This window comes from Berghia stephanieae, chromosome 8, assembly GCF_034508935.2.
Source record: "Berghia stephanieae isolate SIO BIC M18660-M18661 chromosome 8, UCSD_Bste_1.3, whole genome shotgun sequence".
In the NCBI taxonomy this organism is placed as follows: Eukaryota; Metazoa; Mollusca; class Gastropoda; order Nudibranchia; family Aeolidiidae; genus Berghia; species Berghia stephanieae.
Window position 1 is genome coordinate 46,575,937 of NC_088367.1, and position 60,000 is coordinate 46,635,936.

The 60,000-nt window shown below is 35.2% G+C and overlaps 1 protein-coding gene across 4 annotated transcripts; it reads right to left on the bottom strand.

Moving 5' to 3' along the window:
• Nucleotides 1-28,232: 28,232 nt before the first annotated feature.
• Nucleotides 28,233-47,848, bottom strand: LOC144978775 (di-N-acetylchitobiase-like). 4 transcript variants are annotated; one of them, XM_078925251.1, is made up of 11 exons: nucleotides 47,686-47,848; nucleotides 44,564-44,758; nucleotides 43,243-43,399; nucleotides 40,330-40,556; nucleotides 38,468-38,645; nucleotides 37,012-37,106; nucleotides 36,329-36,508; nucleotides 33,235-33,322; nucleotides 32,290-32,439; nucleotides 31,103-31,283; nucleotides 28,233-30,750 (listed from the first exon to the last, which is right to left on the bottom strand). In XM_078925251.1, exons 2-10 carry the CDS (start codon nucleotides 44,708-44,710, stop codon nucleotides 31,120-31,122), a joined length of 1,386 nt encoding a protein of 461 aa, XP_078781377.1. In that variant the 5' UTR covers nucleotides 44,711-44,758; nucleotides 47,686-47,848; the 3' UTR covers nucleotides 28,233-30,750; nucleotides 31,103-31,119. The 4 variants fall into 4 exon arrangements, with proteins under 4 accessions (XP_078781377.1, XP_078781376.1, XP_078781375.1 ...); XM_078925250.1 differs by having other exon boundaries at nucleotides 47,679-47,839; XM_078925249.1 differs by having other exon boundaries at nucleotides 28,233-30,746; nucleotides 47,679-47,832.
• Between the last annotated feature and the right edge of the window lie 12,152 nt (nucleotides 47,849-60,000).

Below are 60,000 nucleotides of genomic sequence, written 5' to 3' on the forward strand. Positions count from 1 at the left end.
TTTGACAGGGGATATTTTTTTTCTGTAAATCTTCTGCCTGTTTGTTCTTGGTTATTTATAATTTAGCTTATGATATCTTTAGGTTATGATTTTGATTTACATTTGTACTATTTTTGTTAGATTGCTTGTTTTTTTTGTTTCAGCGGTCTCTCATATAACCTCAATTGTGTTGGAAGAGACCTAAAGCAACAACAACAAAACTAATAACTACTACTACTACTACTACTTACTATACTACTACTACTACCTAATACTTACTACTACTACTACTACTACTACTACTACTACTACTACTACTACTACTACTACTACTACTACTACTACTACTACTACTACTACTACTACTACTACTACTACTACTACTACTACTACTAACTACTACTACTACTACTACTACTACTACTACTACTACTACTACTACTACTACTTACTACTACTATACTACTACTACTACTACTACTACTACTACTACTACTACTACTACTACTACTACTACTACTACTACTACTACTACTACTACTACTACTACTACTACTACTACTAACTACTACTACTACTACTACTACTACTACTACTACTACTACTACTACTACTACTACTACTACTACTACTACTACTACTACTACTACTACTACTACTACTACTACTACTACTACTACTACTACTACTACTACTACTAACTACTACTACTACTACTACTACTACTACTACTACTACTACTACTACTACTACTAATAATCGTAATCGTAATCGTAATCGTAATGGTAATATTATTATTATTATTATTATTATTATTATTATTATTATTATTATTATTATTATTATTATTATTATTATTTTTATTATTATTGATAATAATAATAATAATAATAATAATAATAATAATAATAATAATAATAATAATAATAATAATAATAATAATAATGATAATGATAATAATAATAATAATAATAATAATAATAATAATAATAATAATAATAATAATAATAATAATAAAGATGATGATGATGATGATGATGATGATGATGAAAATGATGTTGATAAAGATAAATGAATAGATCTGCACATTTATATATTCATCAAATTTCCACGGTTTCACCATGCTCTCTACCATTTGTAATGCTTGGCTTATTCCCCCCTAGCAGGCCATTTCATTATAACTTGATAAATGATGATGATAATAATCTGACGATTCTGATTCTTTCACTGATAGACAGGGTACACAGAAAAAGCTGTAATGATGCAATCTTAAAAGCTAATGACATAGGGTCTCGTTAAATTAAGAGGTTCAAGTTTTAAATTAAGAGAAAGATATATGAGATTTGTTCTTGTACTGCTTATGAATTGGAAATGCTGAAAGTTCTGATTCTGGGTGGGGATCCTGACCTCCCATAGCGGGCAGGGAGGTACATACTGTGTCTTCTATCCCCATATATCAATATTCCAACATGCTTTCTGTCTTTGTCTTGGAATGAGATTGCTTGTTTTTTTTTCCTGGCCCTGGTCGGAGTCCTGGCTGGGAGGGAAACAGTCAAATGCATAGTTATTGTTTTGGGAGGTGATATTTTTTTCCTTGTAAATCATCTCTCGGTTATGCATTGTATTATGTTTAGTTTACATATTATATGATATGATTTGTAAGCATTTGAGTGTGTTCCTCTTAGTTCGGGCCTGTGCTTGTGTCTGGATGAGACTTTTGGGTGATCTCAAACTAAGTACTTTGACGGTGTGCTCTTGGAATCTACACCTGTTCCCTATTCGAACCAATTCCCCTTTGTCTCACCTTTTCTTTTGTGCTTTAATTGTAATTCAAGAACTTTTTACTATCCCATTTTCTTCCTTTTTACTGGCGCTTATATGACCTTAATGTGTTGCAAGTGCCGTAAAACCCTTAAAAACAAACAAACAAACAAAGTTCTGATTCTGGGTGGGGATCCTGACCTCCCATTGCGGGCAGGGAGGTACATACTGTGTCTTCTATCTCCTTATATCTGTTTTCCAACATGCTTTCTGTCTTTGTCTTGGAATGAGGTTACTTGGTTTTGTCCTGGCCCTTTCCGCGAGTCCTGGCTGAGAGGGAAACAGTCAAATGCATAGTTATTGTTTTGGGAGATGATATTTTTTTCCTTGTAAATCATCTCTCTGTTATGCATTGTATTATGTTTAGTTTGCATATTATATTATATGATTGGTAAACATTTGAGTGTATTCCTCTTAGTTGGGACCTGTGCTTGTGTCTGGATGAGACTTTTAGGTGATCTCAAATTAAGTACATTGGTGGTATGCTCTTGGAATCTACATCTGATCCCTATTTGTTCCCAGTTCCCCTTTGTCTTACTTTCTCTTGGGTGCTTTAATTGTAATTCTAGAACTTTTTACTATCCCATTTTCTTCTTTTTTACTGGCGCTGATATAACCTTAACGTGTTGCAAGCGCCGTAAAATCCTTAAAAACAAAAACAACAAAGTTCTTATTAAAAAAGGATAAAATTGCCCCCAGATTCGTAAGTGGGTTATGGGTTTATGTTGCTATGTGGTCTATGATATTACTCACTTTCAGATCGGAAGGTCCCTGTGTGCAAGCCTCACTCAGCGCATAGTTGAGTCCTTGGAGAAGGCGCTTCACTCACATTCTCTCACTTTACTCAGGTGTAAAATAAATACCTGGCCATTAACAGTGTTGTCTCTGGATGAAGAAATTGTAATATCACCTAATAGGCGTCATGTCCAATCCTAAATATTGAATATTGCTGTTGGCCATGGACCCCTTGTAAAGAGCTTTGAGCATGTTTAGTGGATATTGCATTATATAAAAGCTCAATTTTTTAAAAGTCACGGCCCATGAAGTAAAGGTTTGTTTTTGTTTGTTACACACCACAACACACACAGGGTTTGTTACACACCACAACACACACAGGGTTTGTTACACACCACAACACACACAGAAGAAACTTTCTTTTATTCAGATAGGATGCAGGCTCACCAGATTTTTTAACTGGGTGGGGATCCTGACCTCCCATAGCGGGCAGGGAGGTACATACTGTGTCTTCTATCCCCTTATATCTGTTATCCAACATGCTTTCTGTCTTTGTCTCGGAATGAGATTACTTGGTTTTGTCCTGGCACTGGCCGGAATCCTAGCTGGGAGGGAAACAGTCAAATGCAGTTATTGTTTTGGGAGATGATATTTTTTTCCTTGTAAATCATCTCTCTGTTATGTATTATTATTTTTATTTTGAATGTATAATGTAAGCATTTGAGTGTATTACTCTTTGTTGGATTTTGTGCTTGTGTCTGGATGAGACTTGTAGGTGATTTCAAACTAAGTACATTGGTGGTGTGCTCTTGGAATCTACATCTGATCCCTATTTGTTCTCAATTCCCCTTTGTCTTACTTTTTCTTGGGTGCTTTAATTGTAATTCTAGAACTTTTTACTTTCCCATTTTCTTCCTTTTTACTGGCGCTGATATAACCTAAATGTGGTGCAAGCGCCGTAAAACCCTTAAAGACAAAAACAAAAACAGATTTTTTAAATAGCTCAGCGATCTTATTAGAACTTCTTAGAGTCATAAAGGCGTCTATGTGGTCTCTTGGTATATAACACTCGTCTTCAGGTCAGAAGGTCCTGGGTTCGGGTCTGCTCTGAGCAGTGCATAGTTGAGTCCTTGGAAAAAGCTCTATACTCACATTTTCTCACCGTTATCAGGGATAAAATGAATACCTAGTCGTTAATACCGTTGTCTCTGTCGGAAAAAAAATTGTAATATCGCCTAACAGGTGTCATGTCTCATCCTGGATGTTAAGTGATGCCGTTAAAATAAGGACCCCTTGTAAAGTGCATTGAGCACATTTTGTGACTATTGCAGTATATAAAAGCTCGTTTTAAGTTTAGTTTAGAAAAAAATTGCCGGGATTCTATACCAGAATTCAAAACATGTCATTTATTGTTCTAGGCAAACAGACTTAGTTTGGTTTGTTTTTTGATGGTTTTTTTTTTTAATGTTGGATACACCCCCCCCCCCCCCCCCCCCCCCCCCCTTCCTATTCCTTCAGTCTCTCTATATCAATAAGCAGATGCTACTGTGTACGGTGCTAATGTAGATAAAAGTCAATTCGGTTTTATCCTATATATAACTTTTTTTATATAAATCTCTATTATTATCTTGTAATATAATTGCCCTATTTGTTATGTATTTTGCTGGTAGTATTTTCATATAGATGCGTCTGCTTTTTTTTTTCTCTTTTTCTTTCTTTCTTTTTTTCCCTTCCTTTTTTGGAAATGTTGCCAGATCATTTTGCTTTTTAAATTATTTAAAAAAAAAAAAAAAAGAATATGTTGTATAATATTTTTTATTTCATTTTTAGCAATTCACCTTATGCAAGTAGTTGTTATAATTATGACTATATTATAATTGTATATATTGTAATGTAATTAAAAAGACGGACTGGGTGGGGTTCCTACCTCCCATAGTGGGCAGGGAGGTACTTATTGTGTCTTCTATCCCCCTATATCTGTTTTACAACTTGCATTCTGTCTTTGTCTTGGAATGAGATTGCTTGGTTTTGTCCTGGCCCTGGTCGGGGTCCTGGCTGGGAGAGAAACAGTCAAATGCATAGTTATTGTTTTGGGAGATATTTTTTTTCCTTGTAAATCATCTCTCTGTTATGTATTATTATATTTGTTCTAATTTTTATTGTAAGCATTTGAGTGTATTCCTCTTAGTGGGGGCCTTGCTTGTGTCCGGATGAGACTTATTGGTGATCTCAAACTAAGAACATTGATGGTATGCTCTTGAAATCTACATCTGATCCCTATTTGTTCCCAGTTCCCCTTTGTCTTACTTTTTCTTGGATGCTTTAATTGTAATTCTATAACTTTTTACTGTCCCATTTTCTTCCTTTTTACTGGCGCTGATATAACCTAAATGTGTTGCAAGCGCCGTAAAACCCTTAAAAACAAACAAACAAACAAAAAGACGGATGTCAAAGTGTAGATATATTATTATGCATTCAATTTCTATTATTATGATATGTCATACGGCTTTGAAGGAGGGAAAAAAGGCCTGGTCGCATATGCAATGATGCACTCTAAGAATATAATAATAAAACATGTTGTTTAACACTATAACTTCATACTGACTATTACTATTATTATTGTTGTTGTTGTAGTTGTTGTTATTATTATTATAAACTTTTATATTCTCTCTGTTACTGTTAGTTTTCACCCTAGCATCATGTTCACGATGAGATTATTATCATTATTATTATTGTTACTATTATTATTGTTATTATTATTATTATTATTATTATTATTATTATTATTATTATTATTATTATTATTATTATTATTATTATTATTATTATTATTATTATTATTATTATTATCATTAGATATTATTAATTAAAATTATTGCGCTTTATTTTTCTCTTTCATTATTATTGTTTTATCATAATTGATATTCTACGAGATATTATTTTAGTGAAATTTAACGTTTTTTCAAGCTTTTTTAACTCCCTCGAGTTCACCCTCATTGAAAATCGAATAAATTTGTTTGATTTTCCATGCATATGAACTCGAGAGAGTTAATTTACATCAGTAGTAAATCATGATTGTAACACGTCGGCACCCTTTCATTTTTGTTCATATTGATGATTCAAGTTCATATTTATTCATAATCATTGATAACTTACTGCTCTGCTCATGAAAGAATTTGATTTGCTTCAAAATTACATTTTGTAAATGAGTTTTGTATGGTTTTTTTTCGGGCTTTCGTATGTGTATGTTTGTGTGTGTGTGTGTGTGTGTGTGTGTGTGTGTGTGTGTGTGTGTGTGTACGAAATTACATTTTGTATGAGTTTTATATGTTGTTTTTTTTCGGGCATTTGTATGTGTGTATGTATGTGTCTGTGTGTGTATGAGAGAGAGAGAGAGAGAGAGAGAGAGAGAGAGAGAGAGAGAGAGAGAGAGAGAGAGAGAGAGAGAGAGAGAGCCCATGAGGGATAGTCTTCTAGAGCTTGAATGTCATTGTCCTTGCCAGTCACTTGTTTTCCTGTTTCAAATCATTTCTAGACAATTTGTGAGATACCCTGAGTCAAGGCGCCACATCATGAATTTTTTTATGTTTTTGGTTTTCAAAAATAATATAATTTATGGGGGAAACAGTTCTATCAGAGTAAAATGAAGTTCAGTTATTATTTTTTTTTTTGGATATAGCAAGTAACGCCATAGTTCCAAGCATTTGTGTACATCATTATATTCCAAAAATAAAAGACTGAGAAAATCACATTTTTAAGGCATATTTTTAGAAGTTCTGTTGCGATTAATTATATTAATTAGTTTATTGTAAATATTTCTAACTAGTTTTATAAGGAATGCACTCTTGAGATTGTCCTTCCACTGAGAGCTAATCTGAAAATTGAGGAAATGACCATTTTTAGACTTATTTTGTCGTTTTCTTGAAAATTAATTCAGAAAAATGAGTGGAGCAGGCACTTATGTTGATAATAACAAAAAATGAAGTGAGTAGGAAAGTGCCAGAAGACAACAGAGAATAAAAACTTAGCGATGGTGATGAGGGCTTGTTTGTTTTCGTTTTCTTGAAAGCAATCGGATCGACATCTGACACTTTTCCCCGACTATCACATGACGTAACCCTCAGGTCTCATCTTTCCACATCCTTGCTGTCCTCCTTCATCAATTTGTCCTTTCCTGTGTGGCTTCATATTCTCGTTCTAAATTTCTCGTTCATAATTTGGTTTGACCCCGGGCCCTGCTTGAAATTTTGTCAGTAATGAGGCAGCTAGTTTACTTTATCTTTTTTTCCCCATTGTAAATTAAATCATCGCTCTTTAGTATTAAAAAAAAAAATAATTTAAAAAACAAAAACAAAACAAAACTTGTGCTTTTATATAGCGTAATATCCACTAAACATGCTCAAAGCGCTTTACAAAGTATATATATATATATATTTTAAAAATCTATTTATGTATACCTGGGTGGGGTTCCTGACCCCCCATAGTGGGCAGGGAGGTATATATTGTGTCTTCTATCCCCTTATATCTGTTTTCCAACATGCTTTCTGTCTTTGTCTTGGAATGAGATTACTTGGTTTTGTCCTGGCCCTGGCCGGAGTCCTGGCTGGGAGGGAAACAGTCAAATGCATAGTTATTGTTTTGGGAGATGATATTTTTTTCCTTGTAAATCATCTGTTATGTATTATTATATTTGTTATTTTCAATGTATAATGTAATCATTTGAGTGTATTCCTCTTTGTTGGATTTTGTGCTTGTGTCCGGATGAAACTTATAGGTGATCTCAAACTAATTACATAGGTGGTATGCTCTTGGAATCTTCATCTGATCCCTATTTGTTCCTAGTTCCCCTATGTCTTACTTTTTATTGGGTTCTTTAATTGTAATTCTAGACCTTTTTACTATCCCATTTCCTTCTTTTTTTTACTGGCGCTGATATAACCTAAATGTGTTGGAAGCACCATAAAACCCTTAAAAACATAAAAACATACAAACATATTTATATATACACTTTGTAACCATCGTGAGTACATCTTGCAGTGGGATCCTGTCTTATTGTCTTGATAGTACTTTTAAAGTTGAACTGAAAAAAAAAAAGGGCGGGGAGGCACTTACTGTGTCTTTAACCTCCTATATCTGTTTTTCCAATATACTTTCTGTCTTTGTCTTGGAATGAGATTATTTGGGTTTATCCTGGCTGTGGCCAGGAGCCCTGGCTGAGAGGGAAACAGTCAAATGTATAGTTTTGGGAGATTAGATTTTTTGTCATGCATTGTATTATTTTTTATTTTACATATATATGATTTGTAAACATTTGAGTGTGTTCCCCATAGTGGGGACCTGTGCTTGTGTCAGGATGAGACGTTTAGGTGATCTCAAACTAAGTACACTGATAGTGTGCTCTTGGAATCTACAGTTTTCCCATATTTGGGTCCTTCCCCTTTGTCTTACTTTTTCTTGGGTGGTTTAATTGTATTCTAGAACTTTTTACTATCCCATTTTCTTCCTTTTTACTGCCGCTGGAATGACTTAAATTTGTTTCAAGCACCGTAAAAATCCTTTAAAACAAACAAAAAAGATACAGGGATGGGTTGGTCTTTGATCTCTGTTCTCTGTTCTCTGTTTGATCTCACCCCCCTTTGTCTTCCTTTCTAGTGAATGCTTGTTTGTGACAATGTGTTATATTTTAAGATTTTATTCCTCTTCCTCTTGGCTACATTTTCCTCTTGGTTTCATCTTCCTCAAAGTCTAAGTGAATCAGATGCTGAAAACTGAATTTATTTATAGTTGAAAGTCTGAAATTTAATGTAAACAATGTTCTATTAATGACAAAAAATGAATAAAGTGTTTTTTAAAAAAGAGAAAAAAAAGTGCTTTAATATCCTCCAAAATGTGCTTGGAACGCTTTTCAAGACAACAGCAAAAATAATAAATGGTGCTGTCTGTTATGATTTATTTTTGTACGATTAGACAACACGGTCCTGGGTGGGGATCCTGACCTCCCATAGTGGGCTGGGAGGTACATACTGTGTCTTCTATCCCCTTATATCTATTTTCCAACATGCTTTCTGTCTTTGTCTTGGAATGAGATGACTTGGTTTTGTCCTGGCCCTGTTCGGAGTCCTGGCTGGGAGGCAAACAGTCGAAAGCATAGTTATTGTTTTTGGAGATGATATTTTTTTCCTTGTAAATCATCTCTCTGTTATGTATCATTATATATATTTTTAATGTATAATGTAAGCATTTGAGTGTTTTCCTCTTTGTTGAATTTCGTGCTTGTGTCCGGATGAGACTTATAGGTGATCTCAAACTAAGTACATTGGTGGTATGCTCTTGGATTCTACATCTGATCCCTATTTGTTCCCATTCCCCTTTTGTCTTACTTTCTCTTGGGTGCTTTAATTGTAATTCCAGAACTGTTTACTATCCCATTTTCTTCCTTTTTACTGGCGCTGATATAACCTAAATGTGTTGCAAGCGCCGTAAAACCCTTAAAAACAAAACAAAACAAACAACACGGTCACCATCCGGATACTCATTTTACACCTGATTTGGTAAGAAAATGTGATCAAAAGAGGTTTTTTTAAAGAGCTCAATATTGTACCGCCCATCACAAGGCTCAAACCTTTGACTTGCAGGTCACGTGTCGAGTCATACCACTAGATCACAAAGCCTCATGATTTTTAAAGTTTTATCATCTGTTTCACTATGACATAATACCAAACTGAAGGGTGGATTTCATTTGTATACTTTTGTCCAAATCACTTTGTATACTTTTGTCATAGTCGCTTAATGTAATCCTCTTTATCGCTGACGGGACATTGAGATGTAACTGTATGCAGTAATCTTTTAACAACAACAACAACAACAACAACAACAACAACAACAACAACAACAACAACAACAATAACAACAACAACAAAACAAACAAAAAAAAAAGAAAAAAAGTGAAGCACTCTTTTATAATGGTGAGAAGTAAAGGGATAAGAGTTAGAGATGGGCCAGATAAAAACAGAGCATAAAAATAGAGTTTTTGGGAGTTAAACCAAGTACCCTTCGCCTGGCGCTGTTATGACCTTAATGTGTTGCAAGCGCCGTAAAACCCTTAAAAACAAATAAACAGAGAGAGAGAGAGAGAGAGAGAGAGAGAGAGAGAGAGAGAGAGAGAGAGAGAGAGAGAGAGAGAGAGAGAGAGGTTGTCAAGCAAACGCACAAGGAGAATCTATAAATGAAGATTTAAGCAAGCCTTTCCACCACTCTTATCATATTTTAATGTTGTACACGTCGTGTGTTGTTGCAGAGTGAGATGCTTACACTGGATCTTAAAATAATGTAAGAAAATTTATTTAATATGTAAAGTACCTCCGTGGAATGGGGTGAGTAAGGCCCTTTTGGCTGACTAAAACCAGCCCCAAAAAGACCATTTACTTGACGTCTTTATATTTATCTTGACATTGTAATAAACTATCCAATGTTCTTTTGCTAAAATGTGGGGGGAGGTGAATGAAATCTATCAAAATGATGTACATTTTACCATATTTGTTTAATAATTTTCAATCTGAGAGGGGGGGGAAGGGGGGGGGGGACGTTTAGGGGCTGGTCTTCGTCACCACAATTGCTGTGGCCTTAGTCACCCCCCCATTCCTCAGTATGTATATTTTAACATTGAGTTGTCTGTCTTAATGTCCCAAAGATTTAAGCTCCTAATCCAAAGTTCCTCTAGCTCATTTGAGCAAGCCATGAATAATGAATCGTGTAACCTTTGCTGAGGTAATTGTACGTACCAATATATGTACCCATTACCTCGAAATGGTATTATGTCAAAATGAATATAAAAGCTTTAAAAAAAAAGAACATAATATCAAACACAGACCATTTCAGGCTCAAAACCCTTCTTAGCCAACAACAACAAAAAAATTAGCATTGATTTCACACTGACTGACATAATACCTGTTTTGATGATTGGTCACATATTTGTATCATGTATCTGAGATGATGATGATGATGATGATGATGATGATGATGATGATGATGATGATGATGATGATGATGATGATGATGATAATTAGTGTATGTGTGATTGATGATCCATTGGAAAACAAGAAAACAAGATAGAAGTTCTTTTAAAAAAATGCTAAATCTACAATGCTCATAATTTGTCAATGTCATGTTAACACGAGAAATGTGCATGAATAGCCTTCTAGATATACTATAGTCTTTCCCTCTTTGATGATCACCCCTTGTACTAATATATTCTTGTATAAATGACCCATTTCTGATGTGATGTAAGAAATACTTAACTCTGGAAAAGCGTGTATATTCAAAAATTTGGCCAGAAAACTTGTCCTTCAAATATCAATCGATTTAAAAGACCCTCATCTTGACAAAAACTCTCAAAACTGGGACTTAAATTTATGAAGACTTTGCGAAATCCCAGGTTTGAGATTTTTTTGCGAAGATGAGGGTTATTTAAATTAATCGATATTTGAAGGATGGGTTTTCTGGCCAAATTTTTAGATACATGGTTTTCCAAATACGACAGTTTACTGGTTAAGGAATTTAATCTCAATACTTGACTTTTGGAAACGCAGCTGGATTATGAGTTAGATTTTAGTTGGCAAAGTGGCGATCAGTGCTAGGATTGAACTTTATCCAGGCGTCCTTTCCTTCAGGGATGATGGACAGGAAAAGATGTGTACATATTATGCAGGTCTGACAAATCTGAATCCAATTATGGGCCTAGTTTAACACTGTTGTAATGAACAATTTTTTGCGTCATTTTTTTGAGATTTCCATTTCAACAACGAGCCCATAATGAATTGGGTTATCAGACCTGCAAATTAGTACACGTCAACAGGAAATAAATCTCAGTCGGTAAATGATTCATGAGATGCCTGATAGGGTCCATTCTATTTCCGTAAATGTTTCTTCCACTTTTGCACATGGCTTACTGTCCTCATCCTTAGTTTTGCCCTGGTTATGGCTGTGGTTTGTTGCTGTTAGGGCAGGGGCAAACAGATTTGCACGCGTGTATATTCTGAGAGAAATAAATTTTTTTTTTTCATGCTTGTAAATCATCCCTGTAAATGACTATGTATTGATTATGTATCTCTTTTCACTTGGAATTCTATGTTGGTGTCTTGTGTTTTGGACGTTTTGACAAGTTGAGGGTGATTTTAATCCACATTTGATCCACATATATACACGGCAAGCATCCATAGAGACAGCGCAGCCATGTTCATTCATTCATTTTTTTAAATAAAAATTTCTTGACCAAAAGTAATAAAAATGTCCTTTGTCGGAGTATGACAGTTTTCGTTTAGGCTCTGTCTGGGGCTTTTTAAAGAATAAGACAGACGTCTCTGTCTGGGGCTTTTTAAAGAATAAGACAGTTGGCTCTGTCTGGGGCTTTTTAAAGAATAAGACAGACGTCTCTGTCTGGGGTTTTAAAGAATAAGACAGTTGGCTCTGTCTGGGGCTTTTTAAAGAATAAGACAGACGTCTCTGTCTGGGGTTTTAAAGAATAAGACAGTTGGCTCTGTCTGGGGCTTTTTAAAGAATAAGACAGTTGGCTCTGTCTGGGGCTTTTTAAAGAATAAGACAGACGTCTCTGTCTGGGGCTTTTTAAAGAATAAGACAGACGTCTCTGTCTGGGGCTTTTTAAAGAGTAAGACAGACCTCTCTGTCTGGGGCTTTTTAAAGAATAAGACAGACGTCTCTGTCTGGGGCTTTTTAAAGAATAAGACAGACGTCTCTGTCTGGGGCTTTTTAAAGAATAAGACAGACGTCTCTGTCTGGGGCTTTTTAAAGAATAAGACAGACGTCTCTGTCTGGGGCTTTTTAAAGAGTAAGACAGACGGCTCTGTCTGGGGCTTTTTAAAGAATAAGACAGACGTCTCTGTCTGGGGCTTTTTAAAGAATAAGACAGTTGGCTCTGTCTGGGGCTTTTTAAAGAATAAAACAGTTGGCTCTGTCTGGGGCTTTTTAAAGAATAAGACAGACGGCTCTGTCTGGGGCTTTTTAAAGAGTAAGAGAGTCAGATGGCTGTTTCTTTTTGTGAGAGATTTAATTGATTCGTTTGTTTGATTGAAAAACAAAAATTATTATTGTGAATAATCTCACTGTAGATGGCTTTTGTTGTTATTTATAGGTATATGTTGCTCTTGCCTATCTCTTTCCAATTGTAGAGGGGACTTTGGGTCTTGTGGTATGTCACTCACTTTCGGAATTGTAAGTTCCTGGTTCGAGTCGCCCCATGCGCTGTGAGCAGCACGATGTTGAGTCCTTGGAAAAGGCAGTTTCCTTGCATGTATAATAACGTTGTCTGTCAAAAGGGGAAAAAAATGTAAAAGTGTCTTACAGATGAAGTGTTGCTGTCGGCATGAAACCCTTTGTAAAAAGCTTTGAACATATTTAGTAGATATTGCACTATTTTTTAAAAAATGTGGTCTCAGACTAAACACATGGATAGATTGTTCATTGGATTCACTTTAGTTCATTATTCGAACCAGTCCCTTCTGTCATCTTATTTTTTTTCCTTGTAAACAGAGATGAACCAGGCCTACAGTCATTTCACCATCCACTCGTTTTTTTGTTTTTTTTTAGGTGCTGCTTTGGCCTAAAGATTTCAACTTTTAAAAAATCCTTTTAAAAACTGAAATTAAAAAAAAATAATTACCCTCCCCCCCCCCCCCCCCCCCCCCTTTCCCAGAAAAACAAACAACAAAAAACAAAACAAAACAAACAAACCAACTCAAAACCAAAAACCAAACCAAAGCGTGTCAACATAATCTGTTCTATGTCGAATTGTCATTTAGATGCAGAAAGTGGGTGGAACAGGCGTTTATGTTGATAATAACAAGAAATGTAGTGAGTTGAAATGCGCCAGAAGACGATAGAGAATAACTTAGTGATGATGAGGATTTGAACCCACATCCGGACTGTTACAGCAACTTTGGTTCGCTACGATGGGGGATGCTCTACAATCGCCGCCATCCACCACTCAAAAAAAAAAAAAAGAAGTGTTTTCAAACATAATAACTATCTTGAGTCTCTCGCTTGATTTCTTGATATTATTATATCAGATATGCCTTGACTTTGACCAAAAAAAAAGTTTTACATGTTCAATTATTTCATTTTCTGAAGTCAAAATCTTTAATTTATGAACGTCAATAATCTCAATTTTTCCTTTAAATTTGAAAGTTAGCACTGTAGAAGTACTAAACGCCTAATATTATGGGATCTCTGACACTGAACTCATCAAGTTGAAAATGTGTTGTTATGCTTTGTGTATATGTAAATGTTGCTGCTCGAAGCTCGAAGAAATAAATATTGATGTGAAATTGATTGTAAGCTTCAATTTAATTACAAAAACAGATCAAATGAACGTTTCGGGTTTCCCCTTTATCAACAAAACAGGAGAGTGGTGTTTCATTCATCCTGTTTTGTTGATAAAGGGGAAACCCGAAACGTTCATTTGATCTGTTTTTGTAATTAAATTGAAGCTTACAATCAATTTCACATTATTATTTATTTGTGTATACATATAAAATGACAATGTTAGTAGCTTAGGTTGACTATGGTTTTATTAATTCCTTTCCATTTTAATGAACAAAACAACACGTGGGTGTGTGAGCGGTTTTTTTTTCTAGGCTACTGTAGAGTAGGGTAACTAATACAGTCCCCCAAAAGTGTCCCCCCCCCCCCCCCCAGATTGAAATGTATTAACTCACTCAACCCTAGAGATATTTGCTACTTTTCAAAATTGGAAAAAATTGTATTAAAAATGAGCATGTACAAAGATAGTTTTGTTCAACTATCATTAATGTGTAAAATCTAAATTAGCTTTGATACTACGCCTATGAATTTTGTCTCAGAAAAATGTAGGATATAGGCATGGGGTAAAAATAACTGGGATAAACGACGGATATAGTCGGTGTCGGGGTTGAATGAGTTAAACAATGCTCATAATTTGTCAATGGCCACATGGTCACTTGTTAAAACATATTTATATAATATATCTTGACATTGAAATAACCTATCAGATGTTCTTTTTAAAAAAAAAAATGAAAATGTTGCTGCTTGAAGCTCGGAGGAAAGAATAACGATAAGTATTGAAATGTAAGCTTCCATTTATCATCTGTCTTCGTTTAATAAATTGAAGCTTACATTTCAATACTTATCGTTTATTGTTTTTTGTTTTTTTTTAAAGTGTGTGGGGAAGGGTGAAACCTATCAAATGATGTACATTTTACCATACTTGTTTAATATCTTTCAATCTGTGGGCTGGGTGGGGTTCCTACCTCCCATAGTGGGAAGGGAGGTACATATTGTGTCTTCTATCCCACTATATCTGTTTTCCAACTTGCATTCTGTCTTTGTCTTGGAATGAGATTACTTGGTTTTGTCCTGGCCTTGGCTGGAGTCCTAGCTGGGAGGGAAACAGTCAAATGCATAGTTATTTTTTGGGAGATGATATTTTTTTCCTTGTAAATCATCTCTCTGCTATGTATTATTATTTTTATTTTGAATGTATAATGTAAGCATTTGAGTGTGTTCCTCTTTGTGGGATTTTGTGCTTGTGTCTGGATGAGACTTGTAGGTGATTTCAAACTAAGTACATTGGTGGTATGCTCTTGGAATCTACATCTGATCCCTTTTTGTTCCCAGTTCCCCTTTGTCTTACTTTTTCTTGGGTGCTTTAATTGTAATTCTAGAACTTTTTACTATCCGTTTTCTTCCTTTTTACTGGCGCTGATATAACCTAAATGTGTTGCAAGCGCCGTAAAACCCTTAAAAACAAACAAAACAATCAATCTGGGGGGGGGGGGGGGGGGGTCCTAGTCATCCCTGACTGGCCTTAATCATCCCATTCTAAGGCTATTTCTCTGTGTAGAAATATCTTCATTTTTTATGATGTTAATCGGGCAAAACGTGGGATTCTCTTCTTTTAATTAGTGTAAATGTTGCTGCTCGAAGCTCGAAGAAATAAATTACAATGTGAAATTGAATGTAAGCTTCAATTTAATATGCGAAAACAGATAAAATGGACGTTTCGAGTTTCCACTTTATTAACAAAACAGGATGAACGAAACACTACAGATGAATGAGAATCTCATTCGTCTGTAGTGTTTGATTCATCCTGTTTTGTTAATAAAGTGGAAACCTGAACGTCCATTTTATTTGTTTTTGTATATTAAATTAAAGCTTACATTCAATTTCACATTGTAATTTATTTCTTTTAATTAGGCTCATGACATGTGTTGTGTGTTTTGTTTTTTAGAAATACTGTTTCTTTGTGCAGTTCATTCATATTTGTGATGTTATTTAGGGCAAAATGTGTTGGCGTGTGTGTTTTTTATTTATTTATTTTTTTTTTGGATGTTGTTTTGTTTGTGATTCTTGGAGTGAAAAAGGAAGAGGGATAAAATAAGAGAATATCCGGTCAGTCCCAATTACTACTGGTATTCATCAGTATTTTCACTCATCCTTTGCCATTTCTTTCGTTGCCTTTTTTTCTTCTCCTTTCTGTTTATCATGAAATATTATTATTATTATTATTATTATTATTATTATTATTATTATTATTATTATTATTATTATTATTATTATTATTATTATATTTCCTCCTGCTTGCTAATCAATTCAATACTTGATTAAGTGGACATTCATTGCACACTTACATGACGAAGACGTTTTATAAATAAATATTTTAATAAACTCATAAAATAATTACTTTATTTATTTCATTTGTTGTTCAGTCTTCAATAATATTGTGAAAAAAAAGGGATGAGACATTGTACCTGTTCTCCCTTGGAAATTCAAATTGAGATTTTTATATAATGCAATATCCACTAAACGTGCTCAAAGCGCTTTACAAAGGGTCCCTGACCAACAGCAATACGTAGAATGAAACGTGATGCCTGTCAGGCGATTTTACGACAGAGACAACGCTGTTAATGACCAGGTACTCATTTTACACCTGAGTACGGTGAGAGAATGTGAGTAAAGAGTCTTTTCCAAGGACTCAACTATGTGCCGAGCGAGCCTCGAACCCAGGACCTTCCGATCTGAAAGCGAGTCTTACCACTGGACCATATAGCCGCTCAAACACCACTGTCAGCCTCAGCGGGTGGTTGGATGGGAGCATCACCCTTGAATCATATACCTATGATGTTCGCATGGGTGTACGATCTGATAGTGATGTCGTTTCTTCTTCTCTTTACTAGCCTATCCTGCTTCTTTGGTTTGTGATTGTATTTTTGACAGGGGATATTTTTTTTTCTGTAAATCTTCTGCCTGTTTGTTCTTGGTTATTTATAATTTAGCTTATGATATCTTTAGGTTATGATTTTGATTTACATTTGTACTATTTTTGTTAGATTGCTTGTTTTTTTGTTTCAGCGGTCTCTCATATAACCTCAATTGTGTTGGAAGAGACCTAAAGCAACAAACAAACAAAAAACTGTCAGCCTCTCATTTTTCATTTCCTTGAGCAATGAGTTGAGCCTCTATGCTTTTTCTTTTTGTTTTGTGGTATCGCACTGCTGTAGTTGACGCATGGATTTTCTCAATTATCACTCATGCAGTTTTGTGGTCTTGTGATACGACACTCACTTTTGGACAAGTAGGTCTCTGGTTCGAATCTGAAGAGACTCGTCATTCTCTCACAGCACTCAGGTATAAAATGAGCATCTGGCCAGTAACAGCATTGTCTCTGTAGAAAAAAAAAATTGTAATAGAGCCATCAATCACGTCCTCAAGTTAAGTTTTGCTGTTGGCTTGGAACCCCTTATAAAGAATTTTGAGCACATCAAACGGATATTGTGATATATAAAGGCTCACGTTTTAGGGTTTTTTTAATATGTTTTTGTCAACCATGCTAATTTCCCAAAACTATGACTATCCGTTGACTGTTTCCCTCTCAATCAAGGACTCCAGCCAGGGCTAGGTCAAAACTAAGTAACCTCATTCCAAGACAAAGACAGAAAGGTATAAGGGGATAGAAGACACAGCGTAACCTTCTGCCCTTATTTTAGTAATAATTTCATAAACTCAACATTAGATTATTGGGGTCTGTTTGTTCACCCATCAGTGATTGGGTGGGTGGGTCTAATATTACGAGAAAGTACTCTGAACAAAATAACAAAATTACAAACACAGAACGTTTCAGGCTCAAAACCCTTCTTCAGCCAAGAACAACAAAAACATTGAAAACATAAATTCATCACTAAAAAACCCAGATTGATAGCAGAGAACTGTTGACTGAAGAAGGGTTTTGAGCCCGAAACGTTTCTTGTTTGGAATTTCGTTCTTTTTTGAAGCTGTTATATTCATTTTTGTTTATTACTTTTTACAGTCCACAGATTCTTGCAGCTTTGTATCACTTTGACACGAGAGACACCCGGTCTTAAATAATTTTTTAAATGTTTGTTCTCAAGCACTGTAAGTTCAAAACAACAACAAACATGCAAATAAAAAGAAAAAAAATAATCAGAAATGAAGGGCATAAAACTTAGTTTTTATTTTTAGAAATGAAACAAAACAAATAAACAGATGAAAGCATTAAAACAAAAAACGTGTTAATTAATAAAGATAGCAAAAAATATTTAGAAGAAATCTTGACATCATCAGTATTCCGTTAGATTTTGATAATTTAAAAAAACCGTGATAAAATGTGTTCTATTAATCAGAATGGGCCAGTATTGTATAAGTAAAGAGTTGGCACTATTGATTCAGTTCTAACTGCAAAACCACCACAAGTTACGAAGTACAGCTGATAAACGTGACTTTTCTACACATCTGTACTCCTACCACAGGTTATGAAGTACAACTGATAAACGTGACTTTTCTACACATCTGTACTTCTACCACAGGTTATGAAGTACAACTGATGAACGTGACTTTTCTACACATCTGTACTTCTACCACAGGTTATGAAGTACAACTGATGAACGTGACTTTTCTACACATCTGTACTCATACCACAGGTTATGTTATGAAATACAACTGATAAACGTGACTTTTCTACACATCTGTACTCATACCACAGGTTATGAAATACAACTGATATACGTGACTTTTCTACACATCTGTACTTCTACCACAGGTTATGTTTGTTTGTTTTGTTTTTAAGGGTTTTACGGCGCTTGCAACACATTAAGGTCATATCAGAGCCAGTAAAAAGGAAGAAAATGGGATAGTAAAAAGTTCTAGAACTACAATTAAAGCATAAAAGAAAAGGTAAGACAAAGGGGAATTGGTTCAAATAGGCAACAGATGTAGATTCCAAGAGCACACGGCCAAAGTACTTGTTTGAGATCACCTAAAAGTCTCATCCAGACACAAGCACAGGTCCCAACTAAAAGGAATACACTCAAATGTTTACCAATCATATAATATAATATGTAAACTAAACATAATACAATGCGTAACAGAGAGATGATTTACAAGGAAAAAAATATCATCTCCCAAAACTATAACTATACATTCGACTGTTTCCCTCCCAGCCAAGGAACTCCGGCAAGGATCAGGACAAAACTATGTAATCTCATTCCAAGAGAATGACAGGAAACAATTGGAAAACGGGTATGGGGGATAGAAGACACAGCATGTACCTCCCTGCCCACTATGGGAGGTCAGGATCCCCACCCAGCTACCACAGGTTATGAAGTACAACTGATGAACGTGACTTTTCTACACATCTGTACTCATAGCACAGGTTATGAAATACAACTGATAAACGTGACTTGTCTACACATCTGTACTTCTACCACAGGTTATGAAGAACAACTGATAAACGTGACTTTTCTACACATCTGTACTCCTACCACAGGTTATGAAATACAACTGATAAACGTGACTTTTCTACACATCTGTACTCCTACCACAGGTTATGAAATACAACTGATAAACGTGACTTTTCTACACATCTGTACTCCTACCACAGGTTATGAAATACAACTGATAAACGTGACTTTTCTACACATCTGTACTCCTACCACAGGTTATGTTATGAAGTACAACTGATAGATGTGACTTTTCTACACATCTGCACTCATACCACAGGTCATGAAATACAACTGATAAACACATCTTTTCTAAAAGTCTTCAGTCCTACCACAGGTTATGAAGTACAACTGATGAACGTGACTTTTCTAAAAGTCTTCAGTCCTACCACAGGTTATGAAGTACAACTGATGAACGTGACTTTTCTAAAAGTCTTCAGTCCTACCACAGGTTATGAAGTACAACTGATGAACGTGACTTTTCTAAAAGTCTTCAGTCCTACCACAGGTTATGAAGTACAACTGATGAACGTGACTTTTCTAAAAGTCTTCAGTCCTACCACAGGTTATGAAGTACAACTGATGAACGTGACTTTTCTAAAAGTCTTCAGTCCTACCACAGGTTATGAAGTACAACTGATGAACGTGACTTTTCTAAAAGTCTTCAGTCCTACCACATGTTATGAAGTACAACTGATGAACGTGACTTTTCTAAAAGTCTTCAGTCCTACCACAGGTTATGAAGTACAACTGATGAACGTGACTTTTCTAAAAGTCTTCAGTCCTACCACAGGTTATGAAGTACAATCGATACACGTGATGTTTCTACATATCTGAATCCCCCCCCCCCCCCCCCCCCCAACGAGCACTTGACCATCATAAATATATTTCATTCTTAATTAAAGTGAAAATGGGCTTAGACAAAATTAGAGCACTTAAGTGTCCACGTAAAACTCAGATGATCCGAAGGAGAAAAGAAAAAGATGTAACTTGACTGAAATGACATCATTAGCCTCTCAGCCTGGCTCTCTGGCAAGCTATAATTTATGATTAACAATATATCATACATAGACAATTACATAATGAAACATTTATTTATTTATTTTTTTACAAAATAAAGAACATATGTATGCATATTTTGTCCGTATCGATTTATTTGACTGCATCAAGGGAGAACATGTAAACGAAAATTCAACTTTAAAAAGTGATTATAGCAATTTAAGTGATTAAAATATTACATATAAATAAAGAACATTTAACATACAAAATTTTATGAGAGAAAAAAAAACAACATTTTCCTGGATAAGTAGTGACAAAACGGATCATCTATTTTTTTTTTGTTTCGTTTAGTTATTTTAGAAATGTTATGTTTTTGTTTGTTCGTATTTTTTGGGGAGTTGTATGGTGCTTGGAAAATTATTCGGTCATTTCGGTGCCAGTAAAAAAGGGAAAATGATAGAGGAAAAGTTACAGATCTGACGTTAAAGACACCAAGGAAAATCAAGACAAAGGGAACTGGTTGGTTCAAATAGGGATCAGAAGATTCCACGAACAATCCACTGATGTGCCAATTTCGACATGACTAAAAGTTCCATCCAGGCACAAGCAAAGCATCCTGCTTTGTTTGTTTGTCTTTAAGGGTTTTACGGCGCTAGCAACATATTCAGGTTATATCAGCGCCAGTAAAAAGGAAGAAAATGGGTTTAGTAAATTGTTCTAGAATTACAATTAGAGCACCCAAGAAAAGGTAAGGCAAAGGGGAACTGATTCAAATAGGAAACAGATGTAGATTCCAAGAGCACACTATCCAAGTACTTAATTTGAGATCATCTATAAGTTTCATCCAGACACAAGCACAGATCCCCGCTAAGAGGAATACACTCAAATGTTTACAAATCATACAGAATATGTAAATAAAACATAATACAGCGTATACTAGAGAGATGATTTATAATGAAAAAAAATATCATCTCTCAAAACTAACTATACATTCGACTGTTTCCCTCCCAGCTAGGGTATCCGGCCAGTGCCAGGACAAAACCAAGTAATTTCATCCTAAGACAAAGACAGCATGTTGGAAAGAAGATAAGGGAGGATAGAAGACACAGTAAGTGCTTCTCTCTGCCCACAATGGGAGGTCAGGAACCCCACCCAGGATCCTGCTTTGAAGAATATATTCAAATGTTACATATTCAAAACTAATAAAGTAATTTTAAAGTACATGACTGACGACAAGAGCCGGGACAAAACCAAGCAATCCCATTCCAAGACAAAGACAGAAAGCAACTTGGAAAACAAGATATATATAGGAACATAAAAGACACAGCAAGTGACCTTCTGCCCACCATGATGAGTGACAGAGAGAGAGAGAGAAAGAGAGAGAGAGAGAGAGAGAGAGAGAGAGAGAGAGAGAGAGAGAGAGAGAGAGAGAGAGAAATAGAGGTAAGATAAGGTATCTTGGTGTGGAATGTTTTGAAATAGAATTTCTTTAAGAGCCACCATTTACAACAGATGTAGAAAGTAGTATAAGAATTAATGATGAACAGTGCACATAATCATTGTTAACCACGACAAGATCAAAAAAAATTTAAGGCTAAAGATTACCTTGAGCCATTGAAATATATGAATTATAGTCCGTCCTCAATGAATAACCGCAGTACAAACATTCTCAAAATACTGGACCTCATCTAACATCAATTTGTAAGTAGTCAACTTAATACCCATACCTAACAATCCATACCTAAAACACATTTTACTTTAATAACACAAGTCATTTCGAAAGAATATGTACTACAAGAGAATATCATATCAAATGAGAGGCTTTTAATATAAAAAAAAAAGAATACCAACAAAGTAAAAATGAATGAAAATTCGAATGAATATGATGAAGAATAAATAAAATACAACTATGACAATCAATGGTTATACGTCTAATTTATAAAATACACTTTCAGATACATCTTCCTTTTTCTTCTTTTTTTTTTTTTAAGACCTAAAAGTAGGATAACAGTTTCAATAGACGTGAAATCCATACCTGCCTACTTGAAAAGTTCAAATTCAGTAAGAAATACAAAATTCATCAGTAATTAATGGTAAAATTTCAGTAATACTAAAGCCAACAAAAACAATGATAGATACACCCTTTTATATATGTAAAATAAACTTACCATGTTATATAGAGGACAGCCTGATAAAATAATATTGGGGTTCTTTCCTTACAAAATGCTATCACACCATTGTCTTTCCCTAGCATTGAGATATTTTATTGTAGCATGCGGTAAATAATGAAAAAAAATAAATTATTTCTAAATTTAACGTTGCGACCATTTGTATCAGTAATATTTCTTCTATTTCCGTAAGTCCGTAATTGTCCTTACACTTCCGCAACAATTACGGACGGTCCGTAATAATAGACAGGTATGGAAATTATGATTTTGCTAGAACTGAGAATAGAAAAACACGTTTCTTCAAAATAATTCTTGGAGAAAAAAAAGTAAATAAAAATTCATCTGTTACTAATTATTCCACTGTGCTTTTCTGCCATGGCACATCTTTCACACCGTAATATGAAATGATAACCTAGAGTCATTTGAAAAGAAATTGCCTACACGATAGCATTGAATATAAAAAAATTTATCCAAAGACATAACAAAGTACTTTATGATAAAAAAAAAGGAATAAAAGCATATACAAGTGGATACATCATATCCAGAATTTATAAATATATAGCCAAACATGCCATGCAATATACGTATCTATCCGAGAATTATTAGTAATAAAGGCTTGTGTAAAGTAACCATCTATTATTAAAAGCATCTTGTTTAAACCATTTAAAAATGTGACTGTAGGTAGAAAACACAGTTTGGCTTCATCATAAAGTTACTTTGGTGTAATGGTCTTGCTGTTGTATCATAGTTCCTGCTACTAATGTTGTGTTGTTGCTCTTCTTCTTCGTATAAGCCAACTGACTCAGACTGAGCATTATTGTCTGTTTCATATCTTGTTCTTGTTTCCATCTGCTGCTGTTACTGTTGTTGCCGTTGTTGTTGTTGATGCTGTTGTTGTTGATGTTGTTTGTGCAGCTAAATGGTCTTGTGGTATCACACTCGCTTCCAGATCGGAAGGTCCTGGGTTCGAGCCTCGCTTGGCGCATAGTTGAGTCCTTGGAAAAGACTCTTTACTGACATTCTCTCACCATCCTCAGGTGTAAAATGAATACCTGGCCGTTAACAGCGTTGTCTCGGTCCGAAAAAAAATTGTAATATTGCCTAACAGACGCCATGTCTCGTTCTGCATGTTAAGTGTTGCTGTTGGCTTGGGATCCTTTGTAAATCGTTTTAAGCGTGTTTAGTGGATATTGCGCGATATAAAAGCTCAAGTTTTTGTGTTGCTTTTTTTTTGTGTGTCTTATCTTTGTACTGTTGTTGTTGTTGTTGTGGTGGAGATGCAATTGATGTATTTATTAGTTAAAAGCTCAGCATGGCAAGTTCAACACATATGGATAGAATGAAAACATGTAAATAGATTACAAAATTGAACGCATCTAATTCATTCCAAACCGTAAGCAGGATTAAAAAAAAAAAATCAATGCAAAAAGGCAGCAATAGAATACCTGAGAATGTCCTCATTTGTTTGTTTTAGAAGTTCTACAGTAACTTTAAAACTTGTTGGTCATACAGAACTTGACAGAAAAGTCTAAAAAAAACAAACCCATCTCGAGTCTAGACCCCCCCCCCCCCCCCCCTCTCCCCTTAGAATAAAGAAAGACAAAGTGAACTAGCTCAAACACGGAACAAATAATAATAATACATGACATTTATAATGCGCATTTTCATCACCCAAGAATAATTTACGCACTATTAAAAAAATCTCACCCAGAGAGACGCTCAAAGAAAAAAAATAAAAATAAATAAAGTTACTTTGAAATTGTTACAAGATAAATAAAAACCAAAATAAAATAGAGAGGATCAAATATTGGGATGGAGGAATCAGCAAGAGCTGACCTCCTCTACCAATACAGGTTAATGTAAATGGTGCTGCTCGAAGCTCCAAGAAATAAATTACAATGTAAAATTGAATGTAAGCTTCAATTTAATAAACGAAAACAGATAAAATGGATGTTTCAGGTTTCCCCTTTATCAACAAAACAGGATGAATGAATCACTGTAGATGATTCTTTTTTGTTTGTTGCTTTAGGTCTCTTCCAACACAATTGAGGAAATATGAGAGACCGCTGAAACAAAAAAACAAGCAATCTAACACAAATAGTACAAATGTAAATCAAAATCATAACCTCAAGATATCATTAGCTAAATTATAAATAACCAAGAACAAACAGGCAGAAGATTTACAGAAAAAAAAATATCCCCTGTCAAAAATACAATCACAAACCAAAGAAGCAGGATAGTCTAGTAAAGAGAAAAAGAAACGACATCACTATCGGATCGTACACCCATGCGAACATCATAGGTATATGATTCAAGGGTGATGCTCCCATCCAACCACCCGCGTAGATGATTCATCTACAGTGTTTCATTCATCCTGTTTTGTTGTTAAAGGGGAAACCTGAAACATCCATTTTATCTGTTTTTTTCTTATATTAAATTGAAGCTTACATTCAATTTCACATTGTTATTTATTTCAACTAATAAAGGAATTTTGAGGACCCTAATGCAATAGTTTATTTTCCCATTTCAAAATAATTCTAGACTCATAATATCTATATACATATACAATATACTCAACTATTCAACAAAAATTCTACATCATATTAAACATCACATGAATCACAGAACAACTAGGAAAAGAATCTCAGAGATCAACATCGGATATGTCGATTATAAGCAAAAATATTTACAATTCATCAGATAAAATGGGGGCGATGCTTATTAATTCGTAATGAATTATTATCTGTTTTTTTCTTTTTCAATCAATAGAAAAATAAGAAGGATTAAGGATTAAATACATAGCGCTATATATCAATCATAATTTGTATACTATAATATGATTTGGTCGCAATGATATGTTGGATGTAGCATATTTTAATAAAATTTCAAAATGGCACCAGTGCCAACAGTAGAGAGAGAGAAAAAATATTATGTCACAATATTTATATTTCACTAGGTATTTGGATTACGTAGTGAGGAGGAGCAGGAGTGAGGGAAAAGAATAAAATCATAGATATTTATTTTCTCAAGATTGTTAAGGTTTAACAAGTTCTTTTTACTAAATGTTTATTTGATATATATATATATATGTGGATAGCTCATATGGTACAGTCACGATCTTCCCGGCCAGACGGACTTGTTGTATGACTAAAGCCGCGGGTTCGAGCCCCCGTCGCCGTTGTGAGGTTTTTATTTTCTGTTGTCTTCTTGTACTTTCCTACTCACTTCATTTCTTGTTATTATCAACATAAGTGCCTGATCCACTCACTTTTCTGAATTAAATATTCACTCCAGGACAAAAACATGAGAGCTACACAAGAAGGGACAACAGGTAAAAAAATAGGTAATTTGGCATGTGAGTAGTAATATATATATATATTATATATATATATATATATAATATATATATATATATATATATATATATATATATATATATATATATATATATTTATATATATATATATATATATATATAATATATATATATATATATATATATATATATAATATATATATATATATATATATATATATATGGTGCGGTAGATCACTCAGTAGCTGGATTTCAATACCTTCTTAGAGCACCGATTCATTTCTTGATGAAAGAAGTTTTAATTCATTTATTTATATATGAATGGTGAACATAAATTTTTAATGACAATGATGAAACAGATCAATCTAGCTGCTAATTATAAAGTCAGATGAATTAGAGTGAAAATATGGATAGACAATAAGTCTGATAGATGAACAGACTGGTGTGGAGTAGTGAATATACATAGCTTAGAGTTTGATAACTTGGAGTTACTGTGCTATATAAGTTTTAAGTATTATTACTATTTTTATGATAATAATAATAATAATAATAATAATAATAATAATAATAATAATAATAATAATATAATAATAATAATAATAATAATAATAATTATTATTATTATTATCATCAATATGAACTGTAGATAAGCATGTATTGATTATTCGCATTAATGACTAATATCTGTTTATTTTTTTATCGTGAACTCTGTATTAACACAGAGAACATAACAATAACATTTGTTATCAATGAAGCATAAAGTGTCATCATATAAAAGCAGATTTGCAAATGCTGGTGATATTGAAAAAATCTGTAAAACAATATGCAATTGTCGAAAAATGTGAGGAAAAAAAAATATTGTCTTCTTCAAAGCAAGAGAGAGAAAAATATATACCAATTTAAGAATGTTGACATTTTCCCAAACCTTTTAACGAAAATGGGCTCCTCCAGATTAAAATTACACGTCACTTTTCTTGCACTGCTTTTCATGAATAGTTTTTTGTTTGTTTGTTTGTTTTGTTTGTTGCTTTAGGTCTCTTCCAACACAATTGAGGTTATATGAGAGACCGCTGAAACAAAAAAAAAACAAGCAATCTAACAAAAATAGTACAAATGTAAATCAAAATCATAACCTAAAGATATCATAAGCTAAATTATAAATAACCAAGAACAAACAGGCAGAAGATTTACAGAAAAAAAAAAATCCCCTGTCAAAAATACAATCACAAACCAAAGAAGCAGGATAGGCTAGTAAAGAGAAGAAGAAACGACATCACTATCGGATCGTACACTCATGCGAACATCATAGGTATATGATTCAAGGGTGATGCTCCCATCCAACCACCCGCAGTTTTTTTTTTATGAGTACATGAAAATTTCATAAAAATATTGGACGATATTTCATGAAGAATTTGTGACATATTTAGAGGGTCATCGTTTGAATTAAAAGTTGTATTTACCTTAAGAACATTTAATATCCATCTGTTATTTGCGTACCATTATATTCATATCTGCTTAAGAATTATTTTGTTTCATTCAGTAGAAAAAATATTATATTAAAGTAAAAAAAAAAAACAAACAAAAAAACAACATATTCATAAATAATCAAGAGAACAATTGTGATCAATTGTCTAAAAAAAGCTTTATGTCGGGCTGAACGTGTTGCCTAAAATTGAGATCAGGGTCAAAGGTGAAAAATATGAGACTTGAGTAAAATGTTTACATTTCATTGGGAAGAATGAACATAATTTCTTAAAAAGTCAAAAACCAGAATTCTCTTTTCTGGTCATTTTCATTTCAAACCCACCTTTTTGCCATCAGCTTCAACCCGACATAATACAATTTTGAGACGATGGGTCACATTTATAGAATTTTGTGAAATTTCAAGTTTTCAAGTTCCTTTCAGCCTAGGATATCATGAGGAAAAACCCCACAAAAACAACCCAAAGAACACAAAGTGTGCAATGAATGAGAGAAGATATTCAACATCAAAATATCGACACGGTCAGTCTGCTGATGTGGACCCATTTTGTTGAATATATATCAATCTCGGTCCCTTTGTGTGTGAAGTGAGTGCTCTACCAACTGAGCTATTTGGACCCCTTGTATATAACATACTTGTTGCTTTTCTGTTTGAGTAAGAAAAACCTATTATTGTGTTGGGTGGGTGTGAAATTTGAGGAAAAATTCTGAAATCGAATGGTAAGGAGAGAATATTTGAATCTTAAAATTAAAAGATAAAATTTCGACCTGTGTAATCATTTTTGATTGAAATAGCATGAACATTGATTCCCAAGACTTATCACATCACTTTAAAAAAGTGTCAATTCCTGTTTGAACGAAGAAAACGCTTTTATTTTATTGATTTCCAATGACACACATTCTTTTTTTCCTCCCCAACTGTACAAAATGAATCTTTAAAAATCTTAATTTTTTTTTTTTTTAATCAGAGGGACAAGGAAAATATTTAAAACTGTTTATACTTAACTGTAAAAATTAAAGAATGACTTATTTTAAAACAGTGAGGAAAGGACAAGATAAAAACTATTGAATTAAAATATGACGTTGTTGCATTCAGGAAATTAAAAATTTTAGTGGAAAAACCTTATACACAAGAATAGTACAATTATCACACAAATACATACATTCACACTCACATTAAAAACAGAAGAAATGACAGTTTCCAACAAGCATCAAAAAATATAAAAAACCCAACAAAACCGAAAAAAAAATAAAAAATTAATAAATAAAAATATTTTTAAAAACACCAAGAAGAAAACCATATAATATAAAAAACAACAGTAGAATTTTCTGTTATTTCCCTAAAATCGGTTTCAAATACTTCAAATATGAAGGGTTTATTATACAAAAAAAAACAAAAAACATTTAATTTATCATTTGTTTTTAAAAAAATATGTATGCCTATACAATCGGTCTGCTTCAACTAGGTCAAACATAGAATAAGAATATGGTGCTTCTACAGCAAATCTTTCCGACATGAAAGACACTTGTACAGGTATCATTGCTCATATCGAAAGGACTTCAGATATGGATATCATAGGAAATGGACTAGAGAAAAGGGAACCAAATATCAGTTAAAATAATGCTGAGAAAATAAATAAATAAGGAGGTGACTTTGACAAACTTGTCAAGTCACATCGAGATAGAAAATGAGATGAAAACAACAACAAAAAAACTAGTCCTTCAGAGCCATTAAGCTCATGGGAGCCGGAGCTTATCCATGGTTTCTATAGCATGAAACAATCGTAATTGTTGGATATCCTTTGGAAAGGATGTTACAAGTGCTTTAAGCCCGTTCACCCCCCCCCCCCCCCCTCCCAAACATACTTTTTAAAATAGACAAACAACAAGCTTTTCATCCACAATCAAACCAGTGCTTAACAACAACAACGGATACGAATTCCTGTTCAAAACCATTTATAAAGTCTTTCAGCCCAAACACTCTTTTTTCAATTGATATCAATTCGATACTCATATAATATCATTTTAAAAGTCTTTCAAAACAACGCATTTTACCTAACAATATCAATTCAACAATGTTCGTAACATAATTCTTTTAATGAAAAAGGCAAGGACCAAGAGGAATGAATATATAACAATTGCATACTAAAGCTGAACATCAACATTTAAAATTTTTATTTTTAAAAAATACAAACGTTCGCACAAATGAAAAAAAAAATTGTTTACAAAATCAAATTGCATTTCCAGATCTCTTTAGGAAAAAAAACATGCATTCAATTCATTTCAAAGTACTAATTCAAAAGACGATTTCCACACTCGATAAAAAAAAAAGAAAAAAAAAAGAAGATCAATTCCATATTTAACTTATTCACAATTCACAATATACGATGTGCAAAACATATACAAATAGGTCAATTTCACTGACAACAGATTTTTTGTTTGTTTTTGTTTTTTTTTACATTATGAGCAACAACATTTTTAGAGTGAACAGAATAATGATAAGTGCCATACTCCACGAGGTACAAACTGTATCAGAATTGCACTAGCCTGGCACATAACGATGAAATATAATCATATCATATATATTGAAGGCAAATGGAGATGAATTAGGAAATGATCATCGAATAAAAATGTAATAGAAGTTGAAAGCAACATAAATGAAATATAATACTCTTCAGTACAGCCTTATTTTTCTAGCATATCCTTTGAACCATTTTGATTAAATAGGCGTTAACTATGGTCTAAATGATCAATTAATCATTCAATGTGAATCCCAAAGATACAGAGTACCATTATCTTATTCCATGGCAGTGAACATCAATTTTAAAAAATTAAAAATTTGGAGAATTTATATACCCATTTTTTGATCTTTTAGCATATACTTTGCACCATTTTGATAAGAGGTTTAATTATGGCCTAAATAGATAACAACAAGAAATGAATCATGTATAGCTCATACGGTCATGCTCTCCCCGGCCAGGCGGAGTTGTCGTACCTGTAAGGTCGCGGGGTTTGAGCCCCCATCGCCGTCGCGAAATTTTTATTCTCTATTGTCTTCTGGTACTTTCCTACTCACTTCATTTCTTGTTGTTATCAATATAAGTGCCTACTCAACTCACTTTTCTGACCTAAATAGAAAATACATCTTAAATATAATCAACTATTCATTGTGAATTCCAAAGGTGGTGCAGTGAAATTCAAATTTTTTCTTTATTTTTTCAACTATTTTACAGAAATTTATATTCTAAACTGGAATTTTTAACGATATTTTATTCCAAATGCGTGGTTTCATAAAGGCAAGAGACATCATCTAAACGAGGCCTGTGTCTTTGTTTGGTTGAAATCACCATCCGATCCAATAATGATAAGACTTCAGTCCTCCAGTTCTTGCACAAATTCCATTAGTATAATTAGAAAACATCCATACAGTTTGATCTGGTCCCTGAAAACTGAAATTAATCTCTGTCTGAATTGGGAAGAGAAAAAAATAAATGAGAGACATGTTACAAGAGTTTCAACAGTGTAAAAATCAGTCTAAATTTGAAATAAAAGAGAAAAAACAAAACAAAACAAAAAAATTATAGAAAAAACAAAACAAACAAACAAAAAAGACTAAATTTCAAAAATAAGATTTACTGACTTCTATATTTTTAAATGACATGATCTGAAAGCTAGTGTCATACCACAAGACCTTCTTATTGGAGACAAGAAAATCAGCGTGAAATCAGTGTGAAAAAAAAAAAAGATGGACATAAGCATCCCTGAAGTTGTAACAAAAATCTGTTTTAAACTACACACACAAAACGACATGTCCATACCCTTTTATTTCTTGTTCTTAGAGATCTGGGTCATCCGTGTAGTCAGAGCCAAGTGGGTCCATATCACTTCGGAAAGGTGCCCTGGGTTTCTTGACACGCTTTTGCATGCTTATACAGGAGAAAATCACCCCGAGCAGGGTGCCCAGCAAGAAACATCCAACTGCTACTCCAGCCACAGTGTCTAGTAAAAAAAAAGAAAAGGAAAAAAAAAAGCCAAATAATTTTTTTTTTTTGTTTGTTGCTTTAGGTCTCTTCCAACACAATTGAGGTTATATGAGAGACCGCTGAAACAAAAAAACAAGCAATCTAACAAAAATAGTACAAATGTAAATCAAAATCATAACCTAAAGATATCATAAGCTAAATTATAAATAACCAAGAACAAACAGGCAGAAGATTTACAGAAAAAAAATATCCCCTGTCAAAAATACAATCACAAACCAAAGAAGCAGGATAGGCGAGTAAAGAGAAGAAGAAACGACATCACTATCGGATCGTACACCCATGTGAACATCATAGGTATATGATTCAAGGGTGATGCTCCCATCCAACCACCCGCATAAAAGCCAAATAAAAGAATAACTATAATCAAATACACCTTAAAAGACGAATAGAAGCCTGGATGATTTTGCCAGTAAAACTACCAAACATGGAACATTTCGGGCTCAAAACCCTTCTTCAGCCAACAATAACATACACAGTCTCTGTGCTTAGTCTGAGATAAAAAAAAAATATCATTGCCGCACCTGGATCTTTGCCCTAAAATCAAAATTTTAAAAATTTAAAAATAAAAAATTCCCTTTATTCATCCCATGGGGAAATTTGTCTATTCCAAGGGAAGACTGGAATAACCCAAGCGTCAGCCGCAGAGCAGCGCTGCAAAGTGAGTTAGGGTGAGGTGACTTGCCCAAGGCCACACATGGCAGCGGTGGGTGATTGAACCCGGTACCTTTTGGGTACGAAGCAAAGACTGTACCGCTGAGCCACGCTGCCCATTTGTATTACAACTATCAATACTCAAATCTAAAAAATTACATCACGTCAACATCTATCTATCTATATATCTGTCTGTCTATCTATCTGTCTAGCTATCTATATATTTGTCTATCTATCTATCTACCTAATTCATCAATAAAAGTCTACCTTCCTTTATTTCTAACAGACGATTAAGTAGAACAATCACCAACCTGCCCAGTGTAGGTCTTTGTGTTCCTTTGGCTTGGTGGATTCCTTCAGCATCATTTCATGGGCCAGCCATGTCCACATGAGACCGTCGTTAGTCAGTATGCTGGACGGCTTAGTTGGGGACAGGTCATCTCCATACAGAATGGCAATCCCTAACAAGTAGCATTTTAAAAAAAAATTATTTAATAAGAATAATGATAAAAAGCTAACAAGGCAGAAATCAAAACCTTGTGTTTATCACTACTGTTGCAAATTTAAAAAACAAACAAAATACAAAACAAAAAAAACCCCCAAACAAATGACAAAACTTGAACTTTTATATAGTGCAATATCCACGTGCTCAAAGTGATTTACAAGGAGTAGCAAGCCACAGCAAAGCTTACTATGTAGAACATGACATGGAAGCCTGTTAGGTGATATTACAATTTTTCCGACCGATACAACGCTGTTAGCGGCAAGTTAACTCATTTTACACCCGAGCACAGTGAGAGAATGTAAGTAAAGAGCCTTTTCGAATGACTCAACCGGTCACCGCAAAGAGCGGGACTCAAACTTAGGCCCGTCCGATTCGAAAGCAAGTATCATAACACTAGACCACACAACCGCACCATTACCCCTAAAATTGGCATAATCCTAGATTGAAATGTTATAAAACTTCAGCCACGACATCATAAGATATCGTCACCTAGGTAAGCATTCCATGAAGGAATATAGATAATTCATCCAACAAGGTGTCTGATGTCAACAGGAATCACTCATGTTTGTTGTCCAAGTGAACAAATTAGGGGTTAATAATCTTGCCCAAGGAAAAAACCGAAAGCCCCTGAAATGGGGCTCGAACCCAGAACCTTCAGGGTCACAGTGCAATGCCTTAACCACTCGGCCACTTCATTCCCCCCCCCCTTGAACTATTACATAAAACAAAAATACATCAACAGATCCTTTACCTTTCAGCTCAATTTCAACAGCCAATCTGTACTTCGCCTTCAAAGTGTCTTCATCTTCAAACCAAATTTGATGGTTAACCGATCCATCCTGGCAACGATAAGAACGTTAAGTAGTTCAAAATCTCAAATTGATATTTACGATAAATTGATAGATACTTTTACAAATAAGTGGGATTTGAAAACTATCATAGATACTATTACATATAAGTGGGATTTGAAAACTGTTGTCATAGATACTTTTACAAATAAGTGGGATTTGAAAACTGTTGTCATAGATACTTTTACAAATAAGTGGGATTTGAAAACTGTCATAGATACTTTTACAAATAAGTGGGATTTGAAAACTGTTGTCATAGATACTTTTACAAATAAGTGGGATTTGAAAACTGTCATAGATACTATTACATATAAGTGGGATTTGAAAACTATCATAGATACTTTTACAAATAAGTGGGATTTGAAAACTGTCATAGATACTTTTACAAATAAGTGGGATTTGAAAACTGTCATAGATACTTTTACATATAAGTGGGATTTGAAAACTATTGTCTCAGATAGTGGAGAGATTGAAGACAAGCTCCTTCAGAAGGATTTAATTTGAGGAAAAGGCAGGCAAACGTAATGCCCTTTCAGTTCTCTTATATGGAAGCAAATGTTGGAAAGTAACAACCAAATTAACAAATAAATCTAATAAGTCATTTCAAAACAAATGCCTCTGAAGAATTTTAGGAATATTTTGGCCTAACGCAATTAGAAATGAAACTCTAAGGAAAAAAGACAGATACAGTGAGCAAAGCTACATCTATAAAGAGATGCAGGTTTTTGTTTTTATGTTTTTAAGGGTTTGTCAGCGCTTTCAACACATTTAGGTCATATCAGCGCCAGTAAAAAGGAAGAAAATGGAATAGTAAAAAGTTTGAGAATAGCAATTAAAGCTCCCAAGAAAAAGCAAGACAAAGGGGAATTAGTTCGAATAGGGAACAGATGTAGATTCCAAGAGCACACTATCATGTACTTGGTTTGAGATCATCTAAATGTCTCATCCAGACACAAGCACACTAAGAGGAACACTCAAATATTTACAAATTTTTTTGTTTGTTTGTTTGTTGCTTTAGGTCTCTTCCAACACAATTGAGGTTATATGAGAGACCGCTGAAACAAAAAAACAAGCAATCTAACAAAAATAGTACAAATGTCAATCAAAATCATAACCTAAAGATATCATAAGCTAAATTATAAATAACCAAGAACAAACAGGCAGAGGATTTACAGGAAAAAAATATCCCCTGTCAAAAATACAATCACAAACCAAAGAAGCAGGATAGGCTAGTAAAGAGAAGAAGAAACGACATCACTATCGGATCGTACACCCATGCGAACATCATAGGTATATGATTCAAGGGTGATGCTCCCATCCAACCACCCGCAAATATTTACAAATGATATATATGTAAAACAAAAATAATAACATAACATAACAGAGAGATGATTTACAAGACAAAAAAAATATATCTCAAATCTCTAATTATACATTTGACTGTTTCCTCCCAGCTAGGTTATCCTGCCAGGGGCCAGGACAAAACCAAGTTATCTCATCCCAAGGCAAAGACAGAAAGCATGTTGGAAAAACAGATATAGGGGGGATAGAAGACACCGTAAGTCCACCCAGGACTGTCATCTGCATTTTTTGCGGCTGCAAATGGCAATTTGTGGCCGCAAATATCGGGGCGATCCGCAAATTTCCCAAAATTGGCAAATCGTGGCAAATTTTGGGAAAATTGGCAAATCGTGTGGCAAATTTTGGGAAAAAAAAGAAGCGAAAACAAAATAACGAAAAAAAAAAAGGTGCAAAACTTGAGAAATGTTGCAGCTTTGCCCGGGCCCAAACCAAGGGAAGCTACTCTCTACGGATAATGATCCTTTAAAATCTTTGTAACAACGCTATTGTGTAAATTAATAAATGTAGCCTCCTTAAATGTAATAAATTGTCTTTTATATATTTTTTTTCTGTATCGCGTGTTAATTTTTACTGAAACGCTTAGTTCTCCTCTGCAAATTTTTGTCTTTTTGGCAAATTTCTTGGACAATTTTAGGGGTTTTTTGGGCAAATTTTGGCAAATTTTAGGTCCCAATTTGGCAAAAAATGCAGATGACAGCCAGGAGATGCAGATGGAGATTTTTTTTGTTTGTTTGTTGCTTTAGGTCTCTTCCAACACAATTGAGGTTATATGAGAGACCGCTGAAACAAAAAAACAAGCAATCTAACAAAAATAGTACAAATGTCAATCAAAATCATAACCTAAAGATTTTTTTGTTTGTTTGTTGCTTTAGGTCTCTTCCAACACAATTGAGGTTATATGAGAGACCGCTGAAACAAAAAAACAAGCAATCTAACAAAAATAGTACAAATGTCAATCAAAATCATAACCTAAAGATATCATAAGCTAAATTATAAATAACCAAGAACAAACAGGCAGAAGATTTACAGAAAAAAATATCCCCTGTCAAAAATACAATCACAAACCAAAGAAGCAGGATAGGCTAGTAAAGAGAAGAAGAAACGACATCACTATCGGATCGTACACCCATGCGAACATCATAGGTATATGATTCAAGGGTGATGCTCCCATCCAACCACCCGCGCAGATGGAGATGATAAGTAGTACATGTTGCCAGAATGGAGACAAGGCCCCAAAGAAACCTAGAGAAGATCCATGGAAAAAGAGCTTAACTCACTCAACCCTAACACCGACTATATCGGTAGTTTACCCAGGTTACTTTTACCCCAAGCCCATTTATTACAATTTTCTGAGACAAATTATAGGCGAAGTATCAAAGCTAATGTTTCTAGTTTTTGCACGTTAATGACAGTTGAATAAAACTATCTATGTACATAGTCATTTTTTAATACATTTTTTCCAATATTGAAAAGTAGCAAAAATCGCTTGGATTGAGTGAGTTAAAGAGGCTGGCCTAACAGGGAACAACATCTGTGTCCATGCAGCCAACAAGACAGAAATGGAAGTCTTTGGCAGATGCATTATGGGCCACATGACAATTAAGTAAGCACGCTATGCAAAATGTAATGTTTTACCTTGTAGTTAAAAAATGGCGCATCGTACATTTTATTGACGGTATGATCTAAGAACTCATTGCTGTACTGCCTGATTATGTCACCATAGCTGATGCGCTTTCTCTCCTTGAAGTGGCAAGTGTGGTCCTCCTTGGTTGTGTTATCTTCTTTCGGGGGGTCCTGGAGACTGCATACGTCATTCTGGCAATGGACAGATGCATCAGAGAAGTCAAAAGTTTAAAGAAATGTTGCATTGAACAATAGGTTCGTTTAGGTTTTTGTTTTTGATATTTTCTTTTTCTGTGCATTTACTTTATTCATAGAGTATCAACATACATAGTGCAATGCAAGTTGTATTTATTATCATTATTATATTTATTATTATTTTATTATTATTATTATTATTATAATTATTATTATTACTATTATCATCATCATCATCATCATCATCATCATTATTATTATTATCATTACATGATCATTTCAATTTTAGAATCATCTAGAAAGTCAACTGATCTCATGAAAAACGAAATTTTTTTTTTGAAGATTCAATACATAAGATGAACTGAATTCTGATTTTAAATATTTATACCAAGAAAATTAAAAAAAAAAGAAATTGATGTCTTTCAACACTTAAAAGGTAAAAGTAAACATTAGAATGTACATATACAAAACAAAGCAAAACAAAAAACAAATCCCCATACCGTCAAAGTTTGACATTTGTAGTCATAACCATGCCATGTGACCCCCAGGATGATACGATTGGGTGGGATGTGGTGGGCAGTGTATTCACTGATACCTGTAGATATAATGATAGGATTTAAATATAAATTAAACCTTCAAAAACTAAGAAAAAAAAACAAAACAAATAAAAATAGTTTCCGATAACCTCGATATGAGTCATGCTGAAAAATAAATTCTAAGTTCTTCAATTAAATCAATATATATAAATAAAATCAAACAAAAAAAAAAAAAAAAAAAAAAATATATATATAATAATATATGAATAAATAAGTAAATAAATAAATAAATAAAAAGATAAAAATATAAAGATTAAGAAGTTTACCCCAATATTGTAGACTATATCACCATCGAAGCCTGTTTGGACATCACCAGTAGTTAGTGGAACATGTAGTAGCAGTAGTATAAATTTCCATGAAATAATCATGGTCTAACCTGTCCTTTTATTTCCAAATGTATTAGCTGAGTTTTGCGGATGTTCTTTAGTTTTAAAGGTTGATGTTTGTGGAGGTTGTATCTAGTTACGAAATTATTTTCTATTAGTCTTACTGCTACTACTACTAGTAGTCCTTCAGAGCCATTGGGCCCATTGAGATGGAGTTTATCCCAATTTCTATAGCATGAAACGGACAACAGCAATTGCTTGCTACCCTTTGGATAGGACGCTAGTCTTTTGCAAAGTACTCTCCACCAAATCTAACAGACTCAGCTACCCATTCACTGCTGGGTGGATAGGGGGGTCTGAAAAAAAATCTCTACTGCACCTGGGATCGATCTTGGTCCATTTGCTTGTGAAGCAAGTGCTCTACCAACTGAGCTATCGGGACCCTCTCCTACTACTACTACTGCTACGTGTCCCACAAAGTCCTAATGGTAGCCAAACAGGCCTGAAACATTGTTGTAGACATACAGACAACAATATTGTGGTGAATTTCTTAACATTTAAGCTCCATTGTCGTTGTCAACACGTCGAACACTCTGAGTACTATATTACATTAAAATAGGATATAAAATAAATATATAGATAAATACATGAACAAATAAGTAAATAAATCTCATGCTAGGGTTTTTTTTTTTTTTTTTGGGAGTGGGCTGATAGTTCAGTTGGTAGAGCACCCGCTTCACAATCAAAGGAGCTGATATTAATCCCAGATGCAGTCAAGATATTTCTGCCCCGCAGTCAAGATAATTCTGCCCCCCCCCCCCCCCCTCCTTGTCCACACAGCAGTAATTGGGTAGCTGGGTCTGTTAGATCTGTGGAAAGAACTTTGCAATAGACTAGTGTCCTATCCAAAGGGTAGCAAGCAATTGCTGTTGTCCGTTTCATGCTATAGAAACCGAGATAAACTCCAGCTCCACGGGCATAATGGCTCCGAAGGACATACTTTGGGTTTGTTTGTTTTTCTATGTATAACTTACCATACAGCAATTTTGTGAGTGGTATGTTGGCTTGAGCCATGCATTTGACGTCTTCCGTGTCCAAGAAGCTGTCGGGATTCAGAAGGAAACTGTCACATCCATCTCTAGCCAGCGTGGCAAAGTCACACGCACCTTCCTCTTTGGAGCAAGGAGGTTTCCAAGGGACGATGCAAATGATCTAGAAAATAGATGACAAATGTCAAAATGGGAAACGAGTAATTTGATGACTGTAAAAAATTTATTAGTTTTTTTTTCGTTTCTTTTTTAACGCATAAATTTGCACAACCTTCAATACGATTTTCGTTCTCTCTCTTGCAAATACAAATTCAAATGTATTTATTTTGTATATGATTCATTTAATGTAGACAGAAAAATAAAGACTGTTTTGCTATAATCATGATCTTAGTAATATATATCTTACACTCACTAATTGACTAAATAGCTCTCTTGAATTTTGGCATGAAACTGAAAACTTCATCTCGAATTTCAGATAGAATGATATGTACGAACTAACTTACTGCAATCTATAAAATAACAATGGAATGAATGCAGATATTTGATCCAACTCACTAAAATGACAAAATATGCAAATTTGGTATGTTAATTAAAAAATATTTCAAATCATTTCTAAACACCATAATACAAAAGAAGACAAGACTGATTATATATATATTATATAATATATATATATATATAATAATAATAATAAAATATAACTATAATAATATCTCATATTTTATAATAATATAAAAGCAAAACCATGAAATAATAGTGCTCAAACTTTTTGATAAAAGACTATTATATAAACATTTTAAGTATAATTATTATTAAATTCTACAGATCTGTTTCTGAAAATATATATACAAAATTTGTCAAAGGACCTAAATATAATAGGGGTGTGCAAATTAATCAAAATATATATATAGAGACTAACATGTTGCAGTTTTGTCCTGATACACATCCCATGCCATAAGGTTGAACTTTGCTTGATTCCCAAAGTCAAAAACAGTATGTGTCCAACAAAAAAAGAACAATTAAAAAAAAAAAAAAAAAAAATTAAATGACGCAATATCCACTAAACGTACTCAATGCGCTGTACAAGGGGTCCTGGCCAACAGCAACACTTACACTAAGAGACAAGACGCCTGTTAGCGATATTACATTTTTCGGACAGAGACAACGCTGTAACCCAGGTACTCATTTAACCCTGAGTACGTGAGAGAATGTAGTAAAGAGTCTTTCCAAGATCAAATATGCGCTGAGCGAGGCTTGAACCCAGGACCTTCCGATCCGAAAGCGAGTGTCATACCACAAGACCACATAGCTGCACAATTACATGTTCAAAAATTCACCGATCACTTTTAAAAAAAAAAATAAGGGCCTTCAGAGCCATTAAGCTCATGGTGCCGGAGTTTATCCCAGTTTCTATAGTGTGAAATGGACAATAACAATTGCTTGCTATACTTTGGATAGGACGCTAGTCTATCGCAAAATACTTTCCGCCAAATCTAACAGACTCAGCTACCCATTTACTGCTGGGTGGACAGGAGGGTCAGAAATAAAAATCTCGACTGCACCCGGGATTGATCTTGGTCCCCTTGTGTGTGAAGCGAGTGCTCTACCGATCACTTTGATAAGCGTTACATGCAAACCTCACCACACTCAGGTGTAAGATGAGTACCTGGCCATTAACAGCGTTGTCTCTGTCCGAAAAAATTGTAATATCGCCTAACAGGCGTCATGTTCCGTCCTACGTGTTAAGCATTGCTGTTGTCCAGGGACCCTTTGTAAAGCGCTTTGAGCATGTTAAGTGGATATTGGGCTATATAAAAGCTAAAGCTCAAAGCTCAAACTGTACAAACCTCAACATTTTTAATTTCTTGCTTAAGACGATAGAGGATTATTGCCAGAAGTTGATGGTCCTTTTTGCTGCTTAATTTGTCACCTCTGAAGTATGGGAGAAGATCCACCGTAATGACGTCTGCACTCCACTCTGTATGTTTCAAGTATGTCATAACACGCCACTGTTCTGGGTCATGTCCGATGGTGTCTATCTTTCCTGGTTGGTCTTCTAACACGTCGTACTCAACTGAAAGGAAAAACATTGGTACTTGAAACAGAGATATTTATCCTTCAAAACACTATTGTGTCACACTCAAAATATATAATACTTGTGCGGCTATGTGGTCTTGTGGTATGACACTAGCTTTCAGATCGGAAGGCCCTGGGTTCGAGCCTCACTCGCACATAGTCGAGTCTGTGGAAAAGGCTCTTAATTCCCATTCTCTTATCATACTCAGGTGTAAAATGAGTACCTGACCGTTAACAGCGTTGTCTCTGTCCTAAAATGTGTCAGGGCACATCCTACACGTGTTTTAAGTGTTGCTGTTGGTCAGGGAGCCTTTGTAAAGCGCTTTGAGCATGTTTAGTGGATATTGTGCTATATAAAAGCTCAAGTTTTTATTGTGATCAATCGCCTCAAAAGGGTATTATTTCAGAATGAGCCTGATGCTTATTTTTTGTTTGTTTGTTTGTTTGTTGCTTTAGGTCTCTTCCAACACAATTGAGGTTATATGAGAGACCGCTGAAACAAAAAAACAAGCAATCTAACACTAACAAAAATAGTACAAATGTAAATCAAAATCATAACCTAAAGATATCATAAGCTAAATTATAAATAACCAAGAACAAACAGGCAGAAGATTTACAGAAAAAAAAATATCCCCTGTCAAAAATACAATCACAAACCAAAGAAGCAGGATAGGCTAGTAAAGAGAAGAAGAAACGACATCACTATCGGATCGTACACCCATGCGAACATCATAGGTATATGATTCAAGGGTGATGCTCCCATCCAACCACCCGCCACTATCGGATCGTACACCCATGCGAACATCATTGGTATATGATTCAAGGGTGATGCTCCCATCCAACCACCCGCCACTATCGGATCGTACACCCATGCGAACATCATAGGTATATGATTCAAGGGTGATGCTCCCATCCAACCACCCGCCACTATCGGATCGTACACCCATGCGAACATCATTGGTATATGATTCAAGGGTGATGCTCCCATCCAACACCCGCCACTATCGGATCGTACACCCCTGCGAACATCATAGGTATATGATTCAAGGTGATGCTCCCATCCAACCACCCGCCACTATCGGATCGTACACCATGCGAACATCATTGGTATATGATTCAAGGGTGATGCTCCATCCAACCACCCGCCACTATCGGGTCGTACACCCATGCGAACATCATAGGTATATGATTCAAGGGTGATGCTCCATCCAACCACCCGCCACTATCGGATCGTACACTCATGCGAACATCATAGGTATATGATTCAAGGTGATGTCCCATCCAACCACCCGCCACTATCGGATCGTACACCCATGCGAACATCATAGGTATATGATTCAAGGGTGATGCTCCCATCCAACCACCCGCCACTATCGGATCGTACACCCATGCGAACATCATTGGTATATGATTCAAGGGTGATGCTCCCATCCAACCACCCGCTGCCTGATGCTTAAAATTGAAGTTTAACTTATACAAGCTAAGTGACAACAAATGCCTCCTCTCCATTCAGGAAAATGACTCGATTGCACCCGTTATCGATCTTGGTCGCTTTGTGTATGAAGCGAATGCTCGACCAACTGAGCTATCGGTACCCCCTTGAGTAAGGCACTTTAATACACAATACCCACTCAACTCATGTGTGAATGAGTACCTGGAATAAATATTCGTATTTATATAATTGTTTCAATTTACAGCTACAGTCATTCTTTTTGGCAGAATTAATTTTTTAAAATTTGGTTGCAAAACAACAATCAGTTTTTTGTAATGAAACCAGCCCTTCAATAGTGTCCATGTAACTAAAACAATTTTTACCAAGAAAGAAATATTCAAAATTGAAAAGGGTATTATCAAAATTATTTTGATTTTTAAAAAAATAACTTAAAATTTTATTTAAAAAAAAAAAAAAAGAAAAAGAAAGAAAAAAAAAAAGACAAAAATATATATATAAAGTAAATCGATGGAATAAATAATAATAATTTTTAAAAACACAACAAGAGTGAAAAAGAAATTAAAAAAAAAAAAAAATACACAACAAAATCAATTAAGAAATAAACTGAGCATTGATAAACACATCAGCCCTTTTAAAGATGGAGACGATGAATTGGTTAGAGATTGTGTGATCTCATTTGAGCGCCATCTAGAACAGTTTCAAGTTTTGTTTATTTACTTTTAAAATTTCTCCAATATACAAATCACACAATTTGATGGTAACTACATGAACGACAAAAAAACAAAACTAAAAAACTAAATGAAACCGAGAAAACAAATAAAATGATACCATTAATAACCACAAAATATACAACAATGGACATGAGTTGAAGTGATACTAGGCTGCTAGAAGCTGCAGACTGTAAGAAGTAATAAACAAAAATGAATATAACAGCTTCAAAAAAGAAAAAATACCAAATACAAAACGTTTCGGGCTCAAAACCCTTCTTCAGCCAACAACAAAAAAAAATACAATAAAGACATAAATACATTACTAAATGCCAGATAGAAAACACAGAGATATTTTTTAGATCCTCTGTCATCTATCTGGAATTTAGTAATATATTTATGTCTTTATTGTTTTTGTTGTTGTTGGCTGAAGAAGGGTTTTGAGCCCGAAACGTTCTGTGTTTGGTATTTCGTTCAACAATGGACATGAGACAGTCATGATAAAAAAGACCAACAATACACACCTGTTATCCCAAACTTTTTTCCCTGGGCATGGGTGGAACACATTGTGTCCGATTGAACAGGATCAGACCTGTTAAAGTGCACAGGCACCACCATTGTGTCAATGGTACTCCACATCCATAGGTGGACATTAGTTGTATCTCTGCTAAATACATACACCTGGATTGCGGAATATAAAGCAATATTTCAAAATATAAGTAATATATGCGACAATTCTGAAAATTGAATTTCCAGCAAAAATATGATAGTAGTAGTAGTAGTAGTAGTAGTAGTAGTAGTAGTAGTAGTAGTAGTAGTAGTAGTAGTAGTAGTATAATGTAATAAAAATAATAATATAATAAATAATAATAATAATAATAATAATAATAATAATAATAATAATAATAATAATAATAATAATAATAATAAGAAGAAGAAGAAGAAGAAGAAGAAGAAGAAGAAGAAGAAGAAGAAGAAGAAGAAGAAGAATAGCATAATAATTCAGGTATATAACACTTGTAAGCGAAGGATCGTCAATTTAATTGTTTTGTGCAGTTATACATGTCTCTCATTGTTAGAGGTAAATTAAGGTATCATTTATTTTTCTTTTAAGACGTGAAATATCACTGTCTGATGAACGTTGTTGGAATAACTGACATGCAGAGTGGAAGATGGATAAATGAAGAATGCGCTCCAGTAAATTTTTTGAAATGCTCAATTTCATGGTCACCACTTAATTGGGACACTGCTTGACCGGGACGATTGTCAGGAACTGAGACGTCTCAATAAAAACCAGCTTGGACTAATAATAATAATAATAATAATAATAATAATAATAATAATAATAATAATAATAATAATAAGAGGTAGTTGGAGTGGGAATCTTAATGGAATCATCTAAATAAATGTTAACTCTAATCACAATGGTGATTTCATTGGAGCAACAGCCACCACGAGAGCTTACGAAAGAAAAAAAAATTGTATTAACCCGAAATTCATGATTTATTTTATGAATTATCAGTTTCAAATACTTCAGAATAGATGAAATGCAGTCAAACTTGGCCACAAATCAATTTTTAAAATAAAATAGTAACATTTCAATTTCAAGCACATCCTCTAAAAAATTTAGTTTAAAAATCCAAATTTTACGGAAAATACCCAAATTATGCCAAATTCAACAGTCTAAAAATCTGCCATCTACCAATTAAATCTATAAAAGTGGTTGGTCTACCTTGTATAATTTAGACCCGAACATGTTGTCAGTTCCAACATTTACACATAATTCATCAGAATTTGATAGCAGATGCTAAACATAACAAATCGTATTATAATAATAATGCCAACCTCTGGGCCTTTCTTAAATTGCGGTGTGACACGCTTGCATTGTTCTAATTTGGTACAGGGACAAGTCAGATCAACAGATCTGGCCTGAAAGAACATGAGAGTGAAGACAAGGGTGTGCAGTAGCGTTGTCATGCTTTTCATTGACATCCCAACTCCAGGAGAATGAGATTTTGCCCTGATGATTGTAAGAGTAACCTGTGAAATAAAAGAAAAATAAATCCAAAATAAACTGCATGATTTTACATTTACAGTACAGAGACTATGATACTTTGCAACATTCAGAAAAGAATTGGAAAAAGGAATTTCATTTGGGTCAATGTAAAGTTCTGTAAATTTATATAACTGATAAAATCAAATTACATCATTCATGCTAAAAATGACAAAAACATAGGCTCATTCTCATTTTTTTTTTTAAGCGATATAATTAATAAAATTTAATACTTTTTAAACAATTTGTGACCCAACAAGTCAATCTGGCAGTATGCAGGAAAGAACGAGATAAAGTCCCAAAATATAACCATAACTATACATTCGACTGTTTCCCTCCAAGCCAAAGACTCCGGCCAGGGTCAGGACAAAACTAAATACTCTCATTCCAAGACAACAACAGAAAGCAATTGGACAACAGATGTGGGGGGATAAAGACACAGTAAGTACCTCCCTGCCCACTATGGGAGGTCATAACAAACAAACAAAAAGAAACCCCTAAAAAATACCCTTTACTCATCCCATTGGGGAAATTTGTCTCTAGGGAAGACTGGAATAACCCAGGCATCAGCCACAGTGCAATGCCGCAAATTGAGCTAAGGTGAGGTGACTTGCTCAAGGCCACACAACGCAGCGGCTGGTGATCGAACTCGATACCTTTTGGGTACGAAGCAAAGACCAGAAATACTTAAATTGATATTCCATTTTTAACCAAAACTGCGACAAACAATAAACAGTATAGATGGCCATGATATCAAGTAGAGAAGGTTAAATGCCTTCACCTGCTTTACAACCAATACCTGCCACAATGTTGAGAACTAGAGAATCTGTCTCAGTGAATTTCATCCAATTGACCATGGCGAGATTAATCAAATTATTGAATTCATTGTAGATTAGCAGTCACCATCAAGCAATCACCGCTGATATCAAAAGAGAGCCTGATTACCGTGGAAACGAAGGTAATGATAAAGAATCTGTCCTACTAACTGAATCTACAATAAGGAAAGCAGCAATGGCAAGAATCAAGGCCCTACGCAGCTGTGCTCATCACAGTGCGGCCATGTGGCCTTGTGATATGACACTTGCTTTCGGATTGGAAGGTCCTGGGTTCAAGCCTCACTCGGCGCATAGTTGAGTCTTTGGAAAAAACTCTTTACTTACATTCTCTCACCATACTCAGGTGTAAAATGAGTACCTAGCCATTAACAGCATTGTCTCTGTCAGAAAAAAAAATGTATTATTGCCTAACAGGCGTCATGCTTCATTCTATATGTTACGTGTTGCTGTTGGCCAGGGACCCTTTGTAAAGCGCTTTGAGCATGATTAGTGGATATTGCTCTATATAAAAGCTCAACTTTTTTTGTTATATTCTGTTTTACTTTTTTTTATAAAAGATGATTACAGAAGCATACAAACATCCCTAACTTCTTCAAATCCAATGAGCCAGCATTGTTCTCTGCTTCTTCAATATCAGCTGTTTTAAGAGTCCAATGAAATCCTACTCCCACGGTAGTCCTCCTGCATGAACTCGTAACAGTTTCGTTCATTCTCTATATTATAGCCGGAATTCATTATAAATTGTTCTGATGTTTATTTATCAAATTCGTCAATTTCTAGTGCCATTTCAAAGGCTGTAGAACAAATCTTTGTTGATTTTGGTTGCTTCCCTTTACCGTGAGATCCCTAACTGTAATAATGATGTGAGTGAGTATTAAGACTAGGACTGGTACTAGTACTTAGTAGTCCTAAGACTAGTACTAGTGACTAGGACGTGGTCGTTGATCTGAAATGAGAACTAGGGAGACAATGGTGACCGATGATAGTGATAATGATAACATAACAGTTAGCAATGGTGATGTGAAGTTGCTGTTTGGTGATGACTATGGTGATAATGAATACAAAAGAGGCACTTTGATATAATTTTCAAACCCAAAACATCTTAATTTGAAAAGATATAAATTTTGATACCTTATTTGTTTCTCTACAACTTGCGGTTCCAGAGTTATTTTTATTTTTCTGTTGAAAATTTCACTAATTTTACAGAGAGAATCTGATCTCACCGTTGTCTCAAAACCAGCATCTCGTGGCGATCGGGAAATTTTGGGTTTTGCAGTAAACATATTGTTTTCAGTAATTTTGTTTCAATTAAAAAATAAAAGGCAAGTGTTGGGTATCATTATTAAAGGACAGAAAATATTTTATTTTCGTATAAATAATTTTCATGTATTGAAAAATGTATCAAGTATAGTCAAAATGTATCTCCCTAGTTTAAATCTAGTTAAAAAATTGATAAATTTTTACTTCATTATTAACTTTCTGAGAAATACAGTCAGGAATTAAGAATGTCTATCTAGAGTTAGAAAGCTTGTTATATGCCCGCCGACGGGCACTTATTTAGGTCTGATAATCCAATTCCTTATGGACTCATTATTGAAATGGAAATCTCAAAAAAAAAAAAAAAAAAAAAAAATGACGCAAAATATTGTCCATTAAACCATTATTAAACTAGGCCCATAAGTGGGTTCGGATGTCAGACCTGCAAATATGTAAACGTCATTTGTGCCCAAAGTCAAAGCCGCATAGGATTCACAAGTCACAAATAACGCCATGGTGACCAAAACAGTAAAGGGGGAAAATAAAGTTCCAAAAAACCCCAAAAAATTTGTTAAAACGTTGATTCCAAATAAATAACGTAAACAGCGTGAGACTGACTCAAGAAGACCAACGACGGAAGATGAGATCGCTACGACTCCGAGTCCGACCCGATCTTCTAAGATAACTCAACTGAAACTGCAAATCAATTTTCCTCCATGCCCATCATACTTGTTGATTTTAGGAACCCGATTGTCTATCGTTTATTTTCAATATCAGGGAGGGAAAAAGGATCTTGATAAATCTATTGACTTACCTTAGACTTAGTTGCTTAATCTGTAAAATCCAACAGGTGCTCAGCAACCAGGTGACATCAATTGGCGACAAGTAAGTAAACCGTCAATGAATCAGTTGGATGCCAGAAATTTCGTTCCTGGAGAAACCAATCACTTCCTGATGCTATCGAACTCAGTAACCTCTGACACTAAATACCAGATTGGCTGTTTATCGTTTTTAGCCCTCCGCAAAGAGCAGCTACTAACGACATTTAGCTGTATGCAGGTCTGATATCCCAAATTGTTATGGGCTCATTTTACTCTCATACCCACGCAAAAATATAATCCATTACAACAATGTTAAATAAGGCCCATATTTGCGTGCGGCTATCAGACTTGCTTATATGCTGTTCGCGTCTGTTACTATGCCATTTGATGAAAAAATATCAGAATATGTACAAGTAATATCTATCTAGACCAACATATGATGAAAATGCTCAAACATGCAAGATCTTCAACGTCACTATTATATTCTCTTTTTCTCTCCTCTTGTTGTAGGTCGCTGGTTCAAGTCCAGATGTGGGTGGTGTAAAGAAGGTTGAGAGCGGTAAGGGTGTGCATGAAGTTGGGGTCGTGAAAAAATACAATGTGCATAGTTTGTGGAAAAGGGAAGGCTTTAGATATCAAATTAGTAGTCGTTTATGTAGTCCAGTAGTAGCTGATGTGTCCTTGAGAGGAATCAATAATGTATATCTTATCTTATCTTAACTTATATTTTTCATACAAGGGAACTCCCCCCCCCCCTCTCTCTCTCTCTCTCTCTCTCTCTCTCTCTCTCTTTTTTCTCTCTCCTCTCTCTCTCTCTCTCTCTCTCTCTCTCTAGTGATTGTAGTAATGGTGGTAGTGAGGATGATGTGGTGTTGGTGTGTAGTAGTAGTAGTAGTAGTAGTATATTAGTAGTAGTATAGTAGAGTAGTAGTGTATAGTAGTATAGTAGTAGTAGTAGTAGTAGTAGTAGTAGTAGTTGTTGTTGTTGTAGTAGAACAGTAGTAGTAGTAGTAGTAGTAGTAGTAGTAGTAGAGTAGTAGTATAGTAGCAGTAGCGGTAGTAGTGATGATGACCAAGTGATTATGGCTGTAGCTGCAGTAGTAGTAGTAGTAGTAGTAGTAGTAGTAGTAGTAGTAGTAGTAGTAGTAGTAGTATAGTAGTAGTAGTGTGTAGTGATGATGATGTGGTGGTGGTGGTGGTTCTAGTTGTAGTAGTGGCAGTAGTTGTAGTAGTAATGATGATGTGATGGTGGTGGTTGTAGTAATAGTGGTAGTGATGAGGATGTGGTGGTGGTGGTTGTAGTAGTAGTGGTAATGAAGATGTGGTGGTTGTGGTGGTTGTAGTAGAAATGGTCGTGATGAAAATGTGGTTGTGGTGGTTGTAGTGTGTGTGTGTGTGTATGTGTGTGTGGTATGGGTGTGTGTGTGTTGAGAGAGAGAGAGAGAGAAGAGAGAGAGAGAAGAGAGAGAGAGAGAAGAGAGTGCTGAAAGTTCATCTAGTGATAAGTAGAGCAACACGAAATTGAAAAGATAACGAGGCTAAAGTTTGAGGCCAAAGTATTTGGATTAGCTATTATTGGTAAGTACAGGAAGGTGAACATGAAAATTAATCCAGTGAGCGCATGTATGTGTGTGTTTGTGTGAAGACGGAAAGAGAGAGAGAGAGAGAGAGAGAGAGAGAGAGAGAGAGAGAGAGAGAGGGAGAGAGAGACTGAGGAGAGAGAGGGAGAGAGAAAAGCGAGAGAGAGAGGGAGAGAGAGAGAGAGAGAGAGAGAAAAGAGAGAGAGAGAGAGAGAGAGAGAGAGAGAGAGAGAGAGGAGAGAGAGAGAGAGTTGAGCTAAGTTTGAAGGGTTTTTACGGCGATTGCAACACTGATTGCAGTAGTATTGGTGGTGGTAGGGGTGGCGTTATGGTGGTTGTAATAGTAGTTGCAGCAATGGTGATGTGATGGGTGGTGGTAGAGATGATGATGTAATGGTGGTTGTAGTATGGATGGTGATGTGGTAGTTGTTGTAATAGTGGTGGTAGGGATGGTGATGTGGTGGTTGTAGCAGTAGTGGTGGGGACGGTGATGTGGTGGTTGTTGTAGTAGTGGTGGTAGGGATGGTGATTTGGTGGTTGTAGTAGTGGTGGTAGGGATGATGATGTGGTTGTAGTAGTAGTGGTAGTGATGGTTGTAGTAGTAGTGATGATGATGTGGTGGTGATGGTGGTTGTAGTTGAAATAGTAGCAGTAGAGATGATGATAGTGGTTGTAGTAAGAGTGGTAGTGATGATGGTTTGGTAGTGGTTGTTGTAGTGGTAGTGGTAGTGATGATAGTGTGGTGGTGGTGGTTGTAGTAGTAGTGGTGATGAAGATGATGTGGTGGTGATGGTTGTAGTAGTAGTGGTAGTGATGATAGTGGGTGGTGGTGGTGTTGTAGAAGTAGTGGCAGTGATGGTGGTGGTTGTATTAGTAGTGGTAGTGATGATGATGTGGTGGTGAGGGTTGTAGCTGTAGTGGTAATGATGATGATTGGTGATGATATGGTGGTGGTTGTAGTAGTAGTGACTGGAGGGGGGTATCCTTGGAACAATTTAATCTCACCCGAATTTGACGGAAGTTGCCCGTAACCCGAAATATTTTGATCCAGACCGGATTTTTTCCCCCGATGAAACCGGAGTTTGGGCATCACTGTATTGGCATGAGCTTAGAATGTACATTTGATAATGTACATAAACTTTTTTGAAATAATCCAATTATTACTTCTCTAGTTATTCATTATTATGTAAGATGTCCTTAAAATAAATAAAACACCCCCAAAAAATGCCGACAATTTTATGACATTGCTCAATTTTTAAAGAAATTTTGATATTTAAATCAGTAAGCAATGAAATAAGAATTATTAATGTGACATTTTTGTCTTATTTATTAGAGGAAATAGGATTTCAAAATGTCAAAAGTTAAAGAAGGGTTTATAATTTCAAAGCTCAGTTTTGAATCTATGCGAAGCCGGGTGGGCAGGGAAAGAAATATCAAGAAACAGGATGAGAGTGGAAGAGAAAGAATGAGAGAGTAAAATACACAACACACACACACACACACACACACGTGAGAGACGAGAAAGAGAGGAAGAAGAGAGAGAGAGAGAGAGAGAGAGAGAGAGAGAGAGGAGGAGCGAGAGGGGGAGGGGAGAGAGACTGCTTGTAAATTAAGAGGGCAGGAGGGAAATAGAGTAAAGATTGAAGCCTGACTGTATAACTCTCTCTCTCTCTCTCTCTCTCTCTCTCTCTCTCTCTCTCTCTCTCTGTGTGTGTGTGTTGGGTGTTGTTTGTTTGTATGTGTGAAAGAAACAAAAATGAGACGGAGAGATTGAGGTAGACATGAAGAAAGGGATGGAGGCGGAGCAAAGAATTGTAGGGATAGTTTAATAAAGCATTTTGTTTCAAAATAAGTCATAGTCAATCAACTGGAAACATTAACCAATGAGATTGCAATTAAAGAAATGGGCTGGTCAAATTATTCATTACATTGTTTCCATTTTGAGTCAGATGACAGCTTGAGGAGGAGGGGGTGGGGCTTATTGTATAATGACATACATGTAAACATGTTATTGAATCTGTCAAGTTTTTCTTAGGGTTCACCACATTGTTGATTGTTTAAAAAGACTCCCCCTTCTTTCAGTATAAAAAGAAAGCACGACAAAACGAACATCTCTCTCTCTCTCTCTCTCTCTCTCTCTCTCTCTGTCCCTCGCTCCTTTCATCTATCATCATCTATCTCTCTATCTTCACTCATCTTCTATCTTCTATCCATATCTATCTATCTATCTATCTATCTATCTATATCTATCTATCTATCTTCTATCTATATCTATCTATCTATCTATCTATCTATCTATCTATCTATCATCTATCTATCTATCTATCTATCTATCTATCTATCTATCTAATATCTATCTATACCTATCTATTACATTGATAGGCCCGTTTCTTTTTCTGTTTATCTATCCATACATCTAACTCTTTTTCATTTTTTAGTTACACGCATTTCCATCGGCAGTTCATTAATTGTAAAAGGCTCTATTTACTATTCTGCTTTTGTGCTTAAAATTAAATGTTTATCCTACAACAATCTCTGTAAGTGTAAGATTGCGCAACTCTTGTCCTATTAAAGTCTTAGCATGTCCTATAATTTCATGAATAAAGAAAGAGGACAAAGGACCCTCATCTCAATCATTAACCAATGCAGATAGATAAAAAAGTAATAGCACGCGGTGTGTATTAAATACATATGTAACACACGCATGCTGACGTCATGACACATTGGCCGGGCATTTTTATGGCCAACAGGTGCATATGGTGATCCTTGACCAATCAGAATCATTCATTTGTAAGGTTGTTAGGGATAAACCTAGACTTGTTTACAGTTTTTAAAGTTCATTATTGGTTGAACCATGAAATTATGGAAACAGTCATGCTTTCCCGGAGATAGATAAAGACACCTCCTTTGCTGTGGTATCTTACATTGTATTGGTGTACAAAAGATTAATATTACTAAGTTTTGGAAATGGTGGCTCTCTGAGAGAAAGTCAACTCTCGTTTTGAATGTCTCCCTGATAGTTGCATTTTAAAACTTTGAATTTATATAACTTATCGTCAATATCTATGTTGAATGATTATGTTTTCATGTAGAAAAATGATTGTAGTTTCTGAAACAACCAAAAACTGAAATTTGATAATTTTGACCATTTCCACTTTAAAACCGGTTTTCTTCGTTTTCCAAATCCCGACTTAATACCGCCTCGAGGCGTAGGGTCACATATACGACTATAGTGCCAATTATGACATTGTGTAGTGTAAATGTTGCTGCTCGAAGCTCTAAAGAAATAAATAATAACGTGAAGTTGATGTAAGCTTCAATTTAATTACAAAAACAGATCAAATGAACGTTTCGGGTTTCCCCTTTATCAGCAAAACAGGTTGATTGAAACACCACAGATGAATGAGATGATGTGGGAAACCCGAAACGCTCATTTGATCTGTTTTTGTAATTAAATTGAAGCTTACATTCAACTTCACATTATTATCAATGATGACATTGGAATTTTGATAGTTTAAAAAATTTATTTTATTTTTTTTTTCTCTTTTCAGGCTACTGAGAACTTTGCCTGGAATATCCGAGTGTTAAAGGGCCAGGCGGATCTTTTAATCCAATGCAAGAAGGATTGTATAGAGTACATTCGACAGGTAGGGTTTGTCTTCAAAACATTCATGAAAAATATTACAGTTATCCCCCATTGTGTCACTAAATCAAGTAAGAGTGTACATCCTCTATTCTATGATGCAAATATAAACACACAAAAAGGATGTTATTATTTTTGGACATAGTACAGTCCCAACCGGCTTATTGGGATGGCTCGGTTCCTGACAAATCGTCCCAATTAAGCGGTGGCCATGAAATCGAGCAAATGAAAGCTCTTGTCTTCTTAATGAAGCCCTGCTCATTAATTAGTTGGCCAAGATATATAGAATGGATGATTGACTATCAATGCGGTGAGTTTTATACCGACTGCCTTCATCATTAATAATTGCTTGAATCTCTTAGCAATCACTTTTACATGTCAATATTGCATCAAAGTTTATCAGGCAGTGACATTTCACTTAATAGTGTAAAATAAACGACACCCTAATATTGCTCTAAAATGAGACACAAATCTAACTGCACATAACAATCAACGAATATGCCACTCATAAAGGTTGCATTAGTTAGCAACTTTAAGAATGAGGATTAAGTAATGCAGTAACCGGCTATGTGGTCTAGTGGTATGACACTCGCTTTCGGATCGGAAGGTCCTGGGTTCAAGCGTCGAGCTCGGCGCATAGTTGAGTCCTTGGAAAAGGCTCTTTACTCACATTCTCTCACCGTACTCAGGTGTAAAATGAGTGCCTGGCCATTAACAGCGTTGTCTTTGTCCAAACAATTGTAATATCGCCTAACAGGCGTCATATGCCGTCCTACATGTTAAATGTTGCTGTTGACCAGGAACCCCTTGTAAAGCGCTTTGAGCACATTTAGTGGATATTGCTCTATAGAAAGCTCAGTTTTTTTTAAAGCTCAACCCATAACCATGAACGTGACGATGTCAGTTGATGACATTGACAATGTATAAGGTAAATTCTATTCTTCACATCTATGTAATGACTGACGAATTCTCCGACCATACAGCTGTCCGTTAGGCACTAACAAGGTATACAGGCATATTCTAACGTTCACACCTCTGTGATGAAAAGTACGACCTCACGCACACCCAGATGACCCTTCCGTTAGAGTTATTTGCATTCTATGAACCATTTGTTTTGAAATGATTGAAGACAACAGAAAAGCTCTTCTATGGTCATTGTCACGATTAAGCGGCTGGGAATACGATTCAATAGTCTGATGTCACGCCGCCCGGCAGCGGCGGCCATCTTAGTTCTAAACAAAGAAAATCATTACTTTTTATTTTTCATGCTTGCTAGAACTTTTCATATGTCTTGTGATCAGAATGTGTAAAAGTCAAAACATGATCAAATTTATGTGTTTTTTTTTTCTCTTCTGGATACCCTTTATGCTCGCCGGGAAATATTTCATAAGTGCGTCCGCCATTGTTCCGATAGTTTAGAGCCAGTGTTACTAAGTTACCATGAGTCATTAGGAAGGAAGTGACGTTACGACTGTTGAAGAGTATTGGAAAGGGTAAAACTTTTTATTATTTAGAAAATATTCCGTTCCCAAAGAATTGTCCCAATAAAGCGAGCGATGCCCGTAATTCTGGCTGGAATTGTATTAACTCTAACCACACTGAGTTTATTGAGAACAATTTTGTAAGATTACGGTTTCTTTAAATGAAAATAAATATTTTGATCATAATGATTTTAGCAGTCTTTTTACACCTAGACTTATTTAATTTGTCACATTTGTAATTCCTTGATTTGCGAATTAACTTATTCATAAACTCCCCAGATTAAGGAAGCTGCAATAACAACTGGCCTAGCCAAGGATCCATCATTTTCTCAACAACAACAACAACAACAACAACAACAACAACAACAACAACAGCAACAACAACACAACAACAACAGCAACAGCACAGCATCATCAAGATCAAGACAGTGGTAGCGGTGGCAGCGCTGGTACATCGCGACAGGCAGATAGGTGAAAATCAGCAGTATCCACGTGCCGGAGAGCCAGTGGGGGGGGGGGGGGTTCGGGGGGGGGGGGGGGGGGGAATGAAAATATAAACACAGCTGACACAAACTCTAACAATGCCATGAACAGTAAAAATATGGACGATGTCAACACAACTATGACAACGACCACTGAGAAAGTAAAGATAAACGTGGAGGAGAATGGAGATAGTGTGTCCGTTCATTACGCCAACAATAACATCAACACATCATCGGACATCATATCTACAAATATGGCTGATAAGGAGAGGGAATCGAAAAGGGACAAGGTGGTAGAAGAGAAGGAAATTGACACGACGACGGCGAACGATGTTGAGGTTGAAAGGCAAGAGGACAGTTTGAATGGAAGTGAGGAGTGTGTGCAGGAGAAGAATGAAGAAATCTGCCTCGAATCTCAGTCTGCTCGAATCTCAGAGTCCTAGTGAGACGAATGTTGTTGATCATAATGATGATGATGATCATGATGATAATGTTGAAAATAGTAAAGATAAAAATAATGATGATAATGATGATGATACAGTTAAGAAACATGAAGAAAACACATGACAGACGAATGTTCATTTTTAACATTTTTTTTAAACAGTAATTTTTATATAAAGTTTTGAAATCGGTGTGATTGAATTTTTATGATTTAATTTGCTTTTTATTTGACTACTCATAACGTATTCCATCTCAGAAGAGATATGCATTCATTTTATCTAGAAATGTTTTATGCACAATTTGAATTACTTTTTAACTTAGATGTTTAAGAAAGAATTATCGGTAGTTTATATAGACGTGAAATGGAGATGGCGAGAATAGAGAGTAAGAATGTGAGAGATACAGAGAGAGAGAGAGAGAGAGAGAGAGAGAGAGAGAGAGAGAGAGAGAGAGAGAGACTGACTAATTAACCAGAAATTACTCTCAAAGCACGATTTGCTAAAGCATAAAATTTTATTTCATACTGTAAAACCTCAAATAATTCAAGCTACTGTTAGATTGCGGCGCCTGATATTGGAACATTTTTCATCCTCTTTATCATCAGAATTTGAGTGGCTTCAGTTGATGTTAAATCTCCCATTCTGCTCCCCTCCTCCCTCATTCTTTCCTACCTCATATCAAATTATTTTATTATTGATAGCATTGGTAACAATTAAATGCAAATTAACTTTAAAAAGACTGAATGAATGGCTAGGGTTTTTTTTCCATACCTAATTAGTTTATTATTTTGTAATCTGTTTTAACGGGAATAACATGATATCCAAATTTGTCAATGATTTCATTGTAGACCGAGAGGTTGAGTACATACTGCACAGCACTTTCGAGCCTGCCTCACAAAACATTAAAAGAAAAAATTAATAACATTTTTTTTTTACCTTGAGCATGAAATGGGGATGATCTATATTCCCTTTCCGCGTGCTCAAGGTCATTGGTCATATGGCAAAACATGCCCAAAGTGACCTACCTACATAGTGGAAAGTGTTCATAGTTTTTTAATATCTAACATCACGATTGGTCATTTTGTTCAGCATGACTCATGGATATGTTTACAACTTTCTTAAACAAAGCAGCGTGTTTACATTTATTGAGAACTATCCACTCATTGGACAGCTACAAATCATGTGATCGATGACTCCATTGGACGAAAACCTGATATAGATCGCTCCCATTGAGACCATATCATTGGTTACTGCTTTGAACTGCATAGGACACCTGGGCTATACTGTCTTCTCTCTAAGAGATCAAGGAAAAACATTTGGATTTAGAATTGAGGAATGGGAATCATATTGTATTTTATTTATTAAACTTTATTTAGTAGTTTTTTTTCTTTTTTCTTTGATTTTTAAGGCATTGAAGACATGACGTTTTAATTTAAAAAAAATTTCTAATTGAAAAATAAAAAACAAACAAAAACGACATAAGTGCTAAATACCTTCAATCTGCTTTAAGATTATTTCAACATCATCTGCTGCTAATGTAATCCGCCTGTGTTCAAATATTATATTTGTTATTTATTACCCATTATTGAAATTCAATTGAAATCTCATTCTTTGTCCGAAAAGGATTTTGGTTACTGTGGAATGGGGGTGACTAAGACAAACCTCTAAACAGGGGGCAGCGTGGCTCAGTGGTACTGTCTTTGCTTCGTACCCGAAATGTCTTTAGTTCGATCACCTGCCGCTGCGCTGTGCGGCCTTGAGCAAGTCACCTCACCCTAGCTCAATTTGCGGCGCTGCACTGCGGCTGACGTCTGGGTTATATCATTCTACCCTTGGAATAGACCCTGGAGACAAATTTCTCCTATGGGATGAATAAAGGAAATGTTATTTATCTATTATTTATTTAAATGTGCCTCTCTCAAATTGACAGATATTGAACAAATGTGACCCTCCGCCTCGAAACGATATTAAGTCGGATTCTTCAATTTTGGATTTGTAGTACCCAATCATAGCTTATTTTATGCTTTAAACTTTTAATACCAAATTTATAAAATTCTGATTATTCACTGCCGAGATATGACCGTTTGAAGTAGAGAATGTGTAAAAACCAAGTTTTGAGGAAATCCACTTTGAAGTGAGGCACCGTTTTCATGCAGTCAAATCAATAGACAAAGATAACTCCTTAGATACAGGCATTGAAAATTTGACAAGAATAGTAAATTTTGCAGAGACACCAATTTTCAATTTGACTCACAGGAAATTCAGACACCACTCGGAGGAATTTCAATGCCGAAAGAGGAATTTCCGCACACAAAAAGGGAATTCGGATGGTATTTGATATTGTCTAAATCTAAATAGATAACTGCCGGTTAGAACTATATTATGATATATGAACACAATGCCAAATACAACCCCAAAGTATCTGATGATGTGATGGTTTTTTTAGTACAGGTGGTGGTTGTAAAAGTAGTGGTGATAGGGATGTTGATGTAGTGGTTGTGGTGAGTCTTTTTAAAAGGCGGAATAGTGATGGTGATGGGCGGAGATAAACCACCATTTAGGCGGAAGATTCTGAGCCCTGTACTACAGCTACTACTACAACAACCACCAACACCATATCGTCCTCACTACTACCATTACTACAATCACTACCATTAGGTTTTGGAGCTTTACTCTCAAACCACATCATCCCTGCCCTCATTGTAATCAGTACCACCTCTAGTGCAAGCACCACTATCACATCATCTTCCTGGTGGGATCTTTTGACTTGTATGGATCAGAGTTGCTTTCTGCCTTTGTCTTGGCTTGATCCTTTTCCTGGCCGGATTCATTGGCACGGAGGGAAACAATTAAATGTATAGTCGTTTTGGGGATATGATATGTTTGTCCTCGTATATCATCTCTCTTTTGTGTGACAGATTTGTTCTAAATGTTGTATTTCTCTCATAAGGATTCTGTGCTTTTGTCTTGGTGAGACTTTTAGGTGACCTCAAACTAACTACATTGATAGTTTTATCTTGATGTCCGTTTGTGAGCCTTATTTGAACCAGTCACTTTTTCTCCGGTGCTTTTGATCTTACTTAAATCTATATTTTTTTTTACAGCCCCATATATATTTGTGACCCTACGCCTCGAAGCGGTATTAAGTCGGGATTTGGAAAACGAAGAAAAGCGGTTTTAAAGTGGAAATGGTCAAAATGATCGAATTTCAGTTTTTGGATGTTTCATAAATTACAATCATTGTTCTACATGAAAACATAATAATTCAACATAAGTATTGACGATAAGTTATATATATTTAAAGTTTAAAAAAGCAACTATCAGTGAAACATTCAAAGCAAGAGTTGACTTTCTCTCAGAGAGCCACCATTTCCAAGGATTAGTAATATTAAGTCTTTTCCTACCACAACAAAGGGCGTGTCCTTATCTATCTCAGAGTAAGCATGACTGTTTCCACAAATTCATGGTTCAACCAATAATGAACTTTAAAAACTGTAAACAAGTCTAGGTTTTTCCTTGACAACTTTACAAATGAATGATTCTGATTGGTCAACGCTCAACACATGCGCCTGTTGACCATTAAAATGACCGGGCGGTGTGTCATGACGTCAGCATGCGTGTGTTACATATGTGTGGGTTTGTGCTATTATTTCTTTGTCCAGCCGCATTGGTTAATTATAGAGGTGAGGGTCCTTTGTCCCTCTTTCTTTATTCATGATTGCCTAATCTTACATTTACAAAGATTGTTGTAGGATAAACATTTCATTAAGGGCCGGTTTGGGTCTTAAAAAAAATAATTACCAATATTGTGTGGTTTTAATCATTCTGTATCGTCATTATAGGTTAAAAAACAACATTTATGGTGAAAATTTTTAATTATCTGTGTTTATACCCATTTTGCGGCCTATTTTGGGGGTCTGACATCAAAAAATATAACAATATTGTGGCATATGTATAGATAGATAGATAGATAGATGAAAGGGAGAGAGAGAGAGAGAGAGAGAGAGAGAGAGAGAGAGACAAACAGAGAGAGAGAGAGACAAACAGAGAGAGAGAGAGAGAGAGAGAGAGAGAGAGAGAGAGAGAGAGAGATGTTCGTTTTGTCGTGCTTTCTCTGTATATTGAAAGAAGGCGAGGGGGGGGGGGGGGTGGGGAGAGTGAAGAACTTGAGAGATTCAATAACATGTTTTCATGTAAATCATTACACAATAAGCCCCACCCCCTCCTCCTGAAGCTGTCATCTGTCTCAAAATGGAACAATGCAATGTAAAATTTGACCAGCCCATTTCTTTAAGTGCAATCTCATTGGTCAATATGTTTCCAGTTGATTGACTATGACTTACTTTCTCTCTACCCTCCCCCTCTCGCTCCTCTTTTTCTTTCTCTCTCTCTCTCTCTCTCTCTCTCTCTTTCTCTCTCTCTCTCTCTCCTCTCCTCTCCTCTCTTGCTCGCTCTCTCACGTGTGTGTGTGTGTGTGTGTGTGTGTGTGTGTGTATTTTATTCTCTCATTCTTTCTCTTCCTCTCCCATCCTCTTTCTTGATATTTCTTTCCCTGCCCACCCGGCTTCACATAGTTTCAAAACTGTACTTTGAAATTATAAATCCTTCTTTAACTTTTGGCATTTTGAAACCGTATTGCCTCTGATAAATACTACAAAAATGTCACATTAAAATTCTTATTTCATTGAT

Coding starts and splice junctions, on each gene's coding strand:
- LOC144978775 (XM_078925251.1), bottom strand. CDS start 44,710: ATGTCAATGAAAAGCATGACAACGCTACTGCACACCCTTGTCTTCACT. Junction 36,509..37,011: donor ACAAATGTCAAACTTTGACG/GTATGGGGATTT, acceptor GTCCATTGCCAG/AATGACGTATGCAGTCTCCA. Junction 33,323..36,328: donor CGCCATTTTTTAACTACAAG/GTAAAACATTAC, acceptor TATCGTTGCCAG/GATGGATCGGTTAACCATCA.